Source organism: Python bivittatus, unplaced genomic scaffold, assembly GCF_059951505.1.
Source record: "Python bivittatus isolate LINGU-HERP-01145 unplaced genomic scaffold, Pbiv_v1 ctg000220_np1212, whole genome shotgun sequence".
Lineage (NCBI taxonomy): Eukaryota > Metazoa > Chordata > Lepidosauria > Squamata > Pythonidae > Python > Python bivittatus.
In genome coordinates this window covers 22,930,547-23,002,635 of record NW_028277048.1, presented here as the reverse complement: position 1 = coordinate 23,002,635, position 72,089 = coordinate 22,930,547, and the positions used below count along the sequence as shown (strand labels likewise).

The following is a 72,089-nucleotide window of genomic DNA, read 5'->3' as shown; positions in this document are numbered from 1 at the left end:
TCTTGACCCTATTCCTTCATACTTCCTAAGGACCTCATTCCTATTGCATTCCACTTTTCTTCCTTCCCACTTCAATCACAACTGACTCTAAGCAGCATGTGTACACTCCATCTCAGTAAAAAGGGGGGCTCTTGTTCCTTTTTTGCCCGCCAAAACGTTTTTGCCTGCCAGTGAGTTGTTAATTAATAAAAGTTCACAGAACCTGCTTGTGCAAATCTGCCATCGGGCAAAAACTTTGGGGACATGAGATTTTAACACTGGTGGTGGGAAAAAAAGGAACAAGAGCCCAAACAGTTAAAGCAGTACAAATAAATATACATAATAGCATAATGATGGCAAGGAACACATTCTCAGCAGTTTTAAAAATTGTTTGTGAGGGGGCATATCTATTTTCATTCCCTCAAAGTTTTTTGGAACAACCCGGTCAACGAACTTCCTTAATCCAGCAGGGTTAAAGCTGCTCTAATCCTGAAGGGAATGGTTTTGCAGAATTTTGAAAATAAGTGCATGTGTATGCAAACATACAGTTGTGCAGCTCAGTAGGGGGTAAGGGTCCATGCAAAAATGCATTGATGAGTAGGGTTAGCAGATCTGAGCTCCCAAAATGTGGACAACCTCTACACCGGGGCCAAGATGTATAGCTTTCTATCTCTCTTTGGTGCCCCCTGGTGTCTGTCCAAAGCATGCAGCCCAGATCTGATAGCCTTATTGATGGGGAAACGAAAGGGAAAGGGCTCCATCTTGTATATGAGGATAAAGCATGAGGACAAGGCCTGAATGAGTCTGTCAAACATGCACATTCACCCAGAAGTAGGACATGGTACTCCCCTTGGACCAAACACGGTGGCCTTCCCTTACACTCCTTGCCCACACGCCGCAAATGCCACAGCTCCTGGCACAGCACAGACCACCCAGTAACTGGAAGAGGGTGGGCAGGTTGCCTGCAGCCTTTTCCCACCTCGGAAGCTCTGCCGTCATCCTCCGTGGCTTTGGCACCGGGCTCAGCTCCAACCTCCCTGCTTGGTGTGTTTCAGCTCAGGAGGAAATCTAATGGGGGGGGGGGGTCTAGCCAGTTGGGATAAGGGGGTCTAGCCAAGGCCTCCACCTCTCTGCTCCTTGGGCTGGCAGCGCTCCCTTCTGTGGCCAGGTCACTGGGAGAACAGGAAGTCTCTCCACCCAGCCCTCTGGTCACCGTAGCAACTCAGAGCCCGGCCACCTGTTAGTGCAGGCTGCTCCCTTCTCGACAGCCGGGCTTCCTGGGAAAAGTTGCTTTCTTAGCAAATGGTGGCCCTTGTGCCCCACTTACGGGTGACTTCGTGCTGGAGCTGTGGGTGTGACTTGGAGCCACACCTCTGGGCTTCAGACTGCTGCCTACCGTCAAAACGTGACAGCTGTAGCTTTGCTGTCGTAGAGTTGTAGTAATCCTGAAGGCTGCACTGGTTGAAATGTTGCTTGCCACAAAGTTGTTGATACTAAGTCCTGCCTACCGCCCCCCCGCGACCCCCCCCCCAAAGATAGCAGCGATGTATAATTCTGTCAGACTGAAGCAAACTCTAGACTGCGGAAAAAAGCCAACTCTGGTTATCTCATAATGGCGGCAGTGGAGGCTTTGATGTAAGGCAAAATTCAAAATTCAGTGCAAAGGAAAACGCCCTGTAACACATTCTGGACACTTTATTTATACTGAGTTGGAGAGGGGTTAGTTAGCAATAGTTTGTCTTTTGCAAGGGATTTAAGGGACATTACTAGAATTTTTGCATATTGCCTTGGCCCAGCTCAGTCTTAGAGGTGTAAGTCATATTAAAGGTATGCCCACAAAAAAGGAGGCCACTTAGCAGGATTTTTCCACTTTTCTCCAAATATTTAACTTTTTGTTTTTTGTTTTGCAACGACAGCAACCAGCATGCTTTCCTTCGTACTCCAAGACTAGATTTAGAGAAAAGGTTGCAAAAGTGTGGCCATATTGCTAACATACTGGCTGCCAAAAAAAAAGGAAAGAAGTTGGTCTATGGACTGAGAATGAGCTGAAAACTTGAGAAACCTTTAGGGAAGCAGCTCCAGAAATATATAATTTGAAAGCAAATTTTAAAGAACATCATTTGAGCTCAGAATGCCTGTCTATATTATGTTGTAGTTCATTCTAATTTTATAATGTAATTTTTGGGCAGTACTTAAACACAGAAGCAGGGGAAAGTGGAAAATAACGTTTTAGATTATGAGCTTGTAAATACAGGTTTCTCCTAGCAAAGTTGTTTCCTCCTCTGAATGATGGAATCGTGCCTCACTCAAACATAGACTATACCTTTTAAAATAATATATCATGCCATCATCAACAAAATGTTCTCCAACCTACACTGGTCCAAACAGTCGTAGTTTTACATATGTTATCACCAGGGATTTGATTATGCTTGGAAGGACTTTAGCAATCAATGCAGACTAGCGAGAACAGGTATCCTATGTTCGCACCAGACTCCTAAAAAGAGCCATACCAATATATTCTACACAAGTCGATGATCCATCCAGAGCTGTCTTACCTGATTTCTGGTGAAGGGCCTCAGTCACCTATTGAGACAAAAAGCATTTTTAATTATGAAAGGATACAAGATACTGGTGGCCAACCATTAGGCTCAGGTACAACCTTATTATATAACCAGCAAGGGGCAATTATTATTTACCTTCCCTGTGATTTCCACTACCTTTGTAGATGTTTGATAGAGAGCCTGGTCCATGGGTCAGAATGATACAGCATTCCAGAATTTCAAGACATCGTTTGACATTTAATCTAAGCATTTAGGTAGTTCATCCCATTAAAAAAATAAAAAACTTGGGCCTGCTACCAATTACAAAAGAATGCTCTTTGTCAGCCTGCAGCTCTTTTGTTTTCAGAAATGTTTCTGCCTCTTGCCTCTGAGAGCACCATTACACTCGAGACGGAGAACTTATAAAAATACTGATGAAAACTCCAGAAAGCATAAGACAATAGTGGTCAAGATACACCTCAAGACTCATTCATTCAACCACCATGGTAGGAAATGTCTGAATCAAGTAGAAAATCAGTGCAGTATCTGCCTATCGAAAGATGAACATCATAGAATGTAGGTTTAGTTTCAAGAGAGTTACAAAGGTTTGTGGGAAGCTGCCACTCTCCCAGGATTCCATGGGCTCTGTCTCCATGTGCGTGGTTGGAGAAGCCTGAGATCTCCCAGCGTGGCAGCTTTGGCTGAGTGAATGCCGTATTGTCACGCCGAGCTGGAGTCACAGATAATTACCTCAATTAGTTACAATGGAAGAGTAATAAATACAGGCTTAGTGTCTTCTACCCCACTGGGTCTTCTCAGATTAATCCAGCCTGGCCGAGCAGCACTGAAAGACATGATGGACAATTCATTAAACTCCCCGAATGCCACACAACCTACCCATGAAGGTTTGTGTTAGACCCCTGGGGCTCAGCGCTTTGTCCCTAATTGTCTGTCCCAGGCATAGGCCACCTAACAGCCAGTAGGTGACGGGCTGAAGCGCCTGGGGATTAGGGGGGATGCTTGCCACGTTGCCTTGGTGAGCTGGCCGGTTGAGAGAGGAATGCCCCTGGGGAGGGTGGGGGGAAGCAGAGGGGCGTTCCAACAAGGTGGGGTACTTGCCAAACACAAAACCAGAGGCGCAAGGAGTTAATTAGAAGCCAGGCAAGGGGCCGCAGGCGGCGACAGCAAAATCACTTCCGAGGATTAATACGGGACAGGCTCAGCTAAAGCTGAGGGTGAATAATCTAGGAAGAGAGTCCAACTCTTTCCCACACATGCACCTCCCCAGCTTATTCTGTTGAGCCTGATCCTAAATACATGATCCTAAACACCACTCCAGTTGAGATAAACAAGCATGAAGAACTCGTGCTGATATTGATAGCCCTGTTCCTCAGGACTTGATTACAAACTGACAGTGATTTAGTATGCATATTCCCTTAGGAAAAGTTCTGTAAATTTTAAACATTTGCCTACTCCTTAATTAAAGAAGCTGGCCTAATCAAAAGATCATTTCACTCTTTCGGCATCTCCTACTCAGTGGGACCAACATGACACCTGCTATCTATTGAACTCTTAACATAGCTGGGCATCTAATACATTACACCCTTATGTTCAGTGAATCTCAGGTCCCCACACCACAAGCAGGGCTGTCTCATCTCCATTGCTTCCAAGCAAGGATATGCACCATCTTGGGCTCCACTAGTAAGTTACGAGAAAGGCCAGTGATTTGGGCAAACCATAAGAGAAGTACCCGGAATTCCTGAATTCCATTTTTCTCAACTCAGCAGTAGACATAACATAAATTATGATGTGTTCTTATTTAGCAGATCCTTACTCAGAAATAATCTTGACAATAGCATATTTTAGCACATGACTTTATTTAAAAAAAAAACCACACACACTGGTATGCAATTTCTGCAATGAACTGAAGAGATTCCTCTTTATCAAGCACACAATATGAAAAAAATTAAATCTCCCAGTGACAACAGTTTGACTAAGGTATACTGGGAATTTAAGTCTGATCAAGGGCCAGTGATTCATTCTTCAGGCATATTGGGCATGGAGTTTTCCAAACACGTGACATTTCATAAATGGCTTGGAAAATGAAGAGACAACTTGCCATTTTGATTCCAATCCATAACTCTCTATTGTATTTCTAACATGCTTAATCTTACAATACTCTAGCTAAGTCCTGAATAACACAGGAAATCAATAAAATGCTATTGGACCTAAAAGTAATCAAGTTCAGCGATGAACAATAAATAGATCATAAATTTTATTCAGTCTTGTGGAATAAATGCTTAATTCACTTAATCCTCCATCTCTTATAAATCTATCCATATAGAAACCATCTCCCCATTCCAGTGGGCCTCCTGGTTAGTGTGTGTGGTGTGTGTGTGTGTGTACACTGTTGTACATTAACTCCATTGTATCTGATGGCACCTTCCTTACTAATGGGGTGCCACTGAGCTTGCTGGAGTCTGTTCTGGCATTCAGCTGCCAATCATCAAGCATTGTCTAATTAGAAGATATATGTATATGTTCATCAGCTCTACAAGACGGTTTAATCAGTCAGTAGAACCAAACGACAAAAGGTTGTTTTTTCTGCAATAACCTAAATATCCTTAAGTAATTGTTCAGATACCTGCTTTTCATTTAATTTTGTCACGGTTTTTTCAGCCTGCCACCCATGGAACTCATGATAGATATTTAATTAGTACCACCAGCTTCTTTCCTCCTATCTGAGCAGTGATATGCCTGAAGTTGCTAGGGTCATAATCCCCCATTAAAAAAAAAAAAAGTTCTAAGATTAGATCTAAGTCTAAAGCAAACACCGCTCAAGCAACAAAGGAAATAATTACAAAGAAAATTTGGAAAAAAGGATTCTTGGACACTGGAATGCTATTAGAGTCCAGTCATAAAAATCAGAACTAAGCATTTGATTAACCAGGGAAGCATTTTTCTAACACTTTAGTATTAAATCAGCACCTACTATAATGTTCTTTATCTTTTTGAGATCATAGATGTGAAAGGAAAAATTATCCTGGGGGACTGCATTGAAATAATAACATGTTAGTCTATTTCAAGTCATGCTAGTTACAAGTAATGTATATAACTTACCCCAATCACAGGCAACAGCACAATTCTCAAGAGTGGATGACTTGTTTCACTGCAAGATGGCTGCACTTAGCTGATCTTGGTTTTAATAATGGATGGGACATCACTTGGAAGTCCCATGTCCGGAAGGTAAAAAAAAGTCACAGAAGAAAGCAATAGCAACTTTAAAATTGTTGCAACAAAAACAACATGGATGTATCTACATAGCTACCAGGTGTCAAGGCAGACTTTACTTTTTATCTGATACCTACAAAATATAAATCCATATGATGCTTCAACCAATCCTGGTTTACATTCTTCACAGTAGATTAAGACTATTGTAATGAGGTTAGGGTGGCATATACTCTCTTTATGTGATCAGATTTATGGCTTTTTTTCAACAACAAAAAGGAGTTAGGAGAAGAATCAGTTTCTAAGTTACTTCAATGCAAAATGAATTTAATTGCCCTGGGGTACTCTCTTGGCAGCCCTCAGGTAATTTCATGTAGGAAGTTGCAAAAATTGAAATCCTCAAGCATCCTTACACAGTGGTGTCCTTTGGGATTAAACACAATTAGGAAAAGTTGGGAGAAAAAGTTCCCAGCCAAGAGAACCACAGAAATTATAAAGCAACCTGCTGAATAATGAACGCACCTAAAAATCTATACTGGAATCCACCAAAGCAGTAATGGTCTATCCACAATTCTTTAAGGAAGTTAAAAGCAACTAAATCAGTTCCCATGAGTCTTAGGCAGCAAAGCCAAGGGTTAGGGATGTTGAGAGATGGGAGCTGAGCAATGTGTTCTTCCTCTAGCAGTGGCAACTGTAAAGCCATCAGGAGTGATGACCTTAGCTTGTCTTCCATAGAGAAGCTGGGCAGCCAGAAGGATCTCTCTGAGGTGCTCCTTCTTGTTTCAGGAGTCATCCCCTGAACCTTTGCTTGCTCTGGGTTCATATTATCAAGAGGCAAAGAATGTAGGTAATTTGACCAGGGAAAATGAGAGCAAAGGAAAATAATCAAAACAGAGAAGAATTGGGATATAAGGAAAGGAAGGAAAAGAGCATAGTTATAAATGAGAACCAAAAAGTTATCGATAAAAGAAGTGCAGGTAGTCCTTATTGAGCAACCACAATTCGGACCGGCAACTCAGTCGATAAACAAAGCAGTTGCTAAGTGAAACATCATGATTTTGTGATCTTACCTCAGCTTTCCTTTGTTTTACAGACCTGTGAAGGTCATAAATGTGAGGATTGGTTGTAAAGTTACTTTTTCATCACTGTCATAACTGCGAACGGTTGCTAAATGAGGCAGTCGTGAAAGTGGACTACCTGTATCAAGAATCTGAGAAGGTATATTCACACTGAAAATCACAAACAGTAATACAGTAAAAGTGATTTAGCAGACCTCAGTGCAACAGACTTTGGATGCAATGGATGTGATTCTTGCTGCTTTTCAGTTGTTTTATGTCAATGGAATGATTGTGCCATTATGCCAACAACACAAATTCCATCTTGCACAATGAACACCTACTATCCAATTTAATGCACAATCAGTAATAGCAGATTCCCCCTCCCCTAATTCCCCCTAACCGTAACCCTAACCCATTAAATTGTAATTTCACCATATAGTAATAAGACCCAGGGAGGGACTGTGCTCCCCTTCACCAAATTTATTCCAGTGGAAGCTAGACTGCCATGTGTCTGGGGTGCTCGAATTTGGATTTCTGCACTGAGCAGGAAGTTGGTCTTGATCGCTTAAATGGCTCCTTCCAGTTCTGATTCTGTGAATGATGACAGCCAGGAGATGTGATGAAGAAGAAGAAGAGACCAGTTCATACATTGATTTAAATAACCAGCCACACATTTCACTGCAATTTTCTATTAGATTATAAACTGAGATACTGTGTCCCATGCAGTACCTCTCATCCACAAGCAATTCCAGCAGGATGATGTCTTTCAGGAAGTTGATTTAGCCTGTGACAGAGCACCAGGGACTTAAGGCATTGACAGTATGTAATAATCATTTATTAACACATTGAGTATGAAGGAAGTAGCTAGCGAGCACACACCATTAGTACTTTGTATGGTGGCCAGTGCCAGGTTGTGGGTGATGGGCAATGCCTGGCTTTGTCCTTGGGCACAGTGCATCTGAGATACTATGGCAGCCGGTGTATGAGTAGAAAGGCTGGTTTCCCACAACCGTCTTCGTCCACCTGAGCAGCTTTTTCGCTTCTCCCCACAAGGCTTCTTTTAACAGAATTTGTGCTTTTGTTTCTCTTCCTCCCTGATTAAAATATTTCTTCCCTGTCCTGCCCTAAACATGGAGTATTTTCAATTGCTACCAACTGAATGATAAAGGATTGATTATGCATTTTCATGGCATTCATACAGGAGAACTTCACATTTTAAGCTTCCATAGACTTAGAAATGCTTTGGACGGGACTGAATAAAATGATTGGGAATTATAATATTGTATGGTACAAATTGCTGATTTGCCAGGGGATGAGGACTCACAATAAAGTGAACAATGTTAATTATTTTATCACATTTACTGAGAAAACATGGCCACTGGCCACCAGCTTTCAAAAGCTGCTAATTTATTCAGCTACCTTCGGGGGATTAAATATAAATATTTTTATCCAGTAGTTAAACGAGGTATGTTTAGTTATTGGATAAAAATACTTATCTTCTCAAGGACTAATATTACCTCCTCACTTAACAGAGGATAACTGAGCTTATGTAACAAAGATCTGAATAGGAGAAGCACAAATTTGCCAAACAAGTTTCCCCCTGAAAAGAGATAATTTCCTAGTGTCCTAGCCTTCAGCAAGGGAGAGTCAAACCCTAACTTCATCACGCCTGATATCTTTTATCTTTACGTTTTACGTTATTGATTTAATTGTAATTTATTTGTTTGATTTATTGTGAGCCACCCAGAGTCATTTGAGAGTCGGGCAACATACAAGACTAATAAATTATCATCGTTGTCATCATTATCACCACCATCATCATCATCTTGTGGCTCTTTACTACAATGGCTGGCAACTTCTTTGTGACCAGAGACTGCACTTTATTTTAGGGACTTTGGCGGGGGTGGGGGTGGGGGTGGCTGGTGATGCCATTACATCACTGAAATTTTTAGAAGACAGAAATTTTGTGGGGGTTCAGATTCAAACAGGTGCATTAAGCTAGAAATGGATTAACACCCCTATTTGCATTGGTCTTTGGAACAAAAACAAAGAAAACGTGCTGCCAAAAATAGGTCTTTTGCCAGTGAATTTTGGCATCAGACCTTGGGAGGCTTTGAGGGCTCAGGGCATATGTGGCCCACAGTCCACAGATTGCCCTCCCCCTTTTTCTTAAAGTCTAACAAATGTCATACGGTGGATGCTTTTGAAAGATTGCGGAGAACATCCTTTAATTTTTAAGGCTACGCTTCTAATGGCCATAGACAAGAGAAGTTGATTTGTGAAATCAGCTGAGGAACACATAGACTTGGACAAAGTTATTAGTAAGTCCAGGTTTCCCTGTCTAGAACAGATCATACTGATGTCCAGATTCAAGCAAAATATTCCCCAATATTACACTCTGAATAATAATGAAGCATGTGGATTTTGCAGAAAGTACCCTGAAATGTTACTTGCTGTGAAGAACCTCAAATCTGATCTCTGGCTTCCAGTTCCTGTTTAGCTGAAATGGCAGTGAAGAGTTAAATTCATGAACACAATTTAACAGACTGAAAATTGGAACTTTTTTCCCCCTCCTTCCGGAATCATCTTTCCCCCCTCCTTAACCAATCTCCTCCTCAACCAGAAAAGTGCCGTTTGTGGCTAAAGAATCCAGATGTTGCTCAGCTTCCCAGATGTGATGGTCTTTCCATTCCAGACGGGGCCAAGCATGCCTCTTAGAATGAAGCAAGGGAGGTGGGGGATGAGTAGGACTATTTTTAAAAGCCCTCTTAGCTTATTTATAATTTGTACCCAATGTGTCTGAGTCTCGCAGCAGGACAACTGAAAAGAAGGAGGAACGACCCATTTGCCAAAGATCTAAGATATTTCAGCCACCCCGCTGGAAAAGCTGCATTGCAGAGTGACTTAGGAGAAAGTCATTATCTATATTCTTAACTCTCCACCACAGGAAAAAAAGAGCTATTTATTTTCCTGTCCGGGATTTCGTGATAGCTCCTGGCAGACAAAGGTGATACACTGCTTATTTTCAAGACTTAGTGATGCTTCTCTATTTCCAGGTTCTATTTTTCTTCTACTGCTCAGTTCTATTTTACCGCCTGGGTGACTCGTTTGCCCCTTGGCATGGAGGGGCCAGGGAGATTCAGTTTTTCCATGGTAATATTTCTGGAAGCATAAAACAAGGGTCTGATACTCAAACACCCAACTACTCTAGATAAGTCTGCTTGGCATTCTGAGTTTTTCAACCTCTGAGTCACAAGGAAGGCAGAATTGTTTTGCATTTTCTACATACTATATTCTACCACCACTACTATTATGTGGATTCCAGTCATCCAGTTTCTCTTCAATTTACAGTTTTTAAAACTTTACTATATATGTTATCCATAAAAATACTAGAGGGTCTGATTTGGAAAGGTTTAGCATCCTCACCACCTCTCCAAACACACCTAGAAGATTGAAAGCTAGATGGCAAATAGAGTGACCCATTAACTAGAAAAATAAAACCCCAAGCTGGCTTGTTTCTTTTATGGTTTCGGTTGTGGAAATCAGCCAAAAAAACTTCTGAGGTTCTACCATTTGTTAATGTCTGAAGGCCAACCTAAGCCATTAAATAGGAATATTATGGGAAATGGGAAAAACAACATAAATTCAATCCCGAAAGGTTCTTCTTCAAATATTGCATTCTTTCAAATGTTCCCTGTTGAAAATAAGAGTATTCTTGTCTGTCTGTAAAACTCTTATCCCCACACTGTGTAACACCTGTCTCTGCTTTCATTAGCACTCACATTGAGCAATTTTTGTTTCCTTTCCATTTTTTCCTGATCTTGAGATGACTTCCACAATAGAGCCATTTAGAGCTATTGAGGTATTGCTTTAGTAATCAGTTAAAAATTGGAATTAAGATAGTGATTCCACAAGGAACTATGTCAAGGGCAATATTATCTAACCACACCAGTGGCCAAATTTCTGCTGTTTTTTCCTTCAGCAAAGTTCTATACATTTAGTTAGAAGCTTTCTCTCTGTGAATTCTGCATGGGTGGTGCACTGATTCTTAATTATTTAGTTCCTCCTCTGTATTTCCTCTCATTTAATGGTTCCTTTTATTTATTTACTTATGCAAAAAGAACAAGAAAGTAATTAAATCATTTTAATTCCTGATTAAACTTTCTAGCAGAATAAAATAATTAGGAAAAAGGCATCACTGATACCATAATGTTGAATCTGAAGCAATTTGAGGCATAACCTGTGAGATAGACGCTTGTAATAAAATAAAAAAATTAGTTTCAAATAGCACCAATAGTATGTTCTCTGTTGATTTTGAACAGATTGGAAGTACAGCTCCCTTTTGTGAGAATAAAATCAGAAAAATCAATTCAAAAAGAAAACAACAGATTGCTTATGATTGCTTATGGGCCAACAAGTTGTTTTTGACTTGTAGTGACCTTGAGATAGATTTTCTCCATGACGATCTACCCCTTAACCTGTTCTTTCAAGTCTCCCAGCGGTGCTGTCATCACCACTGTAACTGAGCGCATCCACCTTGCTGCTGGTCGTCCTCTTCTTCTCTTTCCTTCCACCTTTCCCAGCACTAGAGCCTTCACCAGAGAGCTGGCTCTTTGCATAATGTGTGTGAAGAAAACAATTGAAAAAAATAGAAAACTTTTGACACAACAGGTTAGCCATCACATCTTTAGAATTCTCAGAATAAGCGAATAAAGGACTGGTGTTTCAGACTAAGTAGCTTTTTCTCTTTCTCTTTTTTGTGTTTCTACTTAAGTGCAGTTTTGGGGAAGAGTGTCTCTTCACTCTTATATAAAATTTGAGGAACCCAATTCACAGTGGAATAAATCCAACTGGAAAATATAATACAAACTACACCAAGAGTCACAGTTAATTTGTACATATAAATATGCCTTCTTGAGCATTATTTGTGTGATGGAATGTGAGGGTAACCTGGGAAGATGGGGGGAAGAGATGCCACCTAGGGAACGATCAGATAAAAGAGAAATGAGTCCACAACAAAATAACAAAAGAAACTTAGGAAGGACCCGCCCTTACTCAGGCAGTAAATAGGGAGGGTGGGAGATTTGTACTTTCAGACTTGCCAGATTCTGTTAATGTAGCTTTACAATAAAGTAGAATTACCTCATCTAGTTATGTTTCCTGTCTAGTTTACCTGGGAAGGCTGACATCAATCTTGCAAATCTCCTACTCTCTTCTAAAGAGAGGAATTTTGAGAATGCCCTCTGATCCTCAAGGAACCCCACTATCCACTGAGCATCTGGCAGCAGTGTTGTTACAACAGCAGCAGCAAGTAGATACACAGATGACCAATTTACAGAATGCCACGATACAACTAACACAGCAACTTTACCTCAGCCCACAGCAACACAACTGGTGGTGGCTCAGCCAATGCTCCTGTATTCCCATGGGAGCTTGCCGGAGAAATTCAGAGGGAACTAGGATCAATTCTGGACATTCATCGCTCAGTGTGAAATGTTTATGACAGGCAGACCAGTGGAATTTCCCACTGATCGCACCAAAATGACTTTTGTGCTGAGCTTGCTGAAGGAAGAAGCAGCTACGTGGGCAATTCTGTTCATTGAGGGGAACAATCCAGTGCTGGACAACTATCAAGATTTCATGCATAAACTCAAAGGACACTTTGGAGAATCCACACAGAAAATCACAGCTAGTCAAGAGATCCAGAAACTCAAGCAGGGACAAAGAGCAACGGCAGATATTTCGGACTTGAAATTACTTGCTGGTGATGTAGGGTGGAACAACTTAGCCCTAAGTGACCAGTTCAGGGAAGGGATGAATGATGAACTAAGGGACAAGTTGGTGAGACAAGGCACTCCAAATAACCTGGATGAGCTATATCAGCGTTGTGTAATTATAGATGCCCAACTGGAAGAATTGAGGCAGGGAAGGAAGGGGAGGGAGAAGAGATCCTACAATTTGTCTTCCCCCATACCACCCCTCCCAATGGCCTCCTCAGAATCCAGCGTGGGAGAACCCATGCAAATCGGTGCAGCCAAGAGACCCCTATCATCAGGAGAGAAGCAAAGAAGAAGGGATCAGGGGCTATGCTTTTACTGTGGAGCCCCAGGACACATAGCAAGATCATGCCTGATAAAAGCGCCAGTGGTTTTTGTTTCAGCAATAAGATGCAAAACTTGTAGATCAACAGAACACAAAACCAGCAAGTGCCCAGCATGCCCCCAAATAGCGCCCCAGGGAAACTTTACTGGCCTCCCTCCCAGGAGCTCCGAAGGGGGTCCATCTACCATTTAAGGAGAGCTCAAACAGCTGACAAAAGGCAAGCATATCTAATTACTCCTGTTATTGTTTCTTTAGATTCTAGGCAGAAGGTGGAGCTTTCTGCTCTCGTAGACTCTGGAGTAACCACTAATTTCATAGATATAGAAATGGTACAGAAACTAAAGTTGCCAACCCAAGCTCTAGAAAACCCAATGATAGTTGAGACTATTGACGGTCAGCTACTAAGGGCAGGACCAATCCTGCAGCACACAGTTCCTTTGCAATTGACAATCAAAGAACATATAGAGTTCATAACACTCTATGTCAATGTTCCTCAACCTTGGCAACCTGTAGACTTCAACTCCCAGAATTCCCCAACCAGCCATGCTGGCTGGGGAATTCTGGGAGTTGATGTCCATGCATCTTAAAGTTGTCAAGGTTGAGGAACCCTGCTCTATGTAACTGCTACCTTGCAAGTGCCCATAATCCTGGGTATAGAATGGTTTCAATTGCACAACCCAGTTATAAGTTGGGAGTAAGGGACACTCTCACTTCCCTCCCTAAATGCCAACAACATTGCTTACAAGCAGTGAAAACTTACCCCCCACTCCACTGTAAAACAAGGGAGGATCAACACTGCCAGAAAAATATGCAGACTACTTCGCAGATGTGTTCAGGGAGGAAGATGCAGCCGTGTTACCCCCACACCGGGTGTATGATTGCACCATCAATTTGAATCCAGGAGCCCAAATCCCAACAAAGAGCCAGTATCCCATGTCTACTTGTGAGTTAGTCATTCTCAAGGAATATCTGGATGTCAACATCAAAAAAGGAATTATTCACCCTTCCAATTCACCAGTATCAGCACCCATGTTCTTTGTACCCAAAAACCAAGATGGAGAAGCAGCAGCCACTCTGAAGGGAAAGGAGGGAGCCTTTGATTATCAATTCATGACTACAAAGACCTGAACAAAATGACACTTAGAGACTATTATCCACTCCCACTTATCTCCAATCTACTAGACCAGCTACAAAAGGCATGCATATTTACAAAATTAGATTTGAGAAGAGCTTACAACCTAATCAGAATGAAAGAAGGGCATGAGTATTTAACAGCCTTTGATACAAGATATGGAAAATTTGAATACACAGTAATGCCGTTCGGCCTAGTTAACTGTGGAGCTGTTTTTTTCTAGATTCATGAACCGAATATTTGCAGACATTTTAGATAAATATGTAGTAGATGACATATTAGTTTATTCCGAAGATCCCTCCTTGCATGTAAACCATGTCAGAAATATATTGCAAAAATTACGGGACAACAAGCTCTTTGCTAAACTAGAAAAGTGTGCATCTGATCTGCATTGATTGAACTATTTGGGTTACAGAATCTCCACACAAGGCATGCAGGTGGATCCAGCAAAGGTGCAGGCTATTCTATCATGGCGCGCGTGCACACACACACACATACACACACACACCGTAATGCAAAAGATGTGCAGCACTTCCTGGGCTTTACTAACTTTTACAGGAAATTCATCCCTAATTCTGCTAAGCTTGCAAGAGCATTATGCCAGCTCCTAAGAAAGGGTTGGCGGTTCTCCCGGTCAACCCAAGAGCAAGAGCCATTTCAAGAGTTAAAGCAGCTCTTTGCTTCTCAACCCCTCCTCCGCCACCCTGACCTTTCCCATCCCTTTGTTGTGCAAACAGATGCCTCAGATGTAGTGATAGGAGCAGTTCTACTCCAGGCAGAGAAGGAAGGGGGGTGCAGATTTACTACCATGTGCCTTTTACTCCAGAGTGCTCCTACCAGCAGAAAGGAACTATGACATTTTCAATAAACAGTTACTGGTGGTAAAAAAAAATGCCTTTCAACAATGGAGACACCTGCTAGAAGGAGCAGCATATTTGATACAAGTACATACAGATCATAAAAATTTAGAAATTCTGCAAAACAATCTCTCACCCCTCGGCAAATCAGGTGGGCACAATTTTTCTCCCACTTCAATTTTTACATCTCACATGTCCCAGGTTCCCAGAACAAGCTTCCAGAGACCCTCTCCCACAAGCCGGAGTAGGAGGTTCCCCAGCTACCCACTCCAGCAACAATACTGCAGTAGGCAACTTTGAGTTGCACCATAAATCAGACAAACATGAGAGGCTGGGAGCAGGAATATAAGCTGTTGATCTCTTTGATCAGATTGGGACACAGCAGCAGCAGGATGCATACACCAGGGCCTGGATGGATGACCTCCAGGGAGACCAGCAAGGTACCATTTTACCTTTCATAGTGGAGGGAGGGCAGCTGTTGCACAATGGATGTTTGTATGTTCTCCTTCCCTTAAGGGAGGAAGTACTACAGCTGTGCCATGACAACAAAACAGCAAGGCACAGGGGGATTTTTAAAACCCAACAGAGAACCTTCAGAGAGTTGTGGTGACCCTGTATCCTCTCAAACATTAAGTATTATGGTTCCTCTTGCCATGTCTGTTATAGAGCAAAGTCAGTCCCTGGTAAGCCAGCCAGAAGGGGCTGTTGCAACTCCTTCTCAGCCACGGGACACTGTTTCTCTAGATTTCATTACTGATCTTCCTCCAGCATAGGGATATACTACCATACTGGTAGTAGCAGATTTATTTACCAAGTTGATCTGTTTTATTCCTTGCAAGGGTCTCCCAACAGCCCAGGAAACAGCTCAACTTTTTTTAAACTATGTCTTTAGATATAGAGGATTGGTCAATCATGTTGTAACAGACCAAGGAAGTCAATTCGCTTCCAAAATTTGGAGGGCCCTCTTGCAATGATTAAATATTAAAATTCATTTGTCTTCCTCACACCATCTGGAGGCAAATGGAGAAGCTGAGAAAGTTAACCAACTATTGCAGCAGTATTTGGTATATTTCTTACTTAGCAAGACAACTGGACTGATCTCATACAGTACCTCTTGCTGAGTTTGCTTACAACAATGCAACACACTCATCGATTGGTATGTCACTGTTCCAGGCAACTTATGGATTCCACCCACGGATCTTACCAACAACCAGGCAAGAAAGCACTGTCCCTCATGCCACAGATTTCCTGCACGAGAGACAAGCAACCCCAAACCTCTTAAAGGAATGGCTTGAACTAGCAAAGGCTGCATACAAAAAGTCAGCAGATGCACATAGACAAGAGGGAGCTAGAACTGCAGAACGGGATTCAGTGTGGCTTTCTACGAAGTTTCTAATTAACTTCTGTGAGACCTTCCAAGAAACTGGACTCAAAATTTATTGGCCCTTTCTCAATAATTAAGCAAATTAACCCAGTGGCTTTTCATTTGCAGTTGCTGACATCAATGAAGGTTCATCCCATGTTCCATCAGTCTTTGCTTCTAAAGGAAGCTCCCCCCTGCACTCTACGTTCACAGACAGAATGCCCCCCCCCCCACATTCTAGTTTACGGAGAGGAAGAGTACAAGGTAGAAGCAGTGTTAGGCTCTAGATGCAGAGGAAAGCAGGTCAAGTACTTGATACACTGGAAAGGCTACCCAGTGTCAGAAAGGTCATGGAAGGCAGCATCAGACGTGCATTGGCGCACCACTTTCACAACCAGTACCCCAGTAAATCCTGTCCTTGGCAACTACCATCCTTGCAGGAGTCAGGTACTGACAAGACACGCAGGAAGAGTTCTTCTATGGAGTGGAGGGGGCCTTGGGAATAGCAAGAGACTGAGCAGGGACAAATGAATCAGCACCTTCCACATCAGGCATGCAGGACTGGAGGGGGGGAGGCCAACAGATTCCCAAGAGAGGGGCGGCTGTCACCTCGACTGGAGCAGGTGGTTTACAGGAAGCCTCGTGTGATCTTGGGGAGTTACCGGGAGAAGAGGAGAGCAACACAGCTGCATTTCATTCTCACAGTCCACAGCCTGTTTCCCCTGGAAACTCTGGAGGGGGGAATGAGTCTGAAGGGAAAGGTGATGTGATGGAATGTGAGGGTGACCTTGGAAGTCGGGGGGGAAGAGATGCCACCTAGGGAATTATCAGATAAAAGGGGGAGGAGTCCACAACAGAGTAACAGCCAGAGAAAGGAACATAGGAAGTACCCACCCTAGCTACTCAGGTGGTAAATAGGGAAAGCGGGAGATTTGTATTTTCAGACATGCAAGATTCTGTTAATGTAGCCTTACAGTAAAGTAGAATTAGCTCATCTAGTCGTATTTCCTCTCTGGTTTACCTGGGAGGGCTGACAATTTGGAATCTCCCACTTTGAAATTTTCTCTTCAATTTACATGTGGGATTTCACACTACTGGTGCTAGATCAAGGTCAGTAAAATTTGAAATGTGCTTTTTTTGGATTCTTGAAGTTCTCCAAGTTTGATTTCATTACAGAAGTTTTAAAACCCTACCAGATAACATCAACAGTGCAGGAGTTTTGAAGAAGTGAAATTCATTGGCTGGAAAGGGTTATACATCCTTCTGTCTTGATTGCTTTGCACCTGATTGGATGGGACTGTCCTGTGAGTGGGTGTTGTCTTGCAAGTGATTGATGTCTCGTTGTTGGCAGTTTATTTAGCAGCCAGGGTGCTTGCTCTGTGTTATCTGTGTGTGTGATAGGTGATACTGATAGCTGAGTGGTGGGATGGCTTATTGGGAAGATGTGCTTTTCCTGTGATTGTTGAATTGTAGTTGGGTTTTAGTTATGAAGTTGATAAGGAGATGGCTTTAGTTAGATAAAGTTGGCTTTATCTAGATGTTGGGTAGGATCATGAAAAGTCTACAGCCCAAGAACCAAATTCAGAGAACTCCAACAATGCAACATACCAATCTTGAGCTTCACAGATGTGATTTTCTTCCCCCACCCGTCTGGAAACATCCTTGAGTCACAGTTTCCTGTGTTTGAAGTTTTGATCAGACAATAGCATAGCAGCTCTGGCTGAACCTGCTTGAGGGGGCCAACCTAGCATAGTTCTTGAGCCTAATTGCTGAAGAACTATGATCTCTTGTTTTCTTAATTTATTTTAAAAGTGGGATGGGAAGGGGGGGAGAAGAGCAACTGGATTGGAATTGCAGTTGTGAGGGAGAAGGTTTTAAACTTTTTCCCCAAGTACTGTTTTCAGAATCTAAACTGTATCTCTCCTATGTGCTCTTTGCTTTGTTTGGGAAAGCACACATGCAGTTTAGTGGCTACGAAACACTGTAAATCATTAGAACAGAATCCTTGGTTTACATCGCTCTGCTCTGAATTCACTAAACTGGTTTTTTTCTATCCTAGCCCCACATTTGCAACATGGAGATCATGATGATCCTTATCTGTTTTATAATAGAAGTTTTCTATTTTACTAGCCTGTTATGAGGATTTTTGAGGTAAAACATATGAAGTACTGTGACTACTCTAAAGTCAACCCAACCCAACTTCTGGCTACTAATTTGCCCAATCTACCAGGCTCCCCTTCCATTTACTTTTGTTTTTAGAATATTTTAATTACAATAAACGTAAATGGAAAACTGACTTGCTTTAAAGCAAATGGCCAGCTTCTAAGATCATCATCCTTTGCATGCACATGTTTGAGTTTATCAGGAATTCTTAGAAAATAAAAATAGAAATGGAGGATGGCTGCAGCCCAGGACTTTGTTTGGAGAGTATTCTCTGTCCCACCAAGAAGATAAAAAATAAGTTGGGGTGGTACAGGACATCCCATCATTTTCACTTGTACCCAGAAGCCTATTGGTGGACAATGGAGCTCCTGCAGCAGAGGTGTTATTTGTGAATAGCAGCTCTCACCCACTAACATTTGGATGCCGTGTTTTGTACCAATTGCAGTTCTGAGTATTCTTCAGAGGCCGCCTCCTCCAGGAAGGGCCAAAACTGATACACCACCCAAAGTTAGGCAAAAGTTCCCCTAGCCACAGGCTCTACCTACCTGCCTACCCACCTACCTATTAGTGGCCACAAATCTAGGAGAATCCCCAAATTACAGGTTTCTTTCAGGACAAGTTGCCACCCCATCCAGAATAATCACTGGAGCAATTAGAGTGCCAGATGGTTTCTGGACAAAAAGTAACTCAGTCTTGCTGGGATTCAACTTCACCCTGTGTATAAGGTCAGAACTTGCACTACATCCATTACGTTTTCTTCAGTGGCAATGTATATCTGGGTGTGATCAGTGTAGTGATGATACTTCATCCCAAGCTAGCAGATGACCTCATCCAATGGTTGCATTATATTAACATACACAAAAATGACAGGAGATACAGAATAGGAGATACAGAAAGAGAGAGAAACCTTGTGGTGCCCCACACTGGAGTGACTGATGTGTAGGTCTCACCTTCCCATTTCCATCAGCTTAGACCTGCCTGCTTAGAAAGAAGTGGAACCACTGTAAAGTAGTGCCTTCAACTACTGTTAGCATCATCTATCGTTAGAAGTAATTAAATCATAGAATCACTCATGAGGGAGTTAAAGTAATGGGTAAGCAAGCTGGCAGCCCCCACCCCCACCTCAATCTCATGGAGATCGCATGGATACAACCAAGTGATAAAGTGAGCATGGCCCTTGTTTACAGAACAGCATATTGCCACATCACTTTTGCTAAATGATTCTTGTAAGATATACTTTTCACTGATGTTCCATCAGGCATGCCTGGTTTTATCCATTTCTCCTAAAACATTTCATCCCAAACTAGAATTCAGTTCACCATCTGCATCTAAAATTTGGGTGATCCCTAGAGAGTCCCAGCCCCCTTGTTGGCTCTTTCCCTAGCCGCTGAAGCCCCTCCAACAGTGCTGCTATATTACCATATAAACCATTACAGAAAATTGCACTCATGATTCCTCACCATGTGAAGGCAAGAGGGACATAAACATTGAAGAGGTTTAATACAATATTGATAAAGACAAATAACTAGAAACTCCCTCACCCCAAACCCCAGTTCTGCCCGTTTGTGTGGCACAACTGAACCCATTTTAAGTCATGGCTTCCAATTAGGATTCTGGCCCACCAATCACAAATAATGTTATATGTGGGTCCGGCCATACAATATAACCTTAAAATAATGGCATAAGGTGGGTAGGAACAGATGGATTGCCCTCTAAAAGAGCCGTGCTTCTTTTAAAATTGTTTTACAAAGTAAAATCAAGAAAAAATGGTTAGTTGATTGATTAGTTTTATATCCAGTTTTTCAATCTGGAATTCAAGATGGTATGCGTATGCGCGCACCTGTGTGGGTATATGTATTGTATATACACAAACACATACATTTTTATATACATGAATACATATATGATCCTGAGGAGGAACGCAAACACAATACTCATTCCTTCCTAATCATCCCAGCTGAATGTATGGATCCACAACCGAATTTGTGCAGCTGAGAGTCTCACAGGCACTTTTGTTCCTTAATTTGAAAGGGTTGATCTCCTGACTGACATTACCATTTTGCATCTGTCATAGTTCGCCAGTTTGAGGATTCTAGCAAAAATAAAAATAGACCTATAATCCTGAAGTTTGTCCCTTTCTTTTTAGAGTAAGCATGGTTTTAGTTTTGGGGGGTGGATATGTGTTTTTTTTTTAAACAGACTGAGAGCCACATCGGGCGGAAAGTTACTGCAAAGTGGGCAAGCCAGTTCTGACATATGTGAGGTTGGAGCATTATGGTTCTGTGGGATTAGATATTTTGTTGTTGTTTTAACGGTATGAAGCTTCTTTTAAGGGGAGGAGAAGTTTCCCAGCTTCAATGGCAGATGAGCACACCACTGATTTTCATCAATCGTGTTGCTTAAATACAACTGCATTGTTGAAGGTTTCTCTGGCTACAAAAAATGGGGTCCAGGGAATGCCAGTTTCCCACTCCAGCTGCAGAGAACGCTGGAATGGAGAGAGGCTGAGGCCAGACTATCCACACCGATCTTCTTGTGGGTCGGCAGAGTCACCAGCAGAGGTCAGTGCTGGGAGGCCCAGCGTGGGCATAAAGGCTGTTCAGACTGGGGTTGAGAGCCGTGTCCCAATCCACATGTCAGACTTGAGGGACAAAGAACAGAGGAGCAGCTCCACTAGGGATGAACAGAAATGGGCCACAGATTGCTTTGGGAGTGAGAGTGAGCTTGACTCTTAAGAGAAGGGTGAGATTTTTTACCATTAATTTTTATTAAAAATCGCAGACATTTGCTGAAACAGAATAAAATAAAGAATCTTGTCACTGTTGAGAACTAGGTTTAGACTCATGTGCGCATTTCTAGCCACCACTTTATGTCTTGTTTGATGGGGGTTTTTTCCCTGAGGCATCTGGATGGCCCAGTGTTGGAAGCAGAAAAGTGATTCCACTGGACGTTTGGACCAGCATGGCTATTCTTTTATCATTTCATCCAAGAATGTTGATCAATGCAGTGCAGTTGCCATTAAGTGCAAACTAATTCTGAAGTTCAGGCCAGAATCTAACAACCTATTTCTATGTGGGAAGGCAATCCCTAACCACCTGTTTGTACACATTGGTTACCAAAACAACAGTCTTCCAATAAAGCTTTTCAGTTCATTTGTCAAGGATTGCATGGTGTTCGTGCGTGGCTATGGACTAGCCTTTAGGCAACAAGGAAATGTTTTGGCTGTCAAATTAGAAATGTGTAACAGTTGTAGCTAACTCTTATGGAGGTTCTCCTAAGAAAACATTTTTCTTAAAATTGCCTGTTAGGGCTCAGCCTTAACGGTAATGCACTTGTGCGGGTAGATACCACTTGCTCTGGCAAAATGTGTTGGTTGGTGCTAAACGTGTTAGTCACTCTTACTGACACTGTCTTGTTATTTATTAGATTGATATCCCACCTTTTGTGTAGGAGCTCAAGCTGGTGTACATAGTGTTCCCTCCTCCTTTGTGTCCCTGCAATAGCAACCCTGTGAGGATGGCTGGGCTGAGAGAGCACAACTGGCCCACAGTTACCCAGTGGGCTTCTCTGGGTGAAGGTGGACTAGAACGTGGGTATCCTCACTCCTAGTCCAACATTTTCACCACTAGACCACCTTGGCTCTCTAATTTTCTCTCTGTAGTTCAAGTCTCAGTGTGCCTCAGAAACCACAGTTGTCTTGGTTGAAGGAGGAATCAGCCCTGCAGCCCTAGTTTTTGGCGCTCCTCAGGCTCAAAGTGGCCTGAGCAGAATCCCTAGATTTGATGGGTTTGCTGCTGAGATTAACTGGGCAAGTAGGGACCATGCCACAATATTCCCAGGGCCATATCTCAAACTTCTTGAGTTGCTGCCCTCCAAGGCCTCTGCTGTTGACAGTCAGACTGAGCTAAGCAGAACTGGGACCTGTGAGGCAAGACTGCTCAGTGGCTGCAGCACCATAAAGCCCTGGCTCTAGTAATGAGGTAGATGAAGATACCTTTCCTAAGATTCAAATGCCAAACTAAAAAAAAAAAAAAAAGATTCCTCAAAGACAAATCTTCCCCCACTCATGGACCAAAAGCACATCTTTTTTCTGGCCTCCCTAACCTACTCCTATTTAGTGAGCTGGAACAGGAGGAACTTGATCTCTTATGCTCTCACACTCAGGGGAAAGCACATGGCTCTGACTCTTGGCCTCAGCAGCCAAGTCCAATTACTCAATAGCCCTGAATTTAACAGGCTTCTTCACCTCTCCTTCTGAGCTCTAGGGCAGGTCTATGATAATGATCTTTTACAACTGTTTAAACAGGAGAATGCCTTATGTGCCATTGGAAAGCATGTGATCTGCTTTTTACGGTATGAGCTAGGCTTCTTGAAAGAACTATTTGGGACCATTGAAGATTGAAAGCTGTAGATTAGATATAGCATTAGTCTGACCTGGACTCAAACATTGGCTTTAACTCTGACCCCCGTTCTTCTCCTTTGCCATCCATCTTCAACTCTGTCAGGTTGCCTATCCTATGCAGCACTACAAAGAACATCTTGTTCTTTCTATGCAACCTTTAGGCTAAGTCATGCTTCTGTCCTCCAAGGTTTTGACTACTACAACCATCTCCTCTGGGCCAAGTCATGTCATTGTTCCTCTTTGCAGCTGAAAGTGGCAAACAAAAGATATGGATACTGCAGAGATCCTCAGGGTAGTTGAAAGTGCCAGTAACCCGCCTCAGCTACTCAGGATACAAACATTAGGCCCAAAGTTTTTTTGTTTTCAGCACCATCGGTGAATGGACAGGTCCCCGCCTGGACCTCCCACCTGCTAAGGTGCATAAAGGTATAACCGTATTAGCTGTTTTTTCTCCTTGGAATATATTGCTAGTGGATGCCTAAAATGGCAGTTGCAGGTTATCCCAAGTTTTATTTCAGAATGGAGTCCCCCCCCCCTTTTTTAAATCAAAATGTGTATTGGCATTCCTGGAACTATTTTTTTACCTGTATTAATATTTATTGATTTGCGTACTAAAGCAATTTATATGGCCTCTCAACTCACTCACAATGACTCCGGGTGGCTTACAGAAATAAAACCCCAAATACAAACCACCTACACCCCCATCCCTCCTGGTGGCAGCAATACATTCAAACAAACCACTTGATGGGCTCTGTGTCAACCTGGGATCCCCAGGCCCACTGGCAAAACCATGCCTTCAAGGCCTTTCGGAAGAGTATCAAGGTGGGGCCAGTCTTACCCCCATGGGGATGATGTTCCACAGGGAGGGAGCCACCACAGAGAAGGCCCTTCTTCTCTGTCCCACTAGATGGACCTCCTTAATGACAGGGGACCCATAACATACCCTGCCTCCTCAATCTGGTGGGTCAGGCAGATGAAATTGGGAAAAGACAGTCCTTCAAATAACCTGGCCCCAAGCCATGTAGGGCTTTAAAGGTGATAACCAGCACCTTGACCTGGACCCAGAAGCAAATCAACAACCAATGGAGCCCACAAGAGAGGTGACACATGCAAATCTACACTTGCACAAAACCATGTGGGCCGCTGCATTCCGAACCAACTGGAGCTTCTGGATACTTTTCAAGGGCAGCCCCATGTACAGCGCATTACAGTAGTCAAGTTGGGAGGTGACTAGGATGTGGGTGACTGTGAGCAGGGCCTGTTGGTCTAGGAAAGGGCGTAACTGGTGCACAACCTGCAGTTGTGCAAAGGCCCTCCTGGCCACAACTGCCACCTGCTCCTCGAGCAGGAGTCACAAATCCAGGAGAACCCCCAGATTATGCACCAGGTCCGTTTGGGGTAGCGCAACCCCGTCCAAGACCAAAGATGGCAATTTTCCATGGACCAAAGAACCCCAAATCCAGAGCCATTCCGCCTTGCCAGGGTTCAGTTTCAACCCGTTGCTCCCCATCCAGACCTTAACAGCCTCCAGGCACTGCGAGGAGGTGGTCATGGCATTGCTTAACTCACCATGGGCTGAGATATACAGCTGAGTATCATCAGCATACTGATGTTATCTCACCCCATGGCAACAGATGATCTCACCGAGCGGCTTCGTGTAGATGTTAAACAGAAGCGGAGAAAGTACCAAACCCTGCAGAACCCTGCAAAGCAGGGGCCAAAGGCCGGACCTCTTGCTCCCTATCAACTGGGAATGACCACAGAGGAAGGAAGTAAACCAGGACAACAGTGGCCCCCCACTCCCACCTCCAAAGCTGCTCCAGGAGGAGACCATGATCTATGGTACTGAAGGCCACCGGGAGGTTGAGTAGAGCAAAGATGGACACACTACCCCCCCATCTCACTCCCACCAGAGATCATCCAAAAGCATGACCAATGCCATTTCTGTCCCATATCCAGGCCTGAATCCTGATAATAACAAGCAAACTACAATCCCTGTTCATGTAACTATCTGCCTCTCCAGCCAGACAAATCTTGGATTTGCCTTTCCATGAGTTATAGGTTTACTTATTTAAAGTTCAATAAAACCTCCTTGCTATAAGTTGTGAATGAGCCATAATAACATGGCTTTGTTTACATGTTCTGACCCTGTCACCATTCCTTGTACAGACTGGCTTCTTAACCTAGTGGACCATATCATAACAAGTTCAAGCATTTGGAGGCTTACAGATGAACTCAAGATGGAATTGAGATGCAGCTTTTTAATAATGCAGTAAAATTGGAACAGATCAGCAAGGGATGTGGTAAATTATCTAATACTTGGAGACTTTAACTGAAGACTGGCTGAGCTCTCCAAAGATATGTTGTCATTCAGCTGCAAATAATTGGGCTTCGAGCAAAGGCTGCCAGACAGAATTCCATGACCTGTGTTGAGAGGTCAAATTAGGCATCAAGTATTCATAATTGCAGCCACCTCAACGAGTGTGCCAAACAAATCTATGCACAATCTATGTACAGTTAAATACTAATGCAAGGTAATCCAGAATCAGGCATTTGAGTTTTGGACTGCTTTGTGTAGTACAGCAAATACATTAAACCCAGTTAAATTGATAAAAATATATACTTTATTCTTCTCTAGAATGTTGCAAAAAAGATTCAGAAACCGTAAGTCTAGGAGCAAGAACTTTGGTTCAGGCCTAAAGGAATATGAAACAAGCAGTAATAAATATTTTATTTACACACATCTGCAAAATTATTAGCAATCCCAACCACTTCTTCAGTGCATATTACTTCCAGGGGTTTCTCTGAGTGCGTGGATGAGAGCAAAATGAAAGGAAGGGGGAAAAGTTAGAACTGTTGAAAAAAATCAGTATTTTCTAGAAGCATGTTTTCTTGGCAAAAGGCACACACATCCTTGCATGCACATTCCCCCCACACAGAGGCACACAAACTGTGTCTGAGAATAGTGGTAAACACATGGAGCAACATGTAATTAAAGGGGAGCTGCCTGTCTTCCATGGAACTTGACAAGTAGTTGTCTTTGAGAGATCAAGCCACCATATTGCCACTTTGCTAGATACAGATGCAGCACCCAGGGACAGACCCTAGGACAACCTTCCCCAGCTTAGCTATTCTTCCAGTATGTGGACCAAGTCTCAGAATTGTCTGCAGTGCCTTTGCTGACATTGGTCCACACATCTAGAGGGCACCTAGCTTGGGAAAGGAGCCCAAGGGCCTTTAGTACTAACCCCCATGGAAAATAATTAGCCAAGATCACCTGCTATACATATCCCATCTACACAAATGAAAGCTGGGCATATGTACATCAGCAGACAATCATTCTGATGGGATTATGCACTGGAGAACCTTCAGCTCAACTGTGCTTCCCCATTCATTTGGAGACCACAGCTCCCGAAATGCTCTAATGATACGCTTTGGGTTGCATTTCTCTTGGGGCTACATTAATAGTAGTTGGAGGAAAGAGTGGTCCCTCCAGCTCCTAATGATATATAGGGACTTACACACCTGAAAATCAGTTCAGAGAAGCTTGTGTGAGGGCTGTAAAATGAAAGGTGTCAAATACACAGGGAAGACACTTCCTGTGACCTGAGCATGTGCCTAGGATGAGGGAAAGCCATTCTGCCTGAAGTCTGAGGCATTTCCCCCCTTATTCCAGCCATCCAGCAGGTCCAGGAACAAAGAAAGAAGCTAAAGATTTCGACCAATCAGAATACAGCTAATAACCTGGAAGTTACAAACCCTAGGGTTGACGTTTTCAGATCTAGTTTAAATTAAGCTCTACACGGCACTCGCAGTTAGCAAGCAAAAACACACAAGGAGCTCCTTGGAGACTTGGGCCTGGCAAATATACGCATAACCATTTCGATTCTCATGAATGTCTGCGGCCATTCCAACCAGGGTTGAATCTCCCAAGACAGGGACAAGTGAGACATTTGTAACAGCAAAGATGTCTCCTTTCTGGGCCAACAAAGGGTGCTGTTCTCCTGTGGAGAAAAAGGGAGAAGAGTGTGTGGTTGCGTGAACGTGGTTGTGTGTGTGCACATATGGGAGGTGGGTGCCTTGCAGCCTGGGCCTTTTCGTTAGGCCCTCCTCTCCAATCTGGGTGCTTCCTGTTGGCTCGGCAGAGCGGGTCCTTTGCTCACAAGCACTCGTGCAGCACTTGCATGTTGGTGCAGTTCAAGCAGCTGACGTGACAGCACCAGTGGAAGGTGCAGTTGCATCTCTCCGTGACACGCTGTGTCCGGGTGCGGTAGCCCCTCCCACAGCACAGCAGCTCGCAGCCATCCAGGGCAGGGGAGGTGCTGTTGCAGAAGCGGCCAGCCGTGCCCGCTGCACCTGTCTTGCCACTGTAAGTGCAGAAGTTGGGTGACTTCTCAAAATAGACCAGGTCGTGAGGAGAAGGAGGCTTGTGGGCTGGGTTCTCTGGCTCCAGATGGTGCAGCTCCATGCGGGAAGCTCGGTTGCTGCCCTTGTTGCCATAGATGACCCGGGAAGCACCATCGAAGCGGTCCTTGAGGAAGTCCCCCACGGTCCGAAAGGTGGGCAGACGCATCCAGCAGGTCTTCACTGTGCAAGAGCCTGACATCCCATGGCATTTGCATTCCTGGCGCATTTCTGTGAAAACGGTCTGAAAAAAGAAGACAGAAAAGCGCATTAGGAGCAATACAGCTTTCAGCACTCTGGGAAGCCCTGCCCCAAAGCCAAGTGCTCGGTTCCTAAGTTGAGATATCTGTTGTGGCCGTGGTGAAAACAGGAAGCCCCAGGCTCTAACCCTGCCCTTGTCACAAATTCACTAGGTAGTTTCAGGCAAGCCAATCTCCCTTGCCCTTAGTTTTTCCACTGAGTAAAGAGAATGGATCTGTTATAAAAGCTGTGAGGGTTACTGGTAGCAGGACTGGAGAATTAAGACCTTCCAGAATCTGCTGAACTTCATCTATGGCCATGTTGGCTAAGGCTGCTGAGAGCCGAAGTTCTGCAGTATCTGGACAGCCAGAGCTCTCCATGCCTGAAGTGCTTTGAACAATCAAATGGAGGCTTCTTCAATCTGACATCTTCCAAAGCTTTGAAGACTGCAATTCCCAGAATTCCTAGCCTTAGTTATGTTATCTAGAAACTCTGGGAATTGGACGGAGCAAGTTAGGAAGCTAAGACAAAATGTGACAATCACAGTGACAACAACAACAATACAGCAGTAATGGTGGCGGTTGAGGAAGCTGTGCCCTAACTTTCCTGCTTCCTGGAGTGATCAGGAGTGGCTGGGTGCCATGGCATCTCTGCTTTTCCCTGTCCACCTCTCTCCCTTTGTTGTTCTGCTAGGAAATCTCTCTTCCCAGGTCCATCTCTTTCCCCTTTGCTTGCAAATGGGACTCATCCCCCTGACACGCACACCATGGGCTCCCTCCCGCTCAGAAAATGTGGACGTGTTTCTCCAAGCACACGGTTTTCCTTTCCAAAGGGGTTTTTACTGCAATTAGAAGAACTGGAACCATTTCCTTCCAGATGTTTAGGAGCCCACACGTCAGCCTAGCTTGTGGTTCTGGGCTTGGCTAGCATGCATAAGGCTGGCCTGATTAAGGGAGGCTTGCCCCACTTTTGGAGGGGACATCCCATTACCACAGCCCACCCCTCTCATGTTGCTACCACTCTCCTCATAACCTACGCCCTGCAACAGCAAACAGGCATACGCTTCCCAATCCATGTTCACATCTGTACAATATGCAGAGAGAGGAAATACACTGTGCGCAGCCAAGCAACACACATAAGCAGGTATATTCTCATGCCCAGAATCTCTTGTTTCAATCTGTCCATCAATGCAAAGGCCTTTATCATGAAGTCAGGCAGCAAGTCTGGGCATCGCTAAGGGCAGCAGATAGGGCCGATCTTGGCCAATCCCCTGGGATGTTTTCCTAAACAACTCTGCTAAGAGGCTGGACATGAGGGCACCCCAGTGGGATGCTATGCAGCTCCTGCCATGTGCCAAGGCAGAAATGCCCCACTGCATTATGCCCACGTTGATTAGTGGAAAAGGAGCGGTGAGGTCTTCTGTATCTCCTTCAAAGCAGAGTTGTTTGCATATATGTCACACAAGGCTGCTGGGCAACTTTTATACCAACTTCTGGGGAAAGATGGTGTCAGCTGTGGAGGACCCAGTTTAAGAGGACAGGCTTCTTTGAGATCTTGGTATGCTGGAAATCCTCCCCAAAGAGGTGGATTACAATTTGACTGTAGGCCTTTATATGACCCAAGGTGAAATAGGAGGATCTGCATGTCCTCAAGAGATGTTCATATTCTAATAACGAAAGCCAAGATGCCAGAGCACAGAAGTTCAATGATTATGCAGATATTATAATCATATAGCTATAATGCTATGTTAGAAACTTAGTGGAACATGAGAACTGGCGGGATTTGGTTATCTTTGGATCACATCACTATGGCCAGATTTTTTTTTTTTTGCATGCTAACATTAATAAAACATTAATTACTTTGGAGGAATTTGATGACTGGTTTTCCTGGGAATGTATCAACATAATTCAAATCATAACTGATCAGCTCTTCAGAAAACAATGTGTGCGTGCACGTGCTGGTATGGACAGAGTGAATCACGGTCTGAACATATGTTGAAAACATTCATGAGACTTACTGGAGAAGTCAAATGTGGTGGGAGTTAGTTCCTGCTGACATCACCATGTCCAACATGGTGATGATGTGGAAGGCATTCTCAAGTCTCATCTACGTAAAGCCCCATACCCTGTGACGGTCCCCATTCTCCCTACCAGACGTCCTGCCTCGTTGTTGTGTAAATTCATCAGGAAACGCAGGTCTCTCCCCTTCTCGTTGGAGTCCACAAACTCTCGTCCAAAGACCCGTCCAAAGTCCACATTGTCACTGCAGCCACCCCAGTGCCAGTCGGGACCCCCTGGGCCCCGCCGTCGGTAGTCACAAGTGCACGATTCGATGGAGCCTTCAGAGCAAGAGCGGGCCACTGAGTGGGTGACCCCAGCACTGGTGATAGCAAAAATGAAGGCAGTCTCTCTGCAACCTGAAGGCAAAAGAGAGACCATACAAGGTATCAGTGTGGAGCACTGAACACAGCCCAGTAGTCCCCAGTGAATCCAGAATAAGGGTTGCCTCATATGCTTGGAGGCCAACAACATCATTCCTGACACAATGCAGAAGCAGCAGCATTCCTTAAAGCTTTCTTCCACACACAAAAAAGTGTTGTTATTATCTTCAAGGAATAATCATGGTGGTAGTAACTGTAGCAGTAAAAGTGGTAGCAGTAGTAACAGTAGTAAGGTGGCGTTACTCAGCAGGCCACTTCAAGCAGCTGTACATTGCTTTGAACAAGCACTGGAGCTGGATAGGAGCCACTTAGTAGGAGAGGAAACGTCCAAGTTACATATCCTCTGCATTTGTAAGTGAGCTGAATTAATATGTTAGGAGCCTTTAAGGGTGAGAGACTGTGCAGAAATGCAAGGAACTGGACTAGATGATTTGGTGATATGTTAAACAATTGCACTATTTCAAGAGGCCAATGTGAGTAGTATTTATTGGAGGTAGATGTTTAACTCCCCCTAACTATCAGGTGTAGGAACGAGTCTTCCATCTCTCAGTTTCACAAAACGAATGGGCTTGAACCTTCTTTTTCTCAACCCCTATCAACTACAGCAGCTAAGTGGAAGTACTTACACAAAGACCATAGATGCAATAAATATCAACAGAGCTAAGGTCTGCTTCAGTATGATCATGAACATCCTATAAGGCTAGCACTTCTCTGCAGAAAAAAGGAACCCCGCCAGAATACAGACATGCATATACGTGCTTTGGGCAATGTGTCTCCTGTTGGTTCCAAAACAATCAGGTACTTGTGTCACACAACAGTGTACACGTGGGGGTGTTTGCATTTTCTTACATAAAAGGTACATTCTCATATGGATCATTACAACAATAACAATACTTCTGCCTTTACCAGCTTGAGCCCAGCAAGGTTGAGGAAGAGGCAGTTCTTTCCCTCCTCATCCAACAGCCTCAAAAGTAAAAATAAAAGGATTACTCTGTCTATAGGATTACACTCAGCTACTTTTGCATATGAATGCAAGGATTAATAACTTTGAAAGCATCTTTGAAAATGATACCTTCCCCATCTTAGAAGAGGCATTTCCTCTTGAATGGAAAAGAACCCCTCTTCCATGAGAGCACCGTGCGTGCTGTTTGTAAACATGTTGGCATTGATTTATTTTACGTATATCCCGCCCTTCCTCCCGAAGAAACTTTTTAAAATTAAAAACGCTTTAAAGAATGTTTTTCCCCCACTGCCTGACTGAGAGCATATTTTTTATTTGAGGAATCTAAAAGATTAATGGACTGCGTGTTGCATCCCATAAAAAAGGGGTCCATTAATAATAATTTTGTTTGCTAGATTTCAGATTAATATTTTGCCTTTCCTTATTTTTCTGGGAAGGGAGCGAACTGGAGGGCCAGAAAAGGCATATTCAAGCAAGAGTTTTAGTTTGTGGGAAAGGAATGCTGCAGCTCTCCATGGAGTGGGGTGGGGAGGAAAAGAGAGAGAATAAGAATTGCTTACTATAACATCTAAAATAATATATGAAGTCTGATGGACGAATCCCAGCTGTGAACGCTTGGAGTGGATGCTGGATTGGGTTTAGATGGCCGTCTCAGAAACAGACTTTTGTACTCTATTCACGCAGCTTCTCTGGGCAAGGCCGACAACAAGTCACACTATTCCATTACTCAGCAGGGTAAAGATGAGAACCAATGTGGGGTAATGACTGATATGTCAAACTAAGGCTGGAGAAATTCAGGAAGCAGATTGGAAGAGAAGTGGACCAGCTAACATCTTTTAACCAAAACCAAAATGGACAAACATTTGGTAGCAAAAGTTAGAGGGAAGCATTTTACATGCACATGTGTGTATCTTGAGATTAACATGTAATTAATCACTGCTGTCCCTCATAAATTAATAATATTCCTGTTATTCCTGAGAAATGGGTGTACATAGTAGGATCCTAATTCTTCATAGAGAGCCAGTTGGGTGCAGTGGTTAAGGCACCAGGCTAGAAACCCAGAGACCGTGAGCTCTAGTCCCACCTCAGCCACAAAGCCAGCTGGGTGACCTTGGGCCAGTCACTCTCTTTCAGCCCTAGGAAGAAGAAGGCCAGGGCAAGCCACTTCCAAAAAGCCTTGCCAAGAAAACTGCAGGGATTATTCCAGGCAGTTGCCAGGAGTAAAAAAAAAAAAACCTGACTCAAAGGGACAAAAAAGAAAAAAAATCTTCATCGCTTTAGAATAGAGGTGAAGTGCCAATGGCCTCCAGAAGACATTTGTCCCCAAGTCTCCCAGAGCATGTCTGGAATGGGGGGTCAATTGTTTTGGCAGGGATTGGGGGAGATTAAACCCCAACTCCCCTCCCAAAAACAGGCTGAAAAGATGTGGCCCCTGTGACATCCTAACAGTGGCCCTCAGCGGTATATCTTTTAATCTTGGCCTCTAGCCAGAAAGAAGTTGCCCATCTAATCATAGGTTTTCATATTCCAGCCTTCCCATTTCCTGTACATAAGGAAATTCTGAGTTAGTGGCTACAAGTCTCCCTTTTGGATGAAGGGAGTTGTGGAATCTATTTATTGCCTGGAACGTGAAAAATCACAGTTACAGTAGGATCAATTCCTCCATCAGTCAATTGAGGATAGAGAGCCTCAATTTTATCGGGCCATGATATGATATATTTAGAATTGGGAAACAGTGGGACTCTCCTAAAATGGGTCCATGTAATGGACATGGCCAGTCAGAAAACAACTATTTTCCAGTCATGTCTTGGTTCCAGAACATGGAGGCATTTATGTTAATTCACAGTTTTCTGTTTCAATACAGAAAGCAAAAGCTCAGAGTCAAGCAACTTGGCCAAGAAACTGAATACAAAGCAGAGGGGAGATCTGAGCATCAAATGGCAAATAGCCTACTTGCCCCATTAAGCACAATAGGACATGAAAGGCAAACCAGTATGTTCACAGACACATTAATATACACTTTAATTGTAAATTAAACTTTAAAAAAGAAATTAAAAAGGGGTGGGAAGGATTAGGCACCTAGACCCTGAGGTACCCACACTGGAATCTCCAGTCTTAGAGGCTCTTGGTGCCCCTCCCAGCTACTGTCTTTAACCTGACCAGTCCAAATGGTAACTTCTTCAGCCTCCTAACCCAAGCACTATATTCCCTTGGTTTATCAACCTGTAACCAGCCATAAATAGTGTTCATGAAAATGCACCTTTCAGCCATCAGAATTTGCTTTGACGCAAGCTGATCAGACATACTCTTTAGCAAACAGTCAAGTTAACTAAAGGCTTTCCCACTAGATAATAATATTTTCATGGCAACCTACACACAATGTAAGAAGACTGTAATTTAGCAAGATTTTAACAGTAGCCACCGGTGTCCACTTGTGTCACTCCACTGGAAGAATGCTGGTTGATTGGTCCAAGATTCTAACAGCAGAACAGGAAGGGAGGGGACTCCTAGCCATTCTTCCTCCTGTGCCCCCTCCCATTCTGCTCCAAAGGATTCCCCTAGCCTTCTGGGACACACTGGAAGGGAACATGGAGGGCTCCCAGGAAAAAGGAAATGAGTGAAAACCATTTCCATCCCCATTCCATCAGGGGAAGCTTCCTTTTTCTAAGGAATATTCTATTCATTTATTTATTTTATTCATGTCCCGTCTTTTTGTTCAGGAGCTCAAGGTGGCATACATAGTGCTTTCTCCTCTCATTTTTCCCCATAAGAACAACCTGGTGAAGTCACCTGGGCTGAGAGAGAATGACTGACCCAAAGTTACCCAGGGGGCTTCCATATCTGAGGGCCAACTAGAACCTGCCATCTCCCTAGTCCTAGTAGAACACCTGAACCATCACACCCCTCTGTCTCTTTAGTGCAGTGTTGTCCAAATTTGGCCACTTTAAGATGAGTGGACTTCAACTCCCAGAATTCCCCAGCCAGTCATGCTGGCTGGGGAATTCTGGGAGTTGAAGTCCACTCAACTTAAAGTGGCCAAGTTTGGACAACACTGCTTTAGTGGGATGGCATCAACAGAACTCAGACATTCTTGATTGCCTCCATACTGACTGTCATACCAACGCACTTTGCTCCTTTCTGATTTCATTGTTATTTTATTTTGTATGCATGCTGGGGTTTTTTTTTTTACTGTGGGACTACCTCATCTGTTTTATAGTGTCAATTAAGTACTAGGATATTATTATTGTTATTGTTATTATTATTTCTGATCTATTCTGTTACCAGCTCTCAGTTGCTAGCCCCAAAGTGGGATGCCATCCTCATTAACATCATCACAGCTGTGCAATGATCCAGATTTGAAAGAAAAAAAGGTGATTCAGAGTGGGCATGGGTGCTTATGATGCACCTGTTGGCAGCTCCTTAAAGAAGTTGCATCTTCTCCCGGTGGTAGCCATGCATTCCCAAGAAAAGATGTGTTTGACTTAATGTGCTATAGAGTGCATATCCACACGTGCTCCAAACCACCTTTTAATCTTCAAATCCAGAACACTGCCCAGCCTCTGTCTGCTTACATTGTTGAAATCCCACTGAAATCCATCAGATTTAACCAGCCCAGATGTGTGCTAGACTGCAGTGACATGAAGCTTCTATTCCTAAACAGCAAGTCTAATATTGTTCTTAATAAATGCTGAAGTTGTACAAATGCACTTCAGTCACATCCTAGTAAATACCATGCAGTTTGCTTTAACGAAGAGGCCAGCAGGGGCACCATGAAATATTCTGAGACATTTTCTTTCTGAAAAAAGAAAGCAAATCAAAGAACAGTGGCCTGATCTTTTACTACCTGACTGTGCTCCCTTGCTCAGCTTCTCCAGTGCTCTTGGCTATTGCCAAAACTGACTGTCATAAGGCCCCGGCATCATGTGACCTTTGACCATTCTACAGGGCTTACATCCTGCAGGCAGAGGGCTGTAGTGGATGGACGCATCTGCTACGGTGGACGTCCATCAGTTAAAATCTTGCAGAGGGGCAAAATTAAAGAGAGGGAAAAATAAGTAAAAGACTCTGATTGGAGGAGAAAGAGCCCTCAAAAACCTGAAACCTGACAGGGGAGGAGGCTTTGCTCCTTCCTTCCATGCCCCCTTTTTCAGCAGCAGCAGAGAAACCCTGTGAGATGCGTGTAGCACTTTTTACATGTTGCAGCAACAGACACTGGATAATGCACTGCTTTGAGCAGCTCTTACGAGGGAAGGAACCGGCCATGGGACCAGCCATTCCAGGTGCAGACCCAGTGGAATGGCTGATCCAAGTGGCAGGTCAGGAGGACAGCGCGTGGCGGGTTTCTGTTTGTCCAGCTCTACCCTCTGAAGCATCTGTTTCACTTAAACAGGAAGGCAGCAGAGGGAAGAGAGAGTTTTTGCTCTTTGCAAAAGTGTGCTCTTCTTGACTGATGTACTCGCCACATTAAAAACGGGGGAGCCAAATATCCACAGCAGTGCAGTACGATCAGTTCCATACCCTCCCCTCGCTAAAGGGACATCCCCCCGGTCAGCCAGACTGTACAGGCAAAAAGACCGCTCTCAGACGCATGAAGTCCCCCTGGAGAACAGAACAGACTTGCATCCCCATTACCACCCCCCCACCCCCACCCCCACCCCCCAGACCCCTTGCCCTGTCATCTCCTTACCTCTGTTGACAATTTTGCCAAAAACGTTGGGGCCCGGAGTAGTGGGACAATTCCAGCGGCGGTTGCGGAACTGCCACTTGCATTCCTTGATGGCGCTCTGCAGGCCGCTGCTGATGCTGTGCAGGATGCCTGGGTTCTGCCGGATCAGCTTGCGTTGCTTGCGGCTCAGGAGCTGCAAGGAAGGGTCTAGCACCAGCTGCACATTCTTGGAGTCGGTCAGCAGGTTGGTAGATGAGGCCACGTTGATGATTCCCCTGCAAGCAGAGAGTTCAAGGGGGTTACGCTGGAGATTGGGACAGGTGATCAGGGGCTCTTAAGGACTCGGACATCCAGAAAGGAGAGAAGACTTTCAGCTGCACCAGGTCAATACAGGGATGTAAACGTTCACATCCAGAATCTTAACTTGCGGCCTCGAATATGAAATATTGCATGGGCATTTGGAATGGGAGGCGCTAAATCTTGTTGGCATCCTTTGAGGGCTCTGAGCAGCATCCATCATGGGCTTTTCTTACCTGTTGCCTTGGCCTAAATTTCATTGCATTTCATGCTGCTAACATGCCAATGCATATTCACCACACACACACACACACACACACACACGTATATATTTAAGCCCTCTGTGCCTGATGATCTGTAAAAGAATGTACCAAACTGGCTAGCAAGAAAATCAATGAAAACAATACTAAATAGCAAGGTGAAAAGAGAACTGCTAGAATGTATAAATGGACAACATCAACTCCTTTTTTTAAAATGTATTACATTTATATGCTGCCCATCTCCTCCAGGGGGCAACTCTGGGTGACTTATCAATTAATTCAAAGAATAAAAATTAGATCTTCCTATAGCATAGCTACGTTCCCAGAAGTATCACAAGATCCATCAAAACATGCCAAAGAAATCAAGTAATAACATGAGTTGGGTTTTTCTCCTCTCATTGCTGGAAGATTATTAAAGAGGGAATCAGAAAAGCCTCTCTAGGTCCAATTGCAGAGAAGGCTCTCTCTTATTCCAGACTAGGTACACATTCTATTATGGTCTTAAGAAGTGGGGTAACCCATCAAACATTAAAAATAATAATTTAATGTGTCTGCAGGTCACTTATACCATACTAGCTGGGGTGATCACACTCTGTAGATGACAAAGGGAGAAACCATAGCAGTTTTTGGACAGGGATCCTGTGGATGAGGAATCAGTCTACTTACTGTACTTAATAGGAGGGGAGCAGAGTGTCCCCTTTTCTTGCCAGAGCCAGCCCAAACATGTGGAAAGAGGAATTTCATATACATTTCAAATCTCGTGTATCTGGCATCCTCAAATTAAGAAAATATTGACTGAGAATTTCCATCCCTAAATTAAAGTCATTGCAAAGTGTAGGAGGAATACAGATTTACCCAGCAAAGCCCTCCAAAAAGAACTAGCTGCACATCTACATAGCAGATGAGGTCCTTGCAGGATCAAAAAAGAGAGTAGAACTTGAGATGCAAAATTCCTATTGCTCAAGGCTTCCCCAACTTGTTAGGCTCAAGATGCGTTGGAACCGCAGCTCCCAGGATGCCTAATCAATTTCCCCCTTTCTCTCTTAACACTATAACATTAACAATGTTATAAACTGTTATAAATAGAAATGCATTAATGCCTGATAATAATCACAGTAACAGTCTACTGAAATAAAGGTAAACCTAGTTACATTTATTTGGTTAACCAAGTTACCAAATTGATTGTTATCAATATAGAGAATATAGCTGTTATTATCATGTAACTATTAGTACTCTTATTATTATTAGATTGGATCAGAAGTCTGGAATATGTATTTATTTACACTTTCATTCCAGAAAGGATTGCAGAGTAATGTACAATAGCCAGTTAGGGTTTTTTTGTCTACACAGACACACACATGCATGCACAACCATGCACACACAACACACATATAGCGCAAAATGTAAAACCCAAGACTTAAAAAAAACCCCAACCACCATTAACATTGCAATTCAATGCTTTTTAAAATATTGAAATATTTATTTGAAAAAGCCTTGCAAAGAAGGTTTTTAACTTATTCCCCAAAGAATGCAGAGGCGGTGCCAGCCATACCTCCTGGAACGTAGATATGGACCTGCAGGAACATTCTTAGTACATATAACAATGACCACAACTATCTCAGGAAGAGAGGGAGAAACAATGGCAGCAAAATACGAAAACTTCTATTCTGTACAGTATATCTGAAAAGGTCAAACTACACACCAGGCCCCACCCAGTGGAAGAGACTGCAAACAACACCTGTATATTTCCTTCCTCCAGGCAGCTGCTGTTTGTCTTGCCCTCCACCACCACCCCTGTCCTGCACAGGTGGAGAGTCCCCATAGGAGCCCTAGATGGTCTAGGCCAGTGTTGTCCAAACTTGGCCACTTTAAGATGAGTGGACTTCAACTCCCAGAATTCCCCAGCATGGCTGGCTGGGGAATTCTGGGAGTTGAAGTCCACTCATCTTAAAGTGGCCAAGTTTGGACAACACTGGTCTAGGCAGTAGCTTGAATTGCTATTAGCACTGATACCACCATTGCCTCAAGGGCGGAGTGCAAGGAACCCCCAGGGTCATGCCATTGCAACTTGGCCGTAGCAGACTTCATCACTGGAGGTAATATTAAAGGAAAGGGGAACCCGTAGGGTATCATGAGCCAACTTTCTCAACCTGGCACCCTCCAGCCATATTTAACCAACTCCCATAATTTTTAGCTAAGGGAGATTATGGGAGAAAGGTTAGAATTCATCTAGAGGGCAAGAGTTTGGGGAGGATTGCATGAACTGCCTTATTCAGAAAATGGCTGATGTTAAACTGTTAATTGGTGACTGCTGATAATTGTAGTTTACTTTACTTTACAATAGTGATGGTTCTAAGCTTTTTTTCTTTAATGTAGCTGTTTCAACATAAAAAGCAACAATAATCTGATAATTATTAACAATAACAATAATCTGATAATTATTGTCAGCTGCCTTTTGATGGGGGCTACCTTTGATCCTGAAAGGCAGGATAAAAGCAAAGTAAAATTTTAAAAAACCCAAATATCTATTTTCCCATAGCCGAAAGCACTTTGCTCAGTGCCTGGGTGAAAATAAGCTGCTTAGGAATCTGACATGCCGGACACTTGATTTTATAAATTATCACTGAGCTCTATTATTCATTCGGTTTAGTTTCTGCTGCCCAGTGTCATTTATGATGAATCATCACACAGAGAAGAGCTCTATCCTTCTAGTCTGAGAGCTCAAATAAGGAAGGGATATACCACTGATAGATTGTATCTGATAAACAGACAAATAGCAAAATGGATGACTGAAGGATGGAGAGATGGTAGATGGATACTAAAATGGTGAAGGTACTTCCTGATCAGTTATGGAATTAAAATGAGGTGCACGGGTGTTCTAAGAGTCTCTGTGATTGCTAGGACATCTTCCCAATAAAGTATCTGTACATCTCCTCTTCAAAACTTTGTAAAGGGGCTTGCAGTGCTGAATACAATAGTCAAAGTACTTCTCAGAAACCAAACTCTAGATGTGAAAGAGGGTCAAGACAAACACTTCTAAGGCATAGAGTGCAGGTACTTCTAGGTGACCAGAACAGCTGAATTTGCGTCTCACTCAACAGTCTGAAAATAAGGGATATGCACACCTTTCATTCTCTGCTTGATTTTGTAGCAGAGGCCAGTCTGGCAAAGCTGCTTAGGCTCTCCCCGCATCTCAGGCAGAATGTTGGGCTTCAGGAGTTCCACCCATTGCCCGATTCGGATGGTGGGGGGCTGGAACAAACAGCCTCTAGCGCTGAGAAGCACGGAAATGCTTTTTACCAGTGATACCAAGGGCCCTTGGGCCTCACTGACTCACTCCCTGAGTCACTTCACTTGCAGTATTGAAATTGTTAGGTTAATTTTCCAAAGCACTACAGCCCTGAAATTTGGTACCATACATATGTCATCCGAGACATTTTAATAGCTGGAACCGTTTGGAAAATTGTAGAGTTCCCCCTCAAAAGATGGGATGGAGTGACTGTGTTGCCTCCAAAGAGTTAAAGCAGAGTTTCTCAAACTGTAGGTCAGGACCCTCCCTCCAGGGAATCTCAACCAACTGGTGTGTGTGTGATCATTTTCTTTAAAACTTGATTAGGTTTGTGCTGGCAAAGTGGAAGCAAATGCCATCTAGGCTTTGTTCCTCACTTTGCCTGCACAAAACCACGGCGAGTAGTTGCTATACTATAAAGTTTGAGAACCTCTATAATATATAGATTACATTTTAACTTTTAAAAGTGTTAGATTTCTTTTTTGCCCAACTCAAACACATATGAAAGAATTAGTTTTATTCATAGGAGGCTGCCGCAAATTAATGTTTATTCACAGACGGCTGACCCCATAAGGCGTGATGGGACTGCACAGTTTGAGGCTACTGAGTATTTCACATCCTCACAGAAAATTAAGGTTTGCTTATGCATGTAGTTCAAGATACATCAGTTACTTGAAACTTTTGATAGAGGATCTGGAATACACCCCTCCAAAACAGGAAGCAATAAATGTATCCCCTTCACACGCACCACACAAATGCACACAGAGTCATTACTGTATCGCCACGCTAGATATTTAGTACCTATGCAGCCCCAAACAGGCTGATTACTAGCAGCATCTGAAAAACAAACATTCTTTCCCTCTTTCAGTCATAACCTAGAACATGACCTTCACTTCATTTCAGAAAAAGCCATGCAACACTGCAGTGTGGGAATTCTCCATACATTTCTCCATACATTTGGAGAAAGGGGCACTTCCATCAACTGCAGTTCCTTTTTCAATTCTACAGTGATAGACCTATAACCCAGCTCTTTTTTGTCTCTTTGTTTGCACTGAGCAGGTGCATCTGGCGATCTCAGGTGCTGTGCACCTGCCCTGACCCCAGCACCTCTTCAAGGGATCTCAGAGCCACCCTTCTCAAACCCCATGCTGCTACTTCAGTCCTGCATCCAGAATGCCAGTGCAAGGGACTGGGTGAGTTATGTAGCTGAGTGAGTGGCCAGACCCGATCCCTGATGACTGGCAGATAAAGTTATACTGCAAGGTATCACATCCACAAGGCGCACAGCCATTGAGTTGGTATGTGAAACCTCCATTTGGCCAGGATGTTTATTGACATGACCAATGCTTTTCCTCCACTGATTCTTCCATTGGACCAATGGTCAGGCAAGAATTGCAGGAGAGGGGCTAAAACTTGAGGTGGAATTCCTTTGCTTTCTCAAGGTTTCATTGAGGGCTTTCAGCAGGACCTCCAGGAATGAAAATGAAAATGAGAGCCATATCTCTCTTCTCTGAGCTAGGATCGGAAGAACTACCTGCAGAACTATTTTTACTTGACCTGTCCCCCACTTCCAAGCAGGGGCACGCAAACAAAATGGAAAGAAAGAAAGAAAGAAAGAAAGAAAGAAAGAAAGAAAGAAAGAAAGAAAGAAAGAAAGGAAGGAAGGAAGGAAGGAAGGAAGGAAGGAAGGAAGGAAGGAAGGAAGGAAGGAAGGAAGGAAGGATACAGACATAAACGAAGTGAGTAATAAAATTAGTAGTGGAAATAGTGCAACAATAAATAATACATCATTATAAATAACTATAGCAAGAGTACAACCTATACTTTAGTTACAGGGGAAACAGTTCAGGAAGGAAGGAAGGAAGGAAGGAAGGAAGGAAGGAAGGAAGGAAGGAAGGAAGGAAGGAAGGATACAGACATAAACGAAGTGAGTAATAAAATTAGTAGTGGAAATAGTGCAACAATAAATAATACATCATTATAAATAACTATAGCAAGAGTACAACCTATACTTTAGTTACAGGGGAAACAGTTCAGTATTGACAAGCAGCCTTGTAGACGCAGGAATAGAAGTAGTAATAATTATTAGTAGCTCTTTGGTAGAAAACCTGGACAGTCCAATTCCACCTACAGATTTGACCGCCCCTGTGCGGACAGAGTCAAGGACCCCTTCCAAAGCTCTGGACCCCATCCTCTCTCAGCCGGATACTCAGATCTTCTAAGCTTCCACCCAGCCATACGTCGTGGAAACCAAGCGAGATCCAGACCGCCGGGCGAGGACCAACGTCCGGTCCTGCTCCGCTCCTCCGCCTGGCCATTCGTCTCTGCTTCGGAAGCTGAGCTACGGGTGGTGCAAGGCTACCAACTCGGGAGCCACGAAGCCGCCGCAGGTTGGCTTCCCCTCCCCGTCCCATCATTTACGAAGGAGATCCGGCTCCGCCAAAGGCGCAGCCGCGCGCAAAGCGCACTTACCACCATCGGCCGCTGTTATTCACCGCTAGAGTGTTGGAAAGAGAGGAAAAAGCCAGAACCCACACGGTCTTCAAGCCTAGCATTAATGCCACGGGGCTCATCGCTTCGCCTGCCCTGCCTGCCTGCTCGGCGGAACCGCAGGAGGGGGGGGTGGAAAGCGGCGAATGATAGATGGGTGGGTGGAGAGGTGGGACGGCGACGCGGTCTCCAAAGTCTTGCGCTGGCGAGGCGCGCACCGTGCGCCCGGGAAGCGGCCGTCGCTTGCCAAGAAGATGTGAGCCCAAGTTGAAGTTTTCAGGGGAAAAAAGGAAAAGGAAGAGAAAAAGGGAGAAGCTGCCGGAGAAAAGTCCCCTCGAGCCTCACTTTCTGGTAATCCCGCCTGCTGATGATTCCCCAGGAGAGAAATTAAGACGCTAGAGGGGGAAGAAGCGTCGTGCGTCCTGCTAGCTGAGGGCTCCTTGCAGCATGTCTGCGATCCCCTCGCCAGGGCCGGCTTCTTATAGAGGCTGCGAGGAGGGTCGCCATGGAGTGAGCCATCCAGTCAGGAAGACCCGGCGCGGTGCGCGCCCGCGAATAATGCGCCCTTGCGCAAAAGGGACGCATCACAGCCTGGCGGGCGGGGGGGGGGTTAGAAAGAGAAAAGCAAGGAGGCTTTCGACGGGCCGCTCCCCTCCGCTTCAGATTAAGTTCCAGGAGCCCCGAGAGGCCGAATTCCGCTCCTTCGGGAGGAGGGGAGGCTACCTCATGCTCGTCACTCACCCCACCCCAGTTCCTCACCCCACCCCAGCCCAAAACGGGGCCACGGCCAGTCATTCGCTCCGAGGAATATGTCGCCAGTCGCTTTCCTCTGTCCTTCATGACCCATGTGAAGGAGGATCCAGACAGCGCGGAGGCACTGAAAGGAAGCCGTCCCGGGCACAGGCACTGAAGGGCCGGAGAGCGGAGGCCGTCACGGTATCGCCCCCGACCGCGATCTTCAGCTGCCGCCTCTGCTCGTGCAGTTCCATCCCGCGGGGATCGCCTCTCTCCGGGGGACTCCCACAGCTCGCCGCACTTGGCTGGCGAGGCTTTGCGGTGGTTTCGTTCCTCCTCTCCGGAGTCTTTTGGCTGCCGCTAGCCAGACGTCATCCCCCCGCTTGGGCTTGGCCTGCAGAGCCCTCAGCGCCTCCTTTCATCCCGCGGTGGCGGGGAGAGAGAGCGAGAGCGAAAGAGAGAGAGGGTCAGCAGCAGATGGAGCGAATTAAGGCTGCTGCTGCCGCCGCCGCTCGCGCGCTCAGCCCCGACGGCGCACTTCCAGCCTGGGAAACAGCAGCCGCCGGGGAGCTGCAGAGGCCCGGGACGGAGCGGTCGGGGAGAACGAGAGCCGGCAGCGGTTCTCCGGAGCTGCTTTTAAGGCGACGCGCTCCGCGTCCCGCTGATGCTTTGCGCATTCCGAAAGGGCTTCAGTTCTGTTATTTTTATTATTAGTTGTCGACCAAATTCCAGTAGGTGAGATGTGATTGCCATCTTTGCTGTGCTCTGCCCTATGGATAATAATCCATCAACCTTCTTGGGCATCTTCTTTGTATGTGGACTGATTCCCCTAAATTCCTTTAAGGGGAAGGTGGCTTTAGGCCTCCTGAGCAGAGCTGCCTGAAGACCAGAGTTGGATGAGAAGCTGAGGATGATCTAATACCCTTCCCCTGCCCAGGCCGCTGGTCAGGCTGGCCAGTATTAGCTCTCTCTTCAGGGCCACTCTTTGCCCTCCAAAGCCTCACTGAATCGATTTAGGGTAATTTTAAAATTTAATTTTACATTCCATTAAGCAAAGTTTAGCTTTTGTCAGGGCCATGCCCATTTTCTGGCCCCTGAACATTTCATGAGCCAAATGTGGCCTGAAAAATGGCCGTGTACCCTTCCTGCAATCTGCTTCACAGCCTGACGCTCATCATTACATCTCTTATGGCCCCTTCAGACACTGATCTGCCTTGACATGGCAGCCATCAAGAAAATTAGCAGTTACGTATGAACAAACAGGAATACACAAATTCCCCCCCCCCGCAACACTTCACACTCTTCTAATCAATGCCTAATGCTGGGCGGCCAAGTCCTCTTGCACCGCCATAGCTCTTTTCTAGTCCATTTTAGCTGGTTTCAAACTAGCTTGGTTCATAGTTCTACACGCTAACTAGCCTCCCTCCGGAAGAGCTGGCTTGATGTGGGTGGGTACTGCTCCTCTGGAATAATTTGTGCTAGTGGAAATTAGCCTTCCCTTCACTGTCAGGTCCCAGCTCTCCTTCAATTAAATGAAAATGGATGGAATCCCAGCGTTTTGCTGCTTCATTATTTCTTCTGAGCCATTTTCTGCAGTTGATTCAGAAATTAATTCTCACACCAGACTGTGAAGCAGCCTCTGGTATCAGCTCACGGAAGGAAAATGGAGACCAAGAAATTCAAGCCTTCGTATCACATGCACATGTCCACCTGTGCTCCCAAAGCAATCCAGGGGATTGTATAATGAAGAAGTGAAACCCTGGTAGCTACATATGCAACCCACTGAAAAATTCTGTTTTTTAAAAAATGGTGGATCTTGTCAAATAACGTTCTGACTGTACAGTATTTTACCTTAAAGAAACCATGAGGCGAATGCCAAAGTGTATAATGAAGCCTTGGCAGAGATTTTTTTTTTTTTTTAAATAGCTTGGAGGAAGATTGTTTGATCCATGAATGAGTAACCTGTAGCTTGTGGACTGCATAACAGACTCCTATCCACTTTCAATCAGCTGATTGGCCATCAGGTAGCTGGGAGGTAACAGATCACTCTTTCTTTCGTCACATCCCTTCACATCCCACCAATTTTCCACTTTCTCTCTAGCAATTTCCTCACACACCCTCATCTAGGAGCACTCCACTTGCATGCCTATTTTTGCCAGGTTCTTCCCAGGGGATATTGTAGGCCTTATCTATGGAACAGCTACATCATTATGGCTGTTGCTAATATCACTGGTGGCCTGCTAGGGGGCAGCACTTAGCTGACAACAGCTGGTTTTGGAAAGCTAAGCAGTGTCAGATTTGGTCACTACTTGGATGGGAGACCATCAGGGAATGGGAGAGTTCCATAAATTAAAAAAAACCCCAACAAAATCACAGAAGAAAGCCACATCAAACCACTTCAGTACCTATACTCCCAAGTTAACATGGATATGAGAATGTTCTCATTGGAATTTGAACTCAAATTAAAGAGACTTTAACTTGTTAATTTCACTGGCAATAATTATCTTGGAATATGCATTAAGTAAATTGTTCAGTTTTACCTAATTAAAATGGAAACAAATGTTCCAAACCAAGCTTTTAAATATAATTTGTTAACTGGCAGAGTAAGAAGTTATCTCCCAGCACACTCAATCAAAAACTTATTACCTGTTTAAAATGTTTAAAAGATATTCATAAATGCTTTTCAAACATATAAAGAATATACAAGTATTCAGCCATTCCAGAAGGACTATGATTTAGAAACTCATAATATTGTCATATATATTGAAAAAAAAATACAGGAATAAAAGTAACATGAAAAATATAAAACAGAAAGTTAAGAAAAAAGAAAAAAAGATGAAAAGAAGGTGCAAGAATGAAAAAAGAAAAGATGCTAATAAAAAGTGGTTTCTGATCTTCTTTATAGCAGTTACAAACAAGCTTATTTTCTCTCCTCCCCTTTTAACATTTCATACATATTTCCCCTTTCCCCATATTTAACCCTTTTTAATCAACAAAAACAAAAATCACCCAGGTCATTTTTAACCATTTTCAGCAAAACATCCATTAAGGGGTTTCAGTCTTTTATGAAAGTACTTATTATTTTACCCCTGATCAAACAAGTCTATTTTGTATTCTTTCTTCACAGGCATTTTTCTAATAGATGTTTCTTTGGGCAAAATTAACTTGGTGTTGAAGTACTGTTGTGTAACTTAATCTCTTATTGTCTTCCTAACAGTGCACAGGTACATGTCTTAAAACATCTTTTATCTTTACATAGTGTCCACTTCTGTACCCTCCTCTTCCATTCCATAAACTCTATTAAAACTTCAACAGCTCTCTCCTTAATGACATCTCCAGGTTGTTCCAAAATTACTCTCAATCTCAGATGAATTTCTTCCTCTCTTTATTCCGGTAATACCACATCCAGATCTTCATTCATTTCTCTGGTTATTTTCATCTCATTTTCTGGGATCTCCATTTTTTCCTCGATTTAACTCCTCCAATCATTTGTATTGCAGATTCTTCCAATTTTTTATTCAATTTCTCTTCCATATTTGCAAATCTTTCAGCCAATAAAGTTATCACTGACTTTATAATATTCTTCCCCCATTCCTCAAACAGCCTTTGTAACAACCCTGGTGTAATGCCTTTTCCTGGTGTAATGCTGTGTAGTGATCCTCTCCTCCCTTCTTTTGCTGCTTCCTTGATTAATAGCCATCTCTCTCTTTTTTAATTTTTCCAATAAAGCAACAGCCTAAAGGGAGCCCTTCTCTTCCCTCCCTTCTCTATATTCTTAACTCATTAGTCCCATTTGTCACGTTCTAGTCTATACACTTTAATGACCATCTTGACTTTTTGTTTAGTAAAATCAACCAATAATTTCTCTTGAAGAATCCAAACAGTCCTCTTTCCCATGAAAGCCTCTACTATTTTTTTATTTAATTTGAAAACACTTTAAAATAAGTAAAATCCAAATTTAGCCAAACCCTTTTATCTGTTTTAAATTTTCATAGTCCAAATGCTTAGCTGTAGACTATTTTTAAATCCTTGTACTTATTTTTTTCTGTTTCCCTGTTTCCCCTTATTCACACTCTGGGTTCACAGAAACACTCACCAGGAGGTCTCGTTGCTCTGTCGTCCAAAGATCTCTGTAGCTTTTAAATAATTATAATACAAATGTATTTTAGAAAGTGGAGTTAGGTCAGTTCCGGTGTCCATTACAGGCTCTGCTGAGGCTATGAGCATGATCTTTCTTCCTTGGCTTCTGGCGCTCTTACTTGCAAGTCGTCGGCAGAGTCTTTGCAGGCTTCCTCCAGAGGAACTGCCTTCTGAAGCACACATGGGTGATCTCTTCAGCTTCTCCTTATCCAGAGAAGCTCCACCAGCCCGGGCTCACCGCCCAGTTACAATCCTCTACCTCAATGTTGTCCCCGCTCTTTGGAGATGCATAAGTCTGCCATTTTCTCTACTTGGAAGCTCAGAAACTCATAAATATTTCCATTTGATGGAATGGGAGGCAGGGGATGAAACTAAAGCCCAACTTATGTCTGATGTAAGACAAAGTACTCAAATAAACTCTGATCTGTAAGTGTGCAGATTTAGTATACAAGCTACATATTAAAGGACCAGCATTTTTTATACAGTATGCACATTTAAATGTGGCATGAGCCACAAAGACAGCTTACTTGAGCTCAATGATCCTTCTTGTTTTAGCAGGGCTGGGTTTGGGTTATTTATAGCTAGAAAGGTGCAGGTGTTCCACACACAGTCCTGTAGAGACCTTTGAAGTTAATTCAAAGAGTTAGGCTGACTGCATATACAACTACAGCCTCACAGCCTGGTTCAGATGGAATAGACATAGAAGGACAGGTATCAATCCTGAACGAGAGGCACACAGCTGCCAGGTAGAATCAGATTAAAGGTGGAGTAAGGCAGTGAGAAGAGAACCAGTTTGGTGTTGTGGTTAAGGCACCAGGCTAGAAACTGGGAGACTGTGAGTTCTCATCCTGCCTTAGGCATGAAGCCAGCTGGGTGACTTTGGGTCAGTCCTTCTCTCTCAGCCTTAGAAGATAGGCAATGGCAAAGCACTTCTACAATCTTGCCAAGAAAACTGCAGGGACTTGTCCAGGCAATTGCCAGGAATCAACAATGACTCAAAGGCACCAAAAGAAAAAGAAAAAAAAGACAGTGAGAAATCTGAAGTGACCCTCTTTTTATTGGTGATGGAGGAGGTACTACAAAATCTTCCCTAAGCACTTCTCCCATCCATAAAGTGCAGAGTAAATGTACCTGAGCTGAACTGTTTTACTTACTTGCTGCTCAGTTACTCTATTTGAAATACTGCCAGCCAGTTCCAGAATAGGTGCCAGGGCTCAGGCAATCTGTCCCAGATATTTACAACACAGGAAGTGAGTGAATGTGGCCCACAGACCAGTCTTAAAGGCCTTTAGTCTAGTTCTGCAGGGAAAACCAGACTGAGCTTGCCATACTGGATGGGAGATCAATTGCGAAGTATCTGAATGCTTCCCTAAACTCCTAGGACAAATGGGATAATAGTTGTTGATTAGTAAGTAGCAAAATTTAAAAATAGGGTGGGGATTCTATGGTTCTCTAGACATTGCTGAACTACAACTCCATCATTTTTAATTGTTGGCCCTTCTGGCTCTTCCTGTGAAGTTCAGTAGCTGGAGAACTAGAGATTATCCACTCTTGCTTTAAAACATGAAGAATAATGAAATTCAGATCTGCTGCATACAGACTCCTGTGCAGCAGTTTGGATTGAGATATCTCGTGCTTCAAGTAGCGGTTTGAAATAAACAGGACTTAAAGTAACCTGCATCTCATTGATTTCTATCAGTGGTGAAAGGCTAAGTAAGTCTGGCTCCAACAGAAAGGCCTTTCCCTCATCCTTCCTATGTCACTCCTTGACCCATTTCAGCCAAAATGCAATTTTGTCTTTTGTTCCAACTTTTGTTCTAACTTTAATAGCTCCCTCCTCCCCATCTTGTTGCTGGGCATACTTTATGACAGCTCCTTTGTGAGGAGCAATGGGATCTTAATTTGTTCCGCCTCATTCCACATTCTTAGAAGAATTGCTGGAGAAAAGCTTCACCTTACAGACCAGAGTGACTGAGTGGCTGGTCTCTTTGCTACTTGTTGTATAGATCTCCTTGGATAAGAACTTTTAGGAGGGGTCTCTGATACAAGGAGGGTAGTCTAGCTATAATCAATCCCTGAAGATCCTCACCAAGTCTTGAGTGTGTAACTGTTCATGTTCACCTTTTGCTACTCACACCCTTTCTCCTCCTTGGGCCTTCTGTTCCCTAGGATTGATTTCAGATTGCAAGCTCCTTGAGGGCCGCTTGGCTCCTCATCTTTTCCTCGCTCAAACGCAAAATACTGTGGAGACTGATGTTCATGTGTAATCTAGATTAACAATAATCATCCTGAAATGAAGACTGTATCAGTTCAAGTTCAAAATACTGTGTGTGTGTCTATGTGTGTGTGCATGTGTTTCAGTCGTTATTTTGAAACGGTAAGTCCTCTTCCATCCTCCAAGTGAAATACAGCACCAAGCTTTCAACCTACTGAAGCTTTTTGGATGGAAAGGGATACAAGATAAAATCTTTGCCTGGCACTATACTTTCTCCCCATCTGTGCTATGGAACCCTAAGCTCAATGCCAGATTTGGCCAGCAGGGGCTGTTACAGGATAGGCTATCATCATCATCATCATCATCATCATCATCATCATCATCATCATCCAAGGCTGAGGAGAATCCCCTTGTTTGACAAAACCTCATACTCCATGTTCAAATTGTGCCTCTGAATGGTCAGCCCTCCCTTTGCATGAAAGGCTATTTGGGGGATGAGGCGGCATTGAGAGAGGCAATATCCCATCACTCTCTGCAGTTCTCCCCTCCAGACTCAACATTTCTCAAAAAGTTTCTTTCCCATTTCTTAAGAGTCCATTGTTCACTTCCAATGGATTCTCTCCGTAGCTTTTTCTTTCTCCTTAGAGAGGAATTAGCAAGAGCTATGAGTGAAAACAGCAGCCAGTCAGATGTTTCTTCCTCTGCTTACCCAAGAGCCCTTGCAAACTCTGAGATGAAGATGAAACATTGGGACCCACCAGCGCTTTCCACAAATACCATCCTTTCTTCTCCTTTCATTGATGGATTGTACATATTTGTCCACCCATCCATTCCATTTTGGAGCCAAGAAGTGGTGCTTATGAACTGTAGTATTAGAAACAAAAGAAATTTAATTAAAAATACAATGAAACATGTAATTTAAAGGCTTTTATAAACACAACAGGCACAGCAACAAAACCAGCCCTTCACTCCCACTTTTTGCAAAAATTCACACACAAAGAGTAAGTCACTTTGGAGTTGAACTTCTCCTTGTAAATGGAGACATGGGCACATCTGAACACATGGACAGGTCTGTGTAATTTTCTTGGCAATATGGAAGTGGTTTGCCACTGCCTTCTGCTATATATACATAAACATATATATAATACCAATAGAGGCGAATATGTGTAGCTCAGGGTTGAACTGTGGAGTCCTTGGGGTTCTCTGAGCTTGGTTGTTTTCTTGCAAACGTTTCATTACCCGGCTAGGTAACGTCTTCAGTGCTCTGAAGCATTTCAGCACTGAAGATGTTACCTGGCTGGGTAATGAAACGTTTGCAAGAAAAGAACCAAGCTCAGAGAACCCCAAGGACTCCACATACAGTATATATAGACACATATACACACACACCTTAGTCTAACAGACAACCCTGGGGTTTCCTGGTTTTCCATCCCTGTATCAGCACAGTCCAATCATGTTCAGTATTTCAAGGTCAAGGTCAGCTAAGTTGGCGGGGGGGGGCACATTTGCCTAAGTAAAAATATATTTGCTTGATGGCAGAAGGAAAAGAGGCTGCTAGCCTGACTGGAATTCATTGGCTTGGGTGACACTACAAAGAAAGTACTCTCTCTTTATCAAGAAAAATACTTCTAGTGGAGAAACCAAGAGAATGGCGTTTCTTAAAAATATTAAACGCTAAAGCAGCTTTTAAGGGAAAAGTAACTGTACATATACATATACATAACTCTTATTTTTCATTTTTTCCCCAAATAAATAAACTTTCAACATAAGTTGCAGTAGGAAAAGCTTTCTCTCTTGATCTCAATCTAATACTACCAACAGCTGAAGAGCGCTTTGAAGCTTTTACTGATCTGCAGCTACAGGGTGTTGTCTTAGAGAAGACAACAATGACATGCAAACAAGCACTTCTATCAAACTGGCTACATACGTCATCTTCCTCCTTACTGTATTAGGAATACACAATATCAATTTAATTGTCTTGTCTTTGATCATGCACAGTTATTCTAATGTGCTTTTTTCTCTGCAACTATGAACCAAGAGGTTGTTTCTAATTCTTGGATAGTTGTTCTGTGCAATTTATCTATTGTAATGGCTTCTAGCTTATTCTATTGTGCAGCCTAAATATTGGTTTAGTTACGCCTGCCATTATTTACTGATTTGGGGGTCTCACAGTCCCCCCATTTGTTCTTATTAGTATAGTAGCCATATTGTATTGTTGATTACGTTGCATAATTTACTGTTAGGAGGTAGTGTCTGTCTCATTGCTTTTAGGGGTGGCATGCATACATAGATCGATGAATGGCCTGCATTAGCCTTTGAGGCTAGATTCACAACCTCTTCTATTACCTTGCCAAATGTATTCATTCATTCATTCATTCATTCATTCATTCATTCATTCATTCATTCATTCAGCATGACAGCATTGCAACCCAAGCAAAGGATAATTCTAACTAACTTCCATGTAGTAGATAGATGATAGACAGACAGACACACATACATACACTAGTCAGATCCAGGCCATCTTTTTTTTAGCCCATTGATGTCTCAATGAGTAGTGGTTACACAACAGAGGAGGGAAGGTGTGGTTCAGAAACACAGAAAGAAAATCACCGTGCGAGACGGGAATATCCCTCATGGCATGAAAACATTACCGAATGAAATGCAACAGAGGCTTTGATATACAAATTACACCAAGGCTCTGATTGTTCTTCTTACAGCAGGATGGGAAAGACAAGAAAATGCCTTAAATCTTCTGCTGTCTCTCAAATCATGAACTCTTTATCTGATTAATTACCATCAGGCACAGTTTAAGGGCATTACATAAAAAGTACAGAAAAGAGCATGTACAGAAACATACGTAAGATAAGCTAGCTCAAGTACCCCACTCAAGTCCTACTATGCTGCCTCATCAGAGTGAGGGAGTGTTCCTGGGAGGGCTGAGCAAAGAATACCATGAGTGTATACTAAGAGTATATATGCCCAGCAGGGAGATCCAAGGCATGGAAGTCATGGCCCTTGTATTAGGCAGCAACATTACTGGAAGACACTGGAAGCAGATGATCACTTTATTGACAACAGTAAAGGCATCATTTCATACCGCGTGGGAGAAGGCAATGGTAAACCACTATTTTACCAGGAAAACTGCGTGGATAGAAAATGTAAAATGATTGACAATATAGTGCTGGATGATGGGTCCCTCAGGTTGGATGGCATTCAACATATTACTGAGGAAGAGCAGAGGATCTTTCAGTGCACTAATGGTGTTTATGATGTGGCTAGATTAAAGCCTTCAGGATGTCTAGTTGCTGATGTTGTCATGCAGGAAAAGAAAATGTGAACTGCAAAGAAAGAATTATGGTTGAAATATGAAATGTAAGAAGCATGGACTCAACACAATGAAAGATTAAATGAATCAACTACATATTGATATCTTGACATGGACTGGAATTGGCCACTTTCAGTCAAAAGATCACATGGGCAATACTTTCATAGTCAGAAAGGATACAGCAAAAACAGTACATAGGTACAATCCTGTCAATGACCAAATATTATAAATTAATCTTTGCAGATAACAATTTAACATGATTATCTAAGTTTATGCTCCAACTTCTGATGCTGAAAAGAAGAAGGTTGATCAGTTATATGGTCAAGTTTAATCTGAAATTGACAAAAAATGCAAGCAACATGTGCTGTTTGTAATTGGAGACTGTAATGCCAAAGTTGACTATATTATTCGTATTAGCACAAGGAAGTGGAAGAGCTCAGTTATAACAGCGACAGTGACAGGAGCTGTGGAACAAATCACAAACTACTCATGTGCAAGTTCCAAGTCAAACTAAAGTCTGGCTTTAAACAGAGCCAAACAATTTCCATGATACCATATAGCCACCATTTTCAAGAACATTAGGAATCACTTTGAAGTCTTTAACCTCACTGATAGGGAACCAAAGGAACTGTGAAATGAAATCAGAGAAGCTGTTAAAGATGAATGTGAAAAGAGACTGCCAAAGACTAGAAACAGAAGAAAGCAAAGTGATATCAGAACAAGCAGTGGAAATTGTGAAGAAGAGAAAAGAAGCCAACGTGAAGAAAGGAACTTAAAGAATTTCAGAGAGCTGTTAGAAGAGACAAATAGCAGTATTACAACAACATATGTAAGGACATCAAAGATAGAACAGACAGGGAAAGCACAGTTTTCCAAAAGATCTTGAAACTCAGAAGGAGTTTCCAATCTCAGACTGGTAGACTAAAGAATACTAATGGAAAAGATCAAGCAAAAATGGAAGGATGTCAACATCCAAGATATCTTAGAAAATATTCCCTACTTACAACAACCTCTAGTACTAGAAAATGAAATCAGATCAGCTCTCTGGTAATTACTTGCAGGAATTGATGAAATATCTACAGAAATATGGCAAGCGACAGATGAATCAGCAAAGTTTCTAACCAAACTATGCCAGCACTCTGGAGAATACAATGGCCAATAGATTGGAAGAAGTCAGTGTATGCACCAGTGCCAAAGAAAGGAGACTTAGTGTACAAACTACCATGCAATATCCTTAATTTTACAAGCAAACAAGATAATACTTAGAATCATCCAACACAGTTTAGTGCCTTACATGGAAAAGGAAATGTCAGCTATTCAAGTTGGTTTTAGAAAAACCCAAGAAACAAGAAATATTATTGCTAATGCATGCTGGATAATTGAGAAAGCCAAATAATACCAAAAAGAAGTCAGTATATACTTCACTGATTATAGAAATATCTGTGTCAACCACGTCAAGCTGTGTAATGTCTTTAGGAAAATAGGAATCACAGACCATGTCATGTGAAACCTCTATACAAGACAGAAAGCCACAGTCCAGATGTGGCAAAACATACTGGTTCCAGGTTTGCAAAAGAGTGAGACAAGGCTGTATACTTTCTCCTCATTTATTCAACCTTCATGTTTAGCTTTAGACTTGACAATGAAGTGGTGGATAGCTTCTGTCTTTTAGGGTTGACTATCAACAATAAAAGAAACAGTAGTCAAGAAGCACACTGCACAGCGGCACTTGGAGAAGGCCTTGGAAAAGATATACCAATGTCATGACATGTTTATACCTGCAAAGGTCAGAATTGTGCAGGCAATGGTTTTCCCTGTAACACTGTCTGGAAGCAAAAGTTGAAGAAGCAGGATAGAAGAGTATTGATGCTTCTGAACTTTGGTGTTAGAGAAGACTCTTGAGAATACCATGGACAGCCAAGAAAACAAACAAATGGCTCATATAACAAATCAATCCAGAGTTCTCACTTAAGGCACAAATGGCAAAACTCAAATTATTAAATTTTGGACACAATACACAAAGACTCATCTCTCTTGAGAAGTCTGCTTCTGCTTGCTGAGAAAGGTGGAAAGAAAGAAGAGGATGACCAGCATTAAAATGGATGGACTCAATTACAACTATCATAGGTACACCATTGGAAGAGTGGAAGGATCAGGTTGGGGACAGATCGTTCTGGAGAAAATCTAACTATGTGATCACTAACAGTGACACTGACTTGATGGCACATAGTCAATCAAGCTCAGATATGGTTATAAAAGGAAAAACAACAGATAAAGCAGAGGCAGAGGAGTAAAAGGAATTTTTAAAAAGGTAAGTATCTTTTTAAACAACAAAGAAAGCCAGAATAATTTCAGAATTCAAAAAGTCTGCAGCAGTTGCATCCTCAACTCTTTATGAAAAGGGTAGCTTGCTGGTGAATAATACCAATATCACTTTCTAATCTGCTATATTATACACTAGGAGGAGTTAATCAATTTACAAATGCCTCCTTGAGAAGTTGGGAGATAACCTAAGGAAATATGATTATCTGGGCTGGTACGGAATTTGAGGTATAGGAAAAGGTAGCAAGACAGACATAGAGACTTGCTGAAACAAACAGAGCCAGAATTTTGAAGGCTTCCTACCCCAACACAGAGGAGATTTTACAAGATAGCAGCATTCACATATGCACTATGGGTGAGCCTCTCTGTACAGGCATCATTTTACTTGGGAATGGAGAAATAAATAATTTCCTTTTGCAGCTTGTACATTCTCAGCTGAGTTAGCAAACAAAGGTCTACTTAACTGAAACTACAGAAAAGTTTAGAAGTTAATCAAAATTTGAAGTTAATCAGAAGAGCTGATGTCTATGACAGGTAGTCCTCAATTATATCAATTCATTCAATGACTGTTCAAAGTTATGACAGTGCTGAAAAAAATGACTTACGACCAGTCCTTGCATTTATAACTTTTGCAGCGTCCCCGTGGTCACGTGATCAAAATTTGGGTGCTTGGCAACTGGCATGTATTTACGATGGTTGCAGTGTCCTGGGGTCACATGATCACCATCTGCGACCTTTCTAGGGGGCTTCCAACAAGCAAAGTCAATGGGGGAAGCCATATTCACTTAACGACCACAGCAAAAAAGGTTGTAAAATTGAGCGCAACTCACCTAATGACTGCATTGCTTAGTGACAGAAGTTCCAGTCCCAATTGTGGTCATAAGTCAAGGACTACCTGTACTCTAAATGGCCCAGGATGAGTGCACCATTCTAGCAACAGTTCCCTAGATAATTATCCTTTGCAGTGACATCAGTCACTGTTTTACCAAGAGCCAGCAATTAGCAATGTAAAAAGGAAATTTTGAGAGGAATCTTTCTTTGTAAAGGTCAGCCTCACGTCCTTTCTAATATAATGTTTACTCTACACTGCTGCTTAAATTACTATAAAAAGGGTGTCATTGAAGAAACTATTGAAGGAATCCTGCTTTCCTGCAAACTTGGGTGCTCTTCCCAACTAAACATGGCTGCTAGATACCTTCTAATGCACAATAAAGAAGAAAACTGCTCCTTGTAGTAAGTGTTTCTGACCTCCTGGCTTGATCACAGTATTAAGTTTGCACAAATTTCGAGCCCAATTGAGGGTACATTTTAAAGGATGGGGAAGCAAATCATGTGACAATTCCACCCCACTCCCCTTGAACCAGAAGTAATCTGATTGCTTCATGGTTCAAAATATCAAATCAGAGAGTCCTGTGAATTCATGAGTAAAACAATGAGTGCCACATCCAAAATAGCTTCAAAAATCAAAAGGATTACAATGGGATGCACTGTTGCTCCCATCCAAATTGCACTCTCACTGGCAGCGTGGTGGCTAATTTCTTTAATCTCAACTACTATTTGCCTGTTCTTTACCTAAAATGCAACAGTTTACTTAAAATATGAGGAACGTTAAACTTCTATAAATGTGGGAACAAAAGCATGCTACTTAAACAGCCTAAACATGGAATAATGAAATAATAGGAAGTTTTCAAGAAAGAGAAGAGCAAAAGGTAAAGAGTTGTCTATTTGACAGGGAATCCAAGATAGAGAAACTGGAAGCATATATATACAACTATTAGCAGAACAACCATTACACAGAACATTAAGGAGCTATAAAGCACCCAAGATTTGGAAGTTTGCAATCCAAAGGGCACAATGATAAAAATATTTTACACAGTACCATTTGGTATCACGATGAGGTTTAAAATGACAAATTTAGGAATCATCATTTATCCACAGTACTGGCAATCACTGTCAAGCAGGAGACACAAGTGTTTCTTATAGATTCCAATTTCCAGGTTTCAGCATGACTAACTTTGCCTTTCTTCTGTCACTGAATGTTGCAATATTGGCCAAGTCCAGGACCATCTAGGTGTAAGAACAAGAATCAGCTGTTGGGGAAGCATGAAGCCTTGAGCATGACAGCTCAGGACATTCTCCAAAGACCCAGTAGCCAGCCCACTCTAAGGCTTACAACGGGGCACCTTTTTCCAGGACCATCCACAAGGGGGGAATCTGCAGAGCATCCTGCAGTTAGAAAGAGGGGGGAAAAGGGGGGGGCAAGAAAAAGGGAACAATAAATAGACAATCCTGCACATGCATTCTGGAGAAAAAAAATCTAAAATCTAGCACCATTTGCTTCAATCCTATTTTAGTCTGGAGCTGGAAACAGGTTCTTCCACTTCTTTAGCTTGACACCTGTGAAAATATTTCTTCTGTGGCTCCTGCCATTTTTTTGATCTCCTATGGAAAATCATGAAATTGGGCCTTCTTCCTCTAATTTACACTTAAAAGGAAAAAAAGTTGTTACGTTTTCATTTGTTGTCCCTTCTTTCCCAGGTTTCTATTGCACGCCCCAAAGGATAGGCTAATAGGATAGGCAGATATTTAGCCCAATTCTGCTTTTCATTGTAGCAGAACAATCTTTAAAATCCCATTCATTCACTCAAGGTTTTTTTGGCAGGGGGTGCCTTCAAGTCAGAAATGACTTCTGGTGACTTCCTGGACAAGTCCCTGCAGTTATTCTTGGCAAGATTTTGGGAGATGGTTTGCCATTGCCTGCTTCCTAGGGCTGAGAAGGAGCAACTGGTCTAAAGTCATCCAGCTGGCTTCGTGGCTGAGGTGGGACCAGAACTCACGGTCTCCCTGTTTCTAGCCTGGTGCCTTAACCACTACACCAAACTGGCTCTCCATTCAAGAAACAGGGGTCTCCTAAAGCTCTTTCCTTACCTATTTGATGAAGTATGCCCTTCCATTACTGTTTATACTTACATGGTTTTCCAGTCATGTGGCACAACATTTACAAGATACACCTGCTTTTCTACTAAGATGGGCCTCTCCAGATCAACTCTTAGAAAACATAACAAAACCACAACCATATCAATAGAAAAATGTGAAGCAATCCATTCAGTGGGCAAAGGTTTTGCTTGAGATATTGCAGACGGTCAAGTGTTAAAAATGAGCAAAGTTTAGAAGGAAGGGGGGGGGGGTCATAGAAGAAACTAAATGCAGAAACTCTTACAATTCAGCAGATAAGAAAATCCTGTAAGATTTTATTTTTATTTTGTAAGACCAAAATAAAACAAAAATGCTGTAACTGAGGACTCATGTTTGAAGACCAATATTTACAATCAGTAGTCTTCTGGCATGTGTAAAGAGATATTGCAAAACATGTTTAGTTTTCATGAGTTTCTAATTCCCAGAATAAAATTCATGGCTGACAACTCCACATAGGGACCAACCCTTTCTGCATCCAGAGTGTGTGATGTTGCAACTCAAAACTTGGCTTTTCTTAGCTAAAATTGTTTTACCATACCCATAATGATTAATTATGTGAAAAAATTCAGTCCAGTTTAGTTCAAAGTAAAGAAAAATGCTATTCCGGGAGCCACTATGATCTCCTTTTGTGATACTCCTTCTGATAATAAACACATTATTATTTGAAAACATTCCTTCCTTACAGGAATTTAAAATAAATCACTTCATCGGTCTTTTGAAGTACCTGAAATAAAAATTGACATAGCAGTGGGTATCCAATGGAATCTTAAAGAATCTTTGCTAAGTTTGTGCAGGGAAGACACACTGTATTGTACTTTGGTCATTTCAGTTGCAAGAATCCTGGTACTTATTGCTTCCCTGTATTTCCCCAAAAGTAGTACTCGTAAGACTGGAAGGAAAAGATCTGTGTACAGTATTTGCACAAGATTTTTTTCCCATGACTTGTTCAGAGCCAAAAGGTGACCATTTAAACACTCGCCCACCTGTTTTTTAGATAGATCTTATCTGCTCACAGAGGCAGTATTCTCTTTTTCCTAAAGTACCATTTCCCCTTTGCTCACTATGTGGCACGTTATAGGACAAAGGAGCGACCCAACAAAGCTCCCCCTCCCGCAACACTATATAAAATTAAAGAGCCTCCCCCCTCATTTTCTCAGTACATTATCTCTCAACTCTGAGCCTGCGCCAAATTCAGCTGATTATCTATTTTCTCCTTTTGGTATGTACTTCTGCCTTCTACCACTTCTACCTCATCCCATCCCATTTTTCTAGAAAAGATGTCACAAATATACATACGTAAGAAATGAAGACAGCAACATATTTAACAGGAACTATAGCAAACAGACCCGAATCCAAGGAACAGGAATTAAAGCAACCATAATCCCAATGAATCAATAATCAATAAATCCATTTATTTCCAAGATCTCAACAATTAAACCAAAAAAAGCCCCAGACCACCAGTTGGTTTATAGAACCGCATGTGACAATTTTCTCTTGTGCTGAGTGAATGTTTGTGAATGGCAGGAGTCTTTCAAATCCTGCTCTCAGTGCTAATTGTAACGAGCCAAGGAAAGAGAGGCGTTTTAGACCATGTAGCACTCGGTGGGTGAATAATCACACGGAATGTGCACTCTTGCTCTCTGCTGTGCTCTCAACCAAGAGGAGAAAGATAACAATGTGTTGTGCTGCAGGAAATTCTACGATCCACACATTTTTTCCCTTCCGTATGCTAACACTCTCTCCATTTCTCACTTCTCCTCCTTCACTTCCTTCCTAAGTATGCCAATCTGTCTTCCTCAACTAAGAAATGGCAATTTGAAAGTCCTCAAAGTTGCTCTTTTCTCCCCCAACCCAGACTTGCAGCCACTGCAGAGTCTCCCTACTGATCTACACGACTCCTAACTCAGCGCTCTGCCTCCTTGTCCCTCTCTGACCTGTAGTTGCCCTACCACCCACAGGGAAATTACACCTAATCCACACGGGGAAAATGTACCTCAGAGACAATGTTCTCTGAGATGAGGTCATCTCAGGCACAGAATACACATCAGCCCACCCAATTACAAGTAATTCATGCTAAAACACTCACTTCTCACTGGAGAGGGCGATGCCCAGCTCATCAGTAGCAGGGGCAGGGCTTATCTGGGATAGTTCACACACACATACGTGCGCTCAACACAGAGCATACATTTGTGAGACCATCTTAGGCAAAGGAAGGTTAAGGTGGGAGGTGGGTGGCTCCCTGGTATAGGCAGCCATCAGCAGCCAACTGCTTATCTGGTACTTCCAACCCCTTGAAGCAAGATGGGACAGGACCTCTTTGCTGTGCTCAGCTTTTTCCCTCACCAGCCTAATAAGTCTTCAGCCAGGTCTGATACTGGAATAGCAATAAGGTGAGAACCTGCTAAAATCAGCAGCAGCACCATGTCATTGACTCAGTGGACCTCCCTTGATCTCAGCATCCTTTGTGATGCCAGAACTGTAGGAAAAACTTTCTTGAGCTTAATCTAACACTACCAACAGCTGAAGAGTGTTTTGAAACTTTTATTGATCTGCAGCTACAGGGTGTTGTCTTAGAGGAGAAAACACCAATAACAGGCAAACAAGCACTTTTATCAAACTGGCAATTGTACATCATCTTCCTGCTTGCCTTATTAGGAACAAACAATGGTTAATTTAGGATAAAAAAAGCTTTGTCTTTGATCATGCCTAATTATTTCTAATTTGCTTCTTTCTCTGGGAATTTGAACAAAGAGAGATTGTTTCTAATTATTGGATAGCCTGATTTGCCTTATCACTTATTCTCTTCCCTGCCAGCAGATAAGCTGTTCTGTGCAGTTTATTTGGTACTGTAATGGCTTCTAGCTTATCCTACTGTACAGCCTAAATATGGCTTTAGTTATGTCAGTGAATGCTTACTGATTTTGAAGTCCCAGAGTGCTTTTGATGCTTCATGCTGTAAGTGCAACTGGCTGCTGCTTAAGAGCTCAATGAGATGCAAATAGGCATCTTCTGATTTTTTATTTTAAAAAGAGAAATGCATTTGGGAGGGGTGGGCTCACACCCCATTTTAAATATAACATCCTCAACCCTCACAGCAATTCCAATCAAATTTCTAGCTCCTTTTGAATCACTCAGATTCCCTCTAGAATGGTGTGGTGTGAAGGATTTTGTTTTTTGGGGGGTTTTTGCCAATGCTTAAGTCACATCTTTTACTCCTTAAAATACCCGAACCTCCCCCCCCAAATTTATTTATTTATTTAAATGATTTATACGGCCTCCCATCTCACTACCGTGACTCTGGATGGTAAAAAAGAAACTGAAATCAAAAAACGAAGAACTCAATTCATTAAAAAGAATCTACAATCAATTAATATATCACATGCCAGAGGTCCAAAAACATCATTCCATCTTTCAATCAGTAAAAAAAAAAGCAAAAACCAAATCAACCAACCCAACTTACCTAACACCTCTGACCAAATGCCTAAGGGAGTAACAAGGTCTTTAGCCAACAGGGTTAGAACCATCTGGGATTTCTCAGGGGGACACCTTCAACAAGGCAGGCAGTATCAGAGAAGGCACATCTCCTGGGTCCCACAAGATGGCACTGTTTAATGGGAGGAACCTGGAGTATGCCCACCTGTCAGTTCTTGTGAGGTGAGCAGAAACAATTGGAGATAGGGGGCCCTCAAATAACTTGACCCTGGGCCATGTAGGGCTTTAAAGGTGATAACCAGCGCCTTGAATTGCACCTGGAAGCTCAATGGAAACCAGTGCTACTCATGGAGCAGCGGTTTTATATGAGTGTACCATGGAACACACCAAACTCTCTCTCTCCTGCTGCACTCTGAGCCAGTTGCAGCTTCCAAGAGTCTTCAAGGGCAGCCCCATGACAGCACATTACAATAATCCAAGCAGGAGGATTCACTAAGTTGTGAGTTATCATAAGTAGGGCCTCCCAAACTAGAAATGGGAGCAATTGGCCCACAAGGTTAAAGTGCGACAAAGAGGACCCCCAAATTGCACACCAGCAATTTAGGTGGTGTTTAGGTGAGTGCAACCCCATTCAGAATTGAGGATGGAATATCCCGATCCTCAATCTTGCCATGATTGAGTTGAAACCTGTTCTTCCCCATCCAGACCCCTACAGCCTCCACACACTGGGAAACAACCTTGACAACATTCCTTGGTCAACCTGGAGCAGAGACATATAGTTGGATATCATTGACATACTGATGAAACCTCACCCTATATCAACAGATACCATTACCCAGCAGCTTCATGCAGAAATTAAAAAGGAACAGGGAGAGGGTAGAGCCCTAGGGCTTGATCTCTTTCCCTATCAACACCAACTGGAAACAGCCCAGAAGAAACGAAGGAAAAGCACTGCAACACCACGCGCCTCACTTCCAATCTCCTAGCCAGTCCAGAATATCATGACTGATCATCAACAAGCACAATCAATGTCATCTCAACCATATAACCAAGTCTGAAATCTGACTGAAAAAGGTCCTGATAATCTGCTTCCTCCAGGGCCCTCAGGAGCTGCAAGGCAATTACCTGTCTAGTTTCACTGGATCCAGTGATTTACTGATTGATTGATTTATGCAATTTCTATAGCCACCCATCTCAATCCAAGTGACTCTGGGCAGTGGACAACTGATGATTTCTTGAGGAGATGGTGGACAATCATCTCTTTCAAAGCAAGTGGAACTACTTCCTCCCACAAAGAAGCATTAACCACTACTTGGGCCCAACCACGTTACCTCTTGGGAGGCTGTGACCAAGCAAGAGGGACATGGATATAAAACAACTCACTATTCCTAGGACCCTGTGCATTTCATCAGATCAAACAGGTTCAAACTCCTCCCAGATAACCGGGCAAGACCATACCCAAGCGACTCCACAGGATCTATACAGCTCCAATTCTAAGTGAATTCAAGTAACTTTATCTGACAGATGCCTAGAATAATCCCCAGAATGGCTCTACAAATGTTCTCCTGGACCCTCCTTATTCTGGAGGGACCATGTCACCTTAAACAGGGCTGCTGGCTGACTCTGCAGATGCAATCAGGATGGAACAATGTTTTGCTCCCTTTTTGCCACAGAGTCATCCTTAAGTAAGGCTCTTACCCATGCTTGCTTGGGTTCACTCTTCATTTTCCTCCATGTAAAGGGACTGATAGTAGTAATATCCCCCAACTCCTGTTCACATCCCCACTGCCCCAAGATAAAAAGCAAATTTAACCTGTGACCCCCATTGTGAGTTGAGCCAGAGATAACTTGGGTCAAGTCCATAATTGCCATAGTGGCCATGAACTCCCGAGCTCCTCCCAAGTCTGTACCCAAGAAAGGAAGTTTAAAGTCCCCAGTACTATAAGCCTGGGGAACTCCACTGCCAACCTGACGGTGGATTCAAACAGCCCAGGTAGGGAGACTGGTATACAGCAGGGATGCTGATGCTGATACACTAACAACAATCCCTATATATCCTTATAGCCCAGTTTCACAAACAGGGCCCCAGAACCAGTTCTCTGTGGAGCAGAACCGGAGTTTCTCAGGTAACAATAGCTACCCGCCCACCTCAGCCCCAGAATCTTGGCTAGTGTATGTGTGCCATACACACACATCTCCAAGAGGGGAAAGCCCATCTCCATGCACCAAGACAGGATTCAGTAATGCATAAAAGTCAGATTTACCAACTGACCAAACATTAAGGAGCAATATCTTGAGACCAGAGGCAATGGAGCTCTAATGAACAGGCGTTGCAGAAGAGCACAGAGGACTGGAACATAGTATTGGTGCTAAACACCAAGATTACCTTTCTCGCAAGCAGTCTGCCCTCTGTCTCCTACCGTATCATCCTCTGCCCATCACCACAATGTCACTGCCTACCTTTCCCCCCAGAAACATGCCAACCACTCCTGACCTCATTTCTCCCCCTTCTCAAATCTTAAGGGCCCCATCATTTTTTATGGTCTGTTTTCATTGTATGCTGCCCAGCCACATTTGTGAGATGGGCAGCTATTTAAATGTGATAAATCAATCAATCAATCAGTCAATCATACCAGTAAAATAAAAACCCACACAACCAGCCAGCTGGCCCCTACTTTGTCAGAATTGTGCAGGCAATGATTTTTCCTGTGATACTATCTAGAAGCGAAAGATAGAGAAGCAGGATAGAAGATGATTGATGCTTTTGAAGTTTGATATTGGAGAAGACTCTTGAAAGTATCATGGATAGCCAAGAAAGCAAGCACATGGATCACAGGATAAACCAATCCAATTCTCACTCAAGACACAAATGACCAGACTCAAATTATCATATTTGGGCGTATTTATGCAAAGACCCAGCTCCCTCGAGAAGTCCATAATGCTAGGAAAGGTGGAAGGAAAGAAGACCAGCAGCAAGGTGGATGGACTCAATTACAATGGTCATGGGTGCACCACTGGAAGACCTGAAGAGCCAGATCATCCTGAAAAAGGTCTATCAAAGATTCAACACCAACTTGATGACACATAATCATCCAATCAATCAATCAATCAATCATCCAATCAAAATGATTAGAGCTGTGGAATGACTTTGATAATGGAGAAAAGCTAAAGATCTGCACTGACCATCTGTGCTTTGAAGGAAATCACTTAATTTCCTTGATTTCTTTCACATTTATAAAGACATCATGTTTGAACATTAGTCTGCACCCCAGAATGTCTGTTCATTTGCTCTGCCCACTTCCTGATCCAAATCTTCAGTACAACATTCACCCTGGCAAAGTCCCCTTTGTGTAAGTAGGATGATGCTAGAAGGCTACAGAAAGGTGGTATGGTGAAGTGCAGGGATGGGCTACTTGATGCATCCTGATGTTTTGATCTTCAGCTCCCATCACCTCCAGCCTGCTGAACCCTGGAAGAGTAATTCTAAGATGAGGTGCTCCACTTGGCCAACAATCATCCTTTATGCTTAGAATACGGGAAGAGGACAAACCTGCTAAGGGTAGGATGAAAATGTGTAAGAAATACTATAAAAGAACACCTTCCTATCCTACCACAAAGCTGCCTGTGGGAACTTTCTGATTTCAACTGCTGCAGTTTCTGGAACAAAATGAAAGATCAGAAGGTAATTTTAGGCCTAACTGTGGGCCCACAAGGCCAATTTACACTCTAGAGAACAGAATGTTTTCTTCTGGCAGACATGATGCTTGAAACTGCTGCAGTTGACTAAAGATGCTTATCATGTGCCCATTACATTACATGTAAACACTGACAAAAAAAAGGGGGACGCAGTGGCGCAGCGGCTTAATGACGTTGAAAGTTGCCGGCCAGAAATGGTCGACGCTTCAGCGGTTCGAGTCCAGGCTTCGCGTTAAACAGGGTGAACTCCTGTTTCCTCCCCAGTTCCTGTCAACCCAACAGTTCGAAAACTTACGTGAGTAGATAAATGGGGACTCTCACTCCGGTGGGAGGAAAAATGCTGGCAGCGCCTTGCAAAAAAGGAGTTGGGAGCAGTTGCCGGTAAGCGTGAAAAACTGTGCGCGCCCGAAAAGGGCGCGAAGCAACGGAAACCCCGCCTCCTGCGCTCGCCAGCTGGGCTCTGCCCTAGGAAGGAGGCTCTGGCAAACCACTTCCGAAAACAGTTGCCTTGAAAACTGCAAGGACTCGTCCAAGCAGTCACTGCAGGGTCAGCAATGACTGAGCGCAGACAAAAAAAAAAAAAAAAACTGACAAAAAACCAAAGGAATAGATATGGCCAACAAGGGGATGCCTTGCCCAAGGCCTGGGAGAAGAACAAGATGGGAGCCACAAAGATTTCCGGGGAAATCTCATTCCAAAAGGCAGGTGCCACAACAGAGGTGTGCCTCCTGGTCCTGATAAACATTGTTTAGTTGAAGGGACCCAGAGCACCCCTATTCAATCAGCACATACTGGCCAGGCAGAAACCATGGGAGACAGGCGGTCTCAAATAACCTGGCCCTATGCTATGTAGGGCTTTATAGGTCATAACGAGCACCTACAGTGTAACCAGTACGTTTTTTTTAAGTGAACCTAGAATTTGTTAAGAGCCTAAGAAAATAAAGCTGCCACATTAAATTCACTTGTGTGGAAGCAGGCTACAGGCAGTCTTCAGTGATGACAGAAGAAGTGCTTGGTGTGTGCTTAAATAATCCTTTCCATTTATTACTGAGCATGCCTTAGGTTTCATTTAAAAAGCGTTACTGCCCAAGATGGGAAGAGCTTGTATTAAATGGGTATGAAGTAGCCTATGATATTATGAGAAATGCAATGGTTTCAAATAATTGAAAGACATCCATACCTGATCTTGCAGATTTTTTTTTTTTTAATGTTGAGAATGCCATCCCTGAGGGGCTGCAACTATGCAATTAAAATCTGGAGAGGCCACACAAACAGATTGGCTCAAACACATATACTTCTGCAATTATGCTGAACATGTTAGAAAAAAAGTAAAACACACCTGAAAGTTTCATTGCACAACGAAATGAGTGAAGTTTAAAGGTCAATCTTAGATTCAACTTATTGGACTGAATATCCAGCCATGGGACTGATGCTTCTAAAAAATAAGGCCAGCATCTTTGAATAGAGGAGTCTGAGGGAACGTGCAATGTCAGTTCTTGTGTACTTTGAAAAAAACCCCCAAATATTATGAGAAAGGATTTCAAGACAGGATTTCAAGACAGAGGGTATATATGATTTGTCCTCTGAAGCAGGACATATGTTTGTATGTACATACGAGCACACAGTAAATGAAAAAAAAAAGTGCAGGTGTTAGGTGATTACACTAGTGCAGTAATTAACGTTTCTGTTTGTGATTTCTTTTCCTGGATTAATACAGGGAAGCCTAGCAATCTCTTGTAGAACCAGTCTATCTATTGGAGATGGTAGACAAGATGAGGCAGAAACCTGAACTCTTATCACTTCAGTCTGTGGCATTTCAAATACAGTGGTACCTCGGTTCACGAACTTAATTGGTTCCGCGACTCTGGTCGTGACCCGAAGCAAATTTCCCCATAAGGTTCAATGTAATTACCGTTAATCCGTTCTGGCGTGGAGGACAGGGAGGCGGCTATTGCTTGGAGGGAGAGTCCCCTTCCCTATGACCACGTGTCAGGGGTGGAAAATGGCCACGGATCACGTGTCAGGGGCGGAAAAATGGCCACGGATCACGTGTCAGGGGTTGAAAAATGGCCGCGGACCATGTGTCGGGCGGAAAATGGCCGCGGACCACGTGTCAGGGGCGGAAAAATGGCCGCGGACCACGTGTCAGGGGCGGAAAATGGCCGCGGACCACGTGTCACGGGCGGGAAAATGGCCGCGGATCCTGTTCGTGACCCGATCCAGCGTTCGCGAACGGAGGCAAAATTTTGCGACCGGAGCTGTTCGTGACCCAAATTGGTCATGAACAGAAGTGTTCGTGACCCGAGGCACCACTGTAACATTACATTACTGCATGCAATAAACCCCATTCAGTTAGCACTTCTTTTCGCATAACCTGCCTAAACATAAACATGAAGAAGAGGGAGAACCCAGGGGAACCAAGGAAGTGTATTTCTTCAGTCTGAGAGGGGATGCCATTTTTAAAAAAATATCCTATCAAAAAATAGAAACAAGCATGAGGATGGGGCATCTAAGACTAGGATCCTGTCTTCTGAAGTGCCAAATCTTTACTTCCTTGTTCGGTTCTAGAAATGCAAAAGGCAGCATCTCTCCTCTGAAGGATTAAGTCATCTACTTGACTATATAATCTCAGGATTCCCTCATTTCTTTTTCAATGAATACACACTGCTCTCAGACTAATCTCTGGAGTTTTAAAACTGTAGGATTAAAATCCAAAGGACTCACACTATAAAATGCCTAAACAAGACCCTAACTTTGGCTTCTTTGACTTATCCCTGCTGCACCCTAATGTTATCTGACTAATGTAGATTGCTGGATCTCATTTCAACACTGCACACAGTGCTTTGCATACTGACATTTTTGAAAATATGCTTAGCCACAGCAACAACAGTAATGATGGCCAGAGACAGCAACAACATCCCGCAGCTTCCCTCTGGTTTTCAGTTTTCCTCTCTTGACCTTTATGTTGGACACCAAACTCTACCAATTTCTCACTATCCAAAGAGAGGGGATTATTTTGCTCCTAGATGCATCAACCTTTCTATAAACTGCATTTGCTCAATAGAGGAGCAGCAGAGGTCCTATTTATCCCCAAATCCATCTCTTGTAGGATGCCAATGCTGCTGCCTGCTGGGTAGGAAGGTGAGGACATACCAGGAGGGAAAAGTGGAAGGCCGGAGCACTCAGGAGTGCATGGGAGGGCCCAGCAGACATCGCGTCCAGTATCCTGTAACCACTCCCTGAAAACCAATGGCAAGAGTGTCTTTTGGCCAGAAGGAGACAAAGGAAGAAACTGCAGACTATGTTAAGGTGATTTGTGGCTTCTTTCCCTTTTTCAGCAGACACACCCCATGTATGAGAAAAAACTAGTGGGTGTAAACCAGCTTGTTTTGTTCCAACTAAGCCATAAACTGACCTTCTGCACTGAAGGTGCCCATTGTACACCACTACTCTGTTGTTGTTGTTGTTGTTGTTCAGTCGTTAAGTCGTGTCCGACTCTTCGTGACCTCATGAACCACATCGTGTCTGGCCTTCCTGTCCTTCACTGCCTCCCTGAGTTTGCTCAGTTTCATGCTCATTGCTTCAGTGATGCTATCTAACCATCTCATCCTCTGCCATCCTCTTCTCCTTTTGCCTTCAATCTTTCCCACCATCAGGGCCTTTTCCAAAGCCCTACACAATCCGTTCTGCATCTCGGTCTAAAGCAGCAGAGATTTCAGCGTGTCCGACAGTAATTGCAATGCCATCGAATGAATCGTGACCTCATGACAGCCACTAATAAATGTCACCACACTGCTGTTTGGAATGATCTCCAAGGAATGGTAAAAATAGCAAAGAGGCATCCAGTGGCTCAAATACATTCATGTGCAGCTTTCACAATGGCTGCTAATGTATGAGCTTGATGCACCTTCAGCCATCTCTTCCCCATCAAGTCAGTCTGTCTCCATGTTGATCCAGCAGTGGTATTCATCATTTCCAGCCATGTGAAGCCCAGCCCAAGTTTTCTTGGAAATTGCACACCTCCAGCCTTGTTCCAAATCTGTGATGGCTATACGAGAGCCACATTTCCCCCCCCCCCCCCCCCAGTCTCCACAGCAGGAGAAGCTTCCTGTGATGGAAATTCTCTGTGAAAGAACTTAGAAAAAAGGCATCATATATACAGATGGTGCCATATTATGTTACAAGCCCCAAAGATCCCTCTAAAACAGCAACCTTTGCCACACAGGGCATCAAGAGGATGCTTGGGAAGTAATAAACAGCAGCTCTCCTCGGCAACAGAAGTTCTGGTGGTCTACACACTACCTCTGAGAGCCAGTTTGGTGTACAGGTAATCCTCACTTAACAACCACCTGTTCAGCGACCTTTCAAAGTTATGACAGCACCGAATGAGGAGAGTTACGACTGGTCCTCATAGTTGTGCCTATTGCTGTGTTCTTGCAGTCACATGATCACGATTGGGCACTTGGCAACTGGCTTGCAATTATGACAGTCAGTGTCCTGTAGTCATGTGATCGCCATCTGCAACCTTCACCACCAGCTTCCAACAAGCAAAATCAATGAGGAAGCTGGCAGGTCACAAATGGCGATCATGTGATGTTGCACTTAACAACAACAATAGCAACTGAAACTGCCACAACTATCATCATAACTCGGCGCAGTCATGTGATGTGCACTTTATAACCATGTCGCCTAGTGACAGAGTTGCTGATCCCAATTATTGTTGTTAAGTGAGGACTACCTGTAGTGGTTAAGGCACCAGGCTAGAAACTGGGAGACCGTGAGTTCTAGCCCCACCTTAGACATGAAGCCAGCTGGGTAACTTTGGGCCAGTCCCTCCCTCTCAGCCCTAGGAAGGAGGCAAGGGCAAACCACTTCCAAAATCTTGCCAAGAAAACTACAGGGACTAGTTCAGGCAGTCTCCGGCAGTTAACACTGATTTGAAGGTGCGCGTGCATGCATGTGCGCACACGCACACTCTACCTCTGAACAGAAAAATCCCACAAACTCAGGAGTCACAGATCTACCAGTTACACTGAAACTTTATCTCATCACTTTTTAAAGCCATCGAAGGGCATAACTGGCTGCCCCTTGCTAGCTTCATTTTTAAAGCCAATAAGTAGCATGAGGAGGGCCAGCTAAATCAGGACTAGAGGAAAAGAGGATTTAAGTCTTCCTTCTCCAATCCTGACAGGAACTCTGTCCCCACCTTCTCATCTTCTATACAGCACTGACAGAGAGAGCAAAATACAGCTGGATCTTCATTAGGGCCACAAAGATGAATCAAGTTGAAGGTTCTCTGCGTCAGCTCCATGAACATCCTTGCCCTTGGCAGCTACTTGTTAAAAAAAACCAACCATGACAGGCTGACTGACAGGACAGGTTTAGTTTGGTTCCCCATTAGTTGCTGGATCAGTTCAGTTACAAACCAAACAGCTGGACTGGCACAACATTCCAAGCCAAACTGGTTTATATCTGGAGAAGGGGATGGGGCTCCTGAGCAAGCTGTGGATTTTGGGCCCCTCTCCATACCATACAAACCCTGGAAATGGGCTAATTCAGAACGGTCAAGGCTGTTGGCCAAAGTGGCCCGTGCAGGTGTTTGAGCAAAGGCGATGTAAACTCAGCCAGAATGGGTTTATTTTATCATAGTGGCGACGGGAGACCCTCTGCGTGTTCTTAACTGACCGATCTGTGAACTATCCCAACGATGTTCCCTGGCCAAGTCCTGCAAAATGCCACACCGGGGCATTCTGCTCCAAACGCCAGTCTCTCTTCCTGAGCCCAGGCAAAACACGCAAGAGTTGGCTCTTCCCCGGTCCGGCGTTTCTAACCCCTCATTCGGCTTTCCTCGTAGGGCCGGACCGAGCCTAGGCCCGGCGCCCAAGCCCTAGAGGTCATCCACTCCCGGGCAGAGGGCGAGCCCGCCCCGTCCGTCCATCAAGTACTCCCACCCTCCGCGCCTCACCTTTCCTCCTGACTGACTCATACATAATCATCCCCTGCAGCCAAGATAAACGGGTGGGGAGAAGGGAGGACGGAGGAAGGAACGCTGCGAGCGGAGCAACTGCAACTAACTGCCTCGCGCGCCGTTAACGCACCCCGCTCCGCCCCTGCTTCGGCTCTCAACCCGGGAAGGCCCCGGCTTGCGGGGAACCGGCACAGGCAAAGCCCACCAGCAAGCCTGGAGATCAGCCGACCCCGCCCTGGAAAGTCCCAGTCTTGCAGATGAAGCGGGCTGGGCGGCTTTCCCTTCACGCCAGCCTTACTGTTATGGAGGCTGGCTGAGCCCAGCAGGGGATCGAGGCGAAAGTGGGGAGGGCGAGGGGAGGGGGTCAGGAGCGCCAGTGGCCGGGGCGCACCCGGCCTCCAGCGGCCTGGAAACTTGAAGAGTGTCCCGTGGTGAAAGCAAACAGTAAAGTTGCCAAGCGCGGAAAATATCCGCCCGCTGGTGGCGGCGCAACGCTTTTCATGCTGTAATAATGAAAAAGCTGGCCTCTTCTTCGTGAGGATGATGGCTTCCTTGCTTAACTCATCTAAAATGGTTTAAAATGGCTCGTTATGCTGAGCTGCATCCCAGGTGCACCTGCACCACGCCACAGTTTGCACCGCGTGGGAATCCGTGGTGCTCCTGAGAGTCGGTGGGGGGTGGTTCTCCATGGAGGGAGGAAAAGAAGCGGACTAATTGGCTTCCACTTCCACATTCTCGTTGCACGGGTACTTTCTGGCACTGCACACTTAAGCCTCCACATGCAAAACTGGCCGTGATGGCATGGCGTTGCCATTGTAAAAAAGTTGCACTTGCTTGGGGTCACTTAATACTTACCCTGCGTTTTTAAACCCAGTGCTCGAAAATAAATGCACGAAGAAGAGCGCGCAAAAGCAGGCAACGCCTGGACATCAACCAGGCGACTAACCTTTCTCTGCAAGCCGATCGCCGTGCAGCCAGATGGCCGACCGAAGGTGCCGGCGCTGGACGCGCGAGCTCTTCCTCTCCTGCACTGTCGGAACAAGGCCGTATTTCTGGCGCCTACTCACTCTAAGGCGGTTCCTTGCTTGCAAGCTATACTTTCGGTGCCCACGTGCCAGTCGGGTTAATATATATTTAGGAGGCCACTTTCCCCCTCCCCCGTCCTTTGAACGCGCCTCCTTTCATCTTGAGGAGTGCATAATAGTTCTGAGGAGAAGCGCATTCCTCTGGGTAAAATTCTTGCAATTCTATACAATGCATATAACACTGGGAGCGCCAGGGATGATGTTTTTAAGTGCTCGGACAGTCGAGTAATATTTCCAGTGGTGCGGAAGAGGAAAAACGCAAAAAGACTTTCGCTTCGACATTTTTTTAAAGCAGGAATGAGAAAAGCGACTGAGCGATTGCCG

The 72,089-nt window shown here is 43.6% G+C and overlaps 1 protein-coding gene across 1 annotated transcript; it reads right to left on the bottom strand.

The window, feature by feature from the left end:
• Positions 1 to 26,983: 26,983 nt before the first annotated feature.
• On the bottom strand, positions 26,984 to 41,954 carry WNT1 (Wnt family member 1). Its single transcript, XM_007426083.1, has 4 exons — positions 41,854 to 41,954; positions 35,557 to 35,810; positions 29,619 to 29,884; positions 26,984 to 27,472 (listed from the first exon to the last, which is right to left on the bottom strand). The coding sequence occupies exons 1-4, from the start codon at positions 41,952 to 41,954 to the stop codon at positions 26,984 to 26,986; spliced, it is 1,110 nt and encodes a 369-aa protein (XP_007426145.1).
• Positions 41,955 to 72,089: the final 30,135 nt, after the last annotated feature.

Excerpts from the sequence above, each read along its gene's own strand:
- WNT1 (XM_007426083.1), bottom strand. The coding sequence starts at position 41,954 with ATGAGCCCCGTGGCATTAATGCTAGGCTTGAAGACCGTGTGGGTTCTG. Across the intron at positions 35,811-41,853 it reads AATAACAGCGGCCGATGGTG|GGGAATCATCAACGTGGCCT; the intron begins GTAAGTGCGCTT and ends CTCTGCTTGCAG. Across the intron at positions 27,473-29,618 it reads ACAACGAGGCAGGACGTCTG|ACCGTTTTCACAGAAATGCG; the intron begins GTAGGGAGAATG and ends TTCTTTTTTCAG.